We start from the raw sequence: 72,089 nt of genomic DNA, 5'->3' as shown, positions 1-72,089 counted from the left end.
TTTAGAACCATACATCATACATTCTGTCAAGAAGTTGGTACAGAATATGATAACCAACTTACTGAAGCATTATTGTTATTTGCAGTCATGTTATCTCGAGCTTATTATTTTTGTTAGCTCATGGGGTTGACTCCGGAAAATAATTTGCTCAAGAGTTGTAGACGAAACTAAAAGAAGTTCACAACCCTTCCTTGGTATTTTTTAGATTTTTTTGTGGCGCTAATTCTAGGAAATAAAGAGTGTGGTATGCATATAAATAAAACCACATTGAAATTCTTTGAGAGCCTTTTGCACATGCTACTCTATGCAGGGAAGAGAAACGCTAGTGAAAACATATAAATTATGTGAGACCCACATATATTGTAATTTCTGCTTGGAACCTGCATTTCCTTTCTCTTTTTAAACACACTAAAAGCATTTATTTTCCGAATTTATTTAACTATTTTAGTCAACTAACATTTTGCTAAGTACACAGACACTAACACTTTTATTTATTTTTGTAAACATTTCTTTTCAAATAGCCACATGTCGCGTGCTAGGCGTTTCCTCTGGATTTCTGGTTTCTTTTTATGAATGTGTTTTCAGGTTTATATGGTTTTTTTTTTGGTTTTTCTATATTTTCTTTGTTTTCAAGAAAAATAATTGCATACAATAAAAAGAAGCAAATATGTGCTTCCTGTTGGAAGAAAGTTTGTGCTTCTACCATGAGAAGCACCACATGTGCTTCTACGGGAAGAGCACAAAGCACAACTGTGTTTCCCCCCGAAAAAAAACACATTTTGTGCAAAGAAAAAACTGCAACGGTGCTTCCTGGCTCCTTTTTTGTTCTGTTTTTTTTTCATTATTCGCTTTTGGTTTATAGTTCTGTTTTTTCGGTTTTGTTTTCCCTATAGTTTTATTATTATTTTGTTTTCTCTTTTGATTTCCGGTTTTCTTTTGGAGAAAAAGTTCATTGAAATCTATTATCATAGGATCTTCTTTCCAAGATCGCGACAAAAGAAATCCAACAGTGAAAATGGTTCGATCTTTGGACGGACAGTTCAAAGACATAAAACTTTTTAAATCAACGGATCTAGAAAAAATGGAAAACTCGCAGGTTACAAATAGTGGCGCTCATGTAGGCGGCACTTGTGTGCACATGAGAATGTAGGGAGTAACCTTTGCAAACTGTAGCAAGATGGGCCTGTCCAGTTCCGGGTTCTGCTAATTTTTTTGCTCCTTTGTGGTTTTTTCTTTCGGTTTTTAGTACCCTTTTCTTTTATTTTTAAAAAAATTTCCTTAAAAAATGTTAAATAATTTTCAAAATTATGTAAAATTTTCAAAGATTTTCCAATTTCTCAACAGTTACTGAAATTTGGAACATTTATTAAAATGAGGAAAGAAACAAAAGAAATAAAGAAATGAAAAAAGGAAACAAAAATAGAAATCACGCCAGCCTGATCCATGGCATAGGGACGAGGCCCAAGATGATGTATTTAGGAAGAGCACGACACCCACGGGCGCCGCCATGGCTGGCTCCAAACGCGAAACTTTCACTCAAAAACTCACCAGAGCCACCAGGAGGCGCCCCGGTCATCACCACAACAAGGGCAAACGCATCCTCATTAGATCTGGGCACCATCGGAGCAGGCCAAAGCTTCCCGTCCCTACATCCCATACCTCCTACGCGACCAAGAAGTGCAGCTGTCACTCATGGAGCCTGACGAAAAGCCATCCGTGTAGGTGTATCCCTCCATCCAATGCCGCAGTCATGAAATCCTCAGACAAACTCATCATTGACATCGTAACACGTAGTCACCGTCCTAACCAATCCATGATACACTGCCTTAACATGAGCAATGAGTGACCAGGGCACGCGTGAGGAGCAACTAGCCTCGGTAGGGGGGGCAAGTCCAACCCCTGCACCAGTACCCAACATACGCATGTGACCATCTACCAGCCAGCACTACCGGGAGGGGTGGGCGTTGGACATCAAATCTGGCCAATCAAGATCCATATAGGAGACCCCCCCATCATATCCGGCACCTCCAACCACCAGGGGGTAGCCTTCAACATGGTGAGAGATAGACTTCGCCGTCCTGGGCACACACCAACCACCGCCAGTCCGGCACTGCCACGTTGCCCACTACACTAGCCGACGGCCATGGCGGAGCCAGACGCCCATGACCCTCGTCACCCTCGGTGCATACGCATACGGCACACCGGCACTAGATCCTTCTGGATCTGGCCGAGGACGGCCCGCACACAACCACCCGAGAAAAATGACGCCGCAACCACTGCACCACACCTGACCTCTAGAGCACCGTCGTGGCACCGCCAAACGAAGACGTCGCCATCCCGAAAACCCGCCATCGCGTGGTTGGCCCCCGTGGCAGCCCGCGCTTCCACTTCTATGGCCGTGCTGCACGCTTACCGTCACGCATTGCATTGTATATGCACACAACATCGCCATATTCAACAGCAAGGCACATAGAAACTAGATCAATAGTATCACAAAAGCTTGTGCTGTCGCATCACCGCCAGCAGTACGTGGCGCAGCTTGCAGAATCAGAAAAGGTTCACCACAACCTATATACCATACATAAGTCTTATTTATAACAACCACTTAACCTTTTTGGTGCTTGACACAGGACTTGTCACCCAAACAAACACGATTCTCCAACCACCTGGGGGTAGCCGTTACCCCAGGCCGCCAAGCACCCACCTCCTTCGGCTCCCCGCGACCTGCTCCACGACCGCCGCGGAAACCTACAACACCCGTCGGCCACGCGCCCGCGGGAGAAGACCGTCACCGCCAACACGGTGCCACCGGGTAGGCACCACTGCCACCACGCCGCAACTTCACCCACCCAGAAGCCATGTAGGAAGCCGCCAATCCCAGCCCTATCCACCCTATAGCCCGTACCATCCACATGGCGAGAGATAGACCTCGCCGTCCTGGGCACACACCAACCACCGCCAGTCCGCCACTGCCACGTTGCCCACTACCCTAGCCGATAGCCATGGCGGAGCCAGACGCGCGTGACCCTCGTCGCCCTCGGCCAATACGCATACAGAACCCCGGCAATAGATCCTTACGCATCTGGTCGAGGACGGCCCGCACACAACCACCCGAGAAAAATGACGTCGCAGCCGCCGCACCACACCTGAGCTCCAGAGCACCGCCGTGGCGCCGCCAAACGAAGACGTCGCCACCCCGCACATGCGCCATCGCGTGGTTGGCCCCTGTGGCAGCCCGACGCTTCCACTTCTATGGCCGTGCCGCACGCCTGCCGTCATGCATTGCACTGTAGATGCACACAACATCACCATAATCAACAGCAAGGCAAATAGAAACTAGATCATGCAATAATATCACAAAAGCTTGTGCTGTCGCATCACCACCAGCAGTACGTGGCGCAGCTTGGAGAATCAGAAAAGGTTCACCACAACCTATTTACCATACATAGGTCTTATTTATAACAACCACTTAACCTTTTTGGTGCTTGACATAGGACTAGTCACTCAAACAAACACGGTTCTCTGTCTGGGACTGGGTAAACCGAAGATGAAACACACAACCTATATACTTGCACACCATCACTTATTCACCGTTGCGACGATGAACCGCACCACATGGGACATTCATATGTTTTGCTATTCACCACTCCACCAGAACAGGCACTAGCTATAGAACCCTAAGCTTGGTAAGGAAGGACGCACAAAATTCCAGGAAGAGGAGCTGAGGTCCAGTAACTCTCTGCATATCTAGCAGGTACTTGTCATCCCTGGTCTTGTAAAGCTGGAGAAAAAATAAATTAAAGTTAGAACCAAATAGACAGTATATACAGTACCATGCTGGCGAATTGTAATTTCTAACACCAACACTGTGCAGCTTTAAAACATGGGAAGTTATTCCATGATTCAGTCGACAATTGTTGTTGGCAATAACAGACACATGCAAGACATAATAATGGTCACTTGGTAACAATTATGAATCAAATATATTGGCTCCAGCAAAATCAGTATTTTATCTAGTGACGCCACTGTGAAGGCGATATTGAGTAGAAAATCCCTTTTTTTGTTATTGCAAAAAACCATTAGTAGTAGAAGGTGTTGCAGACCTGAAATTCAAACTTGATCACCGCAGGTAGCCTCCTATTAACATCACCATTATCCATGATAGTAGAGTCATCAACAAAGCTGTGGTTGGCATCTAACCACATATCACTGACCTGAGGAAACCCAGGGAACCCCCACCTGCATTTCATGTTGTACTCCACATTCTTCTTCCAACGGACATTTAATTCCTTAAGTGCCTTTAGAACCTCAATCAATATCGTGCAAGGTTGAGCTCGAGACTGCTGGATAAGTGATGCATTAGCTCAACAGCTGAATGTGCAAAGCAAAGCAAAGTAAAGTGGACAGTTTGCAAGATCTGGAGCCCAAGAGCCCATTTTCTTTCAACGCGGTAATATGGCCGCAAGCCACTGCCTTGAGAATCACTACTTCCTGGAAGATAATTCCTGGTACTTGGGCTTGCTGATTCCAATAGAGTAAACTGATTAAAACTCGTATCCTAGAGAGCCATCCATTCATAAAGTTAATAGTGCTTAAACCTTTAGTGCATTAAATAGGCCACAGATGATGAAAATGTGGACTAACCATTTCTTCTTGATAGTCAACACCCAAATAGCCACTAGTAGCCCGGAACCGATTGTCCAAGAGCAAGTAATATGCAACAGTTTCCTAGAAACATATAGTATAAAGTCAGTTATGAAAACTGAAAGGACTGAACCACTGATTTTTGTTTGAATATACCTCATTTTTCAGCCTATTGCGCAACGATTCACACACATGATCTTTATTGTATCCCAGATTGGCAACATCTTGAAGTGTATCTTCGTCAATCTCTTGAAATGAACATCTAGAAAATCAACATATCATTCCCATAGAAACGATATTTGAATGCTCGATAATAAATTATTATTTTTTGATAAATAAAGAGTAGCATTGCATGGAGACTTGACGTGATACCTTTCTGAAACCAAGCGCACAACTATGGCCATTGATTTCTATTATATTATAATTGCAAATATTACATTGATATTATTCCCATAAAAGAGAGCATTTCACGACAAAATTATTGTTCTTAATTTTCCTATCATCCATTAAAAATCCTGTATATATAAGTGGATAAAGGATGAAAAGTTTTACTGTGCAGATATGATAGTCGCTTGAAATGTGAAATAGATGGCATACCATTTTGGCTTTGTTGTGCTGTGTTTGGTGGAGGCATTGCCAGGTAGCGAGGAAGGCGATCCTGAAACCATGGGTGGTCTCGAATTTCATGGATTCTGATTCTCTTCATGGGATCAACAATACGCATTCTTGGGATCAAATCCATTGCTAGATCAGATAAATGATTTGAAAGGATATAGAAACCTCCCTGTAACACCAAATAAGGGGGAGTCAAATCTCTAGAAAAAAATGAATTCTAAAGTCCAACTAATCTACATGAATTTTTTGATTTCCAGAAAAAAGTAAACACTTGTCAGATCCAACTTAATCTACAAATGTTCTGTCACACCTTTATCTTATTGAACAATTTGGGAATGTTGTCATCATCGAATGGAACCGCACCACAAAGAAGAGCATAAAGTATCACCCCACAGCTCCAAACATCAACCTCAGGTCCAGCATACAACTCACCTGAGAAAACCTATGCAGAAACACTCATTAAAGCAATTAACCCAGATGATGCGTGTGAAGAAGCATGAGGATAAGGACTCAAATAATAAAATAAGTGAATACCTCTGGTGTGGCATAGTTTAAACTCCCGCAGCTAGTCTTCAAAAAATGGCCATCATGCATCAATTTTCTTAACCCAAAGTCAGCAAGTTTCACATTATATTTGGAATCAAGTAACAGGTTTCTGGCTTTAGATCACGATGAACAACCATGTTCGTGTGGCAGCATTCAACACCAGATATAATCTGTTTAACAAAAATTTAACTGAAAAACTATTGAGATAAAACCTCAATATGCATTCAGTGAATCACAAAGAAGCCTTCAAATTACATATTCGCCTTCAGAAGGGATATACCATATCTTTATGTTTCAAAGGACAATTTAATTTAAGCACCGAGATTAAGACAATCAAGGCATGAAGAATAAGATGCCATAACAAAAGTTGATTTAATTAATGATACTAAGATAACCAAGGCATGAAAATATGAAGATGCCAAATGATACAAAAACATAACAAAGAATCGACAAAAACCAACGAGCTTAAATATAATATAGTTTGACATTTTCCATAAACCGTGTTTTTCCGGCCCCTCCCGAAAAAAAACCGTCATGGAGCAAACAATTATTGGTAAAACTTAGTCAACAAATGCAACCCAAGCAAATTGATCGCGATTTGCATAGTAAACACATGAGGAAGGTCGACAACTAGCAAGCATATCCATATATTTGATGGTCGAAATAGGAAGCTCAACATATTGTTATTCCCAAAAAATGTGTTCCTACATGGCAAGAGCAGAAAAAGCACCTGCTGGAAGATTGGACGGGCCTCATCATCCTGTAACCGCCTTTTCTCGACAATGTAGTTCAATAGGTCACCATTCTGGCAATATTCCATCACAACAAAGATATCCTTTGGTGTCTCAATGACCTCATAAATCCTGATGATATGAGGGTGAATGAAGTCAATGAACAACCTCAATATCTTGATTTCTCTATTTGCTGGAAATAATATATTAGAAAACAATAGAAGTAAAGTGTGAGACATTGAGCCTATGAAGAAAATGCATATGCAAATTCTACTAACTCGCAGCAACAACACAAGCTGAACTTTCTTCTTAACCAAAGCCAAATGTATCCTATACGAATGTACATTATCTCGTCTAATTGATTAAGTGGGAATTAGGAACACACCCACAAGTCTGACCAGCACTCTGAAAGCAGATAACTCGAAATCCTGAACAAGCAAGTCAAATGTATCCTAGACTATTGTACAAGGAGGAGGCATACCTTTCTCTTCCATTTCCACAGTATTCATTTTACGACAGTTCAGAATCTTTATAGCAACTTTGTGTCCTGTATGCTTAAGCTCTACAATCATCCCTGTTCCAAATGTGCCTGCACCTAACGTTTTGCACAGATTGTAGCTCTTCAATGCTTCATAATGTCCACCTCCTTTGGTGTTCCCATCCATTTTCACTATGCAATAACAAGAGAATAGATATATGTGATTCAGTAAAAAGATTTATAGTTGACACGCAAGTTGATTGAAACTGGTAAAACATGTATACTGATCATGAATAACATGAAATATTTACAACATGTCACTTCTTAGAGACCGGCCTTGAGTGTGAAATGAGTGGGCTGGCCATAAATGACCACTGTGGGACATGACTGGCGAGGGCAAGTGTGGTTCCAATTAAAGGTCAACAAAATGGGTGAAGTTCCCTTCTCAAATAGGGAGAGGCACAACATATTCGATTGCTGAAGTATGGTTCAGTGAGATGATCGGCAACCAACAATTACTATCTTGTACGGATCGAGTGGGATCATAATATATTACAATAAAACTGCCTGCACATGCAGCACTGAATGACTATAGGCCTTTCCTGATATGTAATGTATCAGGTCTGGCTAGGATAGTTGGGATAACAACTATCGAAAATGCTCGCTCGTGCTTTGGGTGCCCAGCCCTAGCGCGAAGACACAGATGACAAATAGAATCCTAGCTAGTGGGTTAACATGGAAAGTATTCTTAAAAAGGTTCACAAATAAATACCATGAGTCGGCACATATGTGTGATAAACATGGACGAGACATGCAAATGCAGTCATGCAACAATGAATGAGCTTTGTAGGATCTGTTGCTAGTACTACTCGTATCGGCTGAGCGGCGGCAGCTGGAGGAAGCGCTCGCGGTCAATGACCCGCCGGCGTGGCGGCACGGATCTGCGCTGCGGATCGACGGAGGGGATCGGAGGCGGCTCGAGGAAGCGCCCATGGGCGATGACCCGTGGGCGTGGCGGCACCGATCCGTGTTGCGAGTCGACGGAGGGGACCAGCGGCTGCTTGAGGAAGCGCCCGCGAACGATGACCCGCGGGCGTGGCGGCACAGATTCTTGCTGCGGATCGATGGAGGGGACCGGCGGCGGCTCGAGGAAGCGCCCACGGACGATGACCGTCGAGCGTGGTGGCACTGATCCACGCTGCGGATCGACGGAGAGGACCGGTGGCCACCACGTCCGGCCATCGGGAGGAGGGAGGGCGGCGGATCGGGGCGAGGGTCGCTCTAGTGACGGGGCGAGGGGGAGAAGAGGAGGCAGGGAGAGGAAGAGAGAATGGCGATTTTTTTACTCGGCCTCCGTGATCCCGAGTAAATATAACAAGAAGATTGGGGTTCGAGTAAAAAATTTACTCCACTAATGGTAATAATGGATTGTCTATGTGCGGTTTAGAGGAGAAAAAAGCCAAATATACTCCCTTATGCTTACGATGGGATAGGGGATCGGTTGGAGTTGCGCTAACATGAAATGTATTCTTAAAATGGTTCACAGATTAATACCTTGACTAGGCATATATGTGTGGTAAACATGGAAGAGACATGCAAGAAATGCAGTCATGCAACAATGAATGATCTAACACATGAATCTGCTAGTACTACTCAATAATTGTTCACATAAGAATTACACGTACCACGGTAGCATCAGAATCAGAATCCCCCGATTGCTTTGTAGGATCTTTTCGACCAGCAACAGAATAAGAATCCATCAATCTCTCTGTAGGATCCTTTCGACCATATATAGAGTGAATTTGGGGAAAGTGAGATCGACCCGCAATCAAGACTTTCAATTCCGAGCATGCTGAGGTGAATGTTGGTCCGGGCGATTCGTCCATCCGTTGTTGGTTCATTCGGACGGTATAGGAATAGAATGGATAATAAAGATGCTTTTCGTCGCCAGTAACGAGGCGCCGATGTGAAATATGTATGCCGTACGGCCGACATTAGATGTGGGTGGGATTAACTGGAACGCCCTTGTTTCGTGCGTGAAGAGGACGTTGACTATACTGGGTGCATACGCATGTTGGACTGTTTTCTCTGAATTTGTTTTGTTTTTTCATAGTAACACAATGCCAACTAAAAAAATCAGCAAAAAAACTAAAAAAAAAATCACTACCTCTACACCGGTCACGATCTTGATGGCTGCTTATTAATTTTCGCGTCACACCTAGAATGGGAAACGTTTCCCTATGATCGGCGGTCAAAACTTCAGCGTGTCACATAACACCACGTTATACCTACCAATGCCAGGGCACCACATGTCCTTGCGGACCCACACACATCGCTTCTTTCTCACCTTCCATTTCCATTTCGTCGCCAGGATCATATTAGAGGGGAATGGGTAACGTTTCCGTTCAACCGACCGTCCAAAACTTCAGAGTGTCGCGTTACGTGACGTTATACCTACCAACACCAGGGCGCCTCATGTCCTTGCGGGCCCACACACATGTTGGGGAACGTAGTAATTTCAAAAAAAATTCCTACGCACATGCAAGATCATGGTGATGCATAGCAACGAGAGGGGAGAGTGTCGTCTACGTACCCTCGTAGACCATAAGCGGAAGCGTTATAACAACGCGGTTGATGTAGTCGTACGTCTTCACGATCGACCGATCCTCAGCACCGAACGTACGGCACCTCCGCGTTCAGCACACGTTCAGCTCGGTGACGTCCCGCGAACTCACGATCCAGTAGAGCTTCCGGGAAGAGCTTCGTTAGCCCGACGGCGTGGTGACGGTGATGATGATGCTACCGACGCAGGGCTTCGCCTAAGCACTGCTACGATATGACCAAGATGGATTATGGTGGAGGGGAGCACCGCACATGGCTAAAAGATCAATGATCAATTGTTGTGTCTATGGGGTGCCCCCCTGCCCCCGTATATAAAGGAGCTAGGGGGGAGGCGGCCGGCCAGGAGGAGGGCGCGCCAAGGGGGGAGTCCTACTCCCACCGGGAGTAGGACTCCTCCTTTCCTAGTAGGAGTAGGAGAAGGGGGAAGGAGGAGAGTGAGGGGAAGGAAATGGGGGCGCCGCCCCCCTCCTTGTCCAATTCGGAATTGAGGGGGAGGGGGCGCGCGGACTGCCCTGGCCGCCCCTCCTCTTCTCCACTAAGGCCCAATAGGCCCATTACATCCCCCGGGGGGTTCCGGTAACCCCCCAATACTCCGGTATATGTCCGAAACCTCCCTAGACACTTCCGGTGTCCGAGCATAGTCGTCCAATATATCGATCTTTACGTCTCGACCATTTCGAGACTCCTCGTCATGTCCGTGATCATATCCGGGACTCCGAACTACCTTCGGTACATCAAAACACAAAAACTCATAATACCGATCGTCATAGAACTTTAAGCGTGCGGACCCTACGGGTTCGAGAACTAGGTAGACATGACCGAGACATGTCTCCAGTCAATAACCAATAGCGGAACCTGGATGTTCATATTGGTTCCTACATATTCTACGAAGATCTTTATCGGTCAAACCGCATAACAACATACATTGTTCCCTTTGTCATCGGTATGTTACTTGTCCGAGATTCGATCGTCGGTATCTTAATACCTAGCTCAATCTCGTTACCGGCAAGTCTCTTTACTCGTTCCGTAATGCATCATCCTGCAAATAAGTCATTAGTCACATTGCTTGCAAGGCTTATTGTGATGTGCATTACCAAGAGGGCCCAGAGATACCTCTCCGACAATCGGAGTGACAAATCCTAATCTCGATCTATGCCAACTCAACAAACACCATCGGAGACACCTGTAGAGCACCTTTATAACCACCCAGTTATGTTGTGACGTTTGGTAGCACACAAAGTGTTCTTCCAGTATTCGGGAGTTGCATAATCTCATAGTCGTAGGAACATGTATAAGTCATGGAGAAAGCAATAGCAGTAAACTAAACGATCAAGTGCTAAGCTAACGGAATGGGTCAAGTCAATCACATCATTCTCCTAATGATGTGATCCCGTTAATCAAATGATAACTCATGTCCATGGCTAGGAAACTCAACCATCTATGATTAACGAGCTAGTCAAGTAGAGGCATACTAGTGACACTATGTTTGTCTATGTATTCACACATGTATTATGTTTCCGGTTAATATAATTCTAGCATGAATAATAAACATTTATAATGATATGAGGAAATAAATAATAACTTTATTATTGCCTCTAGGGCATATTTCCTTCAACACATCCCTTATTTCTTTCCTTCCATTTCCAATATGTTGCCATGGGTGGATTCAAGGGTAATGGCACACGTTTCTCTACGATAGACCGACCAAAACTTCAGTTTGTCCTGTCAGGCCACGTTGTACTTACCAATACCAGGGTGCCACATGTCCTGCGGGCCCAACCACATACCTTCTTTCTCTCCTACCATTTCCATTCTATCGCGGGGACGGATTCAACAGGAATGGGAAATGTGTCCCTGCTACCTCTTGAGCACTGCGTTGGTTTTCCCTTGAAGAGGAAAGGGTGGTGCAGCAAAGTAGCGTAAGTATTTCCCTCAGTTTTTGAGAACCAAGGTATCAATCCAGTAGGAGGCTACGCGCGAGTCCCTCGCACCTACACAAAACAAATAACTCCTCGCAACCAACGCGATAAGGGGTTGTCAATCCCTTCACGGTCACTTACGAGAGTGAGATCTGATAGATATGATAGGATAATATTTTTGGTATTTTTGTGATAAAGATGCAAAGTAAAATAAAAGCAAAGTAAAAAAGCAAAGGCAATAACAAAGTGTTGGAAGATTAATATGATGAAGATAGACCCGGGGGCCATAGGTTTCACTAGTGGCTTCTCTCAAGAGCATAAGTATTTTACGATGGGTGAACGAATTACTGTTGAGCAATTGACATAATTGAGCATAGTTATGAGAATATCTAGGTATGATCATGTATATAGGCATCACGTCCGAGACAAGTAGACCGACTCCTGCCTGCATCTACTACTATTACTCCACTCATCGACCGCTATCCAGCATGCATCTAGAGTATTAAGTTCATGAAAACAGAGTAACGCCTTAAGCAAGATGACATGATGTAGAGGGATAAATTCACGCAATATGATAAAAACCCCATCTTGTTATCCTCGATGGCAACAATACAATACGTGCCTTGCTGCCCCTACTGTCACTGGGAAAGGACACCACAAGATTGAACCCAAAGCTAAGCACTTCTCCCATTGCAAGAAAGATCAATCTAGTAGGCCAAACCAAACTGGTAATTCGAAGATACTTGCAAAGATAACCAATCATACATAAAAGAATTCAGAGAAGATTCAAATATTGTTCATAGATAATCTTGATCCTAAACCCACAATTCATTGGTCTCAACAAACACACCACAAAAAGAAGATTACATCGAATAGATCTCCATGAGAGAGGGGGAGAACATTGTATTGAGATCCAAAAAGAGAGAAGAAGCCATCTAGCTAATAGCTATGGACCCGAAGGTCTGAGGTAAACTACTTACACTTCATCGGAGAGGCTATGGTGTTGATGTAGAAGCCCTCCGTGATGGATGCCCCCTCCGGCAGAGCTCCGGAACAGGCCCCAAGATGGGATCTCGTGGGTACAGAATGTTGCGGCGGTGGAATTAGGTGTTTGGCTCCGTTTCTGATCGTTTGGGGGTACGTAGGTATATATAGGAGGAAGAAGTACGTCAGTGGAGCAACAGGGGGCCCACGAGGGTGGAGGGCGCGCCCTGGGGGTAGGCACGCCCCCTACCTCATGGCTTCCCTGTTGGTTGCTTGACGTAGGGTCCAAGTCTCCTGGATCTTTTTTGTTCAAAAAATCACGTTCCCGAAGGATTCATTCCGTTTGGACTCCGTTTGATATTCTTTTTCTGCGAAACTCTGAAATAGGCAAAAAAACAGCAATTCTGGGCTGGGCCTCCGGTTAATAGGTTAGTCCCAAAAATAATATAAAAGTGGATAATAAAGCCTAATAATGTCCAAAACAGAAGATAATATAGCATGGAGCAATCAAAAATTATAGATACGTTGGAGACGTATGAAGCATCCCCAAGCTTAATTCCTGCTCGTCCTCGAGTAGGTAAATGATAAAAACAGAATTTTTGATGCGGAGTGCTACTTGGCATAATTTCAATGTAATTCTTCTTAATCATGGTATGAATATTCAGATCCGAAAGCTTCAAGATAAAAGTTCATATTGACATAAAAATAATAATACTTCAAGCATACTAACTAAGCAATTATGTCCTCTCAAAAGAACATGGCCAAAGAAAGTTCATCCCTACAAAATCATATAGTTTAGTCATGCTCCATTTTCTTCACACAAGAATGCTCTCATCATGCACAACCCCGATGACAAGCCAAGCAATTGTTTCATACTTTAGTAATCTCAAACCTATAAACTTTCACGCAATACATGAGCACGAGCCATGGACATAGCACTATGGGTGGAATAGAGTATGATGATGGGGGTTATGTGGAGAAGACAAAAAAGGAGAAAGTCTCACATCAACGAGGCTAATCAATGAGCTATGGAGATGCCCATCGATTGATATTAATGCAAGGAGTAGGGATTGCCATGCAACGGATGCACTAGAGCTATAAATGTATGAAAGCTCAACAAAAGAAACTAAGTGGGTGTGCATCCAACTTGCTTGCTCATGAAGACCTAGGGCACTTGAGGAGCCCATTGTTGGAATATACAAGCCAAGTTCTATAATTGAAAATTCCCACTAGTATATGAAAGTGACAAAACAAGAGACTCTCTATCACGAAGATTATGGTGCTACTTTGAAGCACAAGTGTGGTAAAGGATAGTAACATTGTCCCTTCTCTCTTTTTCTCTCTTTTTTTGGGCCTTCTCTATTTTTTTATGGCCTTTCTCTTTTTTTAATTCCTCGCTTGGGACAATGCTCTAGAAAATGATGATCATCACACTTCTATTTATTTACAACTCAACGATTACAACTCGATACTAGAACAAAGTATGACTCTATATGAATGCCTCCGGCGGTGTACCGGGATATGCAATGAACCAAGAGTGACATGTATGAGAATTATGAACGGTGGCTTTGCCACAAATACTATGTCAACTACATGATCATGCTAAACAATATGACAATTATGAATGTGTCATGATAAACGGAATGGTGGAAAGTTGCATGGCAATATATCTCGGAAAGGCTATGGAAATGCCATAATAGGTAGGTATGGTGGCTGTTTTGAGGAAGATATAAGGAGGTTTGTGTGTGAAAGAGCGTATCATATCACGGGGTTTGGATGCACCGGCGAAGTTTGCACCAACTCTCAATGTGAGAAAGGGCAATGCACGGTACCGAAGAGTCTAGCAATGATGGAAGGGTGAGAGTGCGTATAATCCATGGACTCAACATTAGTCATAAAGAACTCATATACTTATTGCAAAAATCTACAAGTCATCAAAAACCAAGCACTACGCGCATGCTCCTAGGGGGATAGATTGGTAGGAAAATACCATTGCTCGTCCCCGACCGCCACTCATAAGGAGGACAATCAAAGAACACCTCATGTTTCAAATTTGTTACATAACGTTTACCATATGTGCATGCTACGGGACTTGCAAACTTCAACACAAGCATTTCTCAAATTCACAACTACTCAACTAGCACGACTTTGATATTATTAATTACTTCCATGTCTCAAAACAATCATCAAGCATCAAACTTCTCTTAGTATTCAAAACACTCATAAGAAAGTTCTTTACTAATCTTGAATACCTAGCATAGTAGGATTATTTAAGCAAATTACCATGCTATTTAAGACTCTCAAAATAATCTAAGTGAAGCATGAGAGATCAATAGTTTCTATAAAACAAATCCACCATCGTGCTCTAAAAGATATAAGTGAAGTACTAGAGCAAAGCTATGTAACTCAAAAGATATAAGTGAAGCACATAGAGTATTCTAATAATTTCCGAATCATGTGTGTCTCTCTCAAAAGGTGTGTACAGCAAGGATGATTGTGGCAAACTAAAAAGCAAAGACTCAAGTCATACAAGACGCTCCAAGCAAAACACATATCATGTGGTGAATAAAAATATAGCTCCAAGTAAAGTTACCGATGGAAGTAGACGAAAGAGGGGATGCCTTCCGGGGCATCCCCAAGCTTTGGATTTTTGGTGTCCTTAGATTATCTTGGGGGTGCCATGGGAATCCCCAAGCTTAGGCTCATGCCACTCCTTGTTCCATAATCCATCAAATCTTTCACCCAAAACTTGAAAACTTCACAACACAAAACTTAACAGAAAATCTCGTGAGCTCCGTTAGCGAAAGAAAACAAAAGACCACTTCAAGGTACTGTAATGAACTCATTCTTTGTTTATATTGGTGTTAAACCTACTGTATTCCAACTTCTCTATGGTTTATAAACTATTTTAGTAGCCATAGATTCATCAAAATAAGCAAACAACACACGAAAAACAGAATCTGTTAAAAACAGAACAGTCTGTAGTAATCTGTAACTAACACAAACTTCTGGAACACCAAAAAATCAGCCAAAATAGGAAGACCTAGAAAATTTGTTTATTGATCATCAGCAATTCGAATCAATATTTTATCACGTTCTGGTGATTTTTAACAACTGTTTTCGTGAACAGAAAGGTTCTGGAAATTTCTGCAAGATCAAATAACTATCATCCAAGAAGATCCTATAGGTTTAACTTGGCACAAACACTAATTAAAGCATAAAAACACATCTAACCAGAGGCTAGAACAAATATTTATTACTAATCAGCAAGGAAAAATATTGGGTTGTCTCCGAACAAGCGCTATCGTTTAACGCCCCTAGCTAGGCATAAAAGCAAAGATAGATCTAGGTATTGCCATCTTTGGTTTTCAACTTTTTAGCGGAATCAAGCTCGAATCCGGGAGGTTCTTTACGTTTCCCTTCATATTCTGAAATTTTTAGATCTAAAGAATCCAACCACTTATCGCAAAGAGTAATCAACATATTCATGCGGTGAATATTTCCGCTAACGTTCTTAAGAGGTTCAAGAGACTTCTGTAAAATCTTAGTAACTTCACAATTTTTTTCAAAAACTTGTGTCTCTTCCTGGGTAGGATGAGGCCCCTTTTGTTGAGGTAGTGTTCCCACTATACCTTCTATAATTTCAAGCGCAATATGGGGATCAATTTGAATAAAATTGCCTTTGGCAACGCAATCCAAGAGTTGTCTATGAGACATATTTAATCCAACATAGAAATTGCGAAGCAAAATTCTCAGGTTCACTTCAAAGGTACAATTACGATAAGACTCCATTATCCTCAACTAGGCATCTTTTAAGTTTTCTCCTTGTCTTTGTTTGAAGTGAAAGACTTCAAACTCAGGGGACAACGGAGTGGGTAAGGGACTAGCCATAGCGACAAGCAACGGAAAAGAGGCAAGCTAAAAAGAGAGGGCGAATAAAACGGCAAGGGTGAAGTGGGGGAGAGGAAAGCGAGAGGCAAATGGCAAATAATGTAATGCGGGAGATAAGGGATTGTGATGGGTACTTGGTATGTTGACTTTTGCGTAGACCTCCCCGGCAACGGCGCGAGAAATCCTTCTTGCTACCTCTTGAGCACTGCATTGGTTTTCCCTTGAAGAGGAAAGGGTGATGCAGCAAAGTAGCGTAAGTATTTCCCTCAGTTTTTGAGAACCAAGGTATCAATCCAGTAGGAGGCTACGCGCGAGTCCCTCGCACCTACACAAAACAAATAACTCCTCGCAACCAACGCGATAAGGGGTTGTCAATCCCTTCACGGTCACTTACGAGAGTGAGATCTGATAGATATGATAGGATAATATTTTTGGTATTTTTGTGATAAAGATGCAAAGTAAAATAAAAGCAAAGTAAAAAGCAAAGGCAATAACAAAGTGTTGGAAGATTAATATGATGAAGATAGACCCGGGGCCATAGGTTTCACTAGTGGCTTCTCTCAAGAGCATAAGTATTTTACGGTGGGTGAACGAATTACTGTTGAGCAATTGACAGAATTGAGCATAGTTATGAGAATATCTAGGTATGATCATGTATATAGGCATCACGTCCGAGACAAGTAGACCGACTCCTGCCTGCATCTACTACTATTACTCCACTCATCGACCGCTATCCAGCATGCATCTAGAGTATTAAGTTCATGAAAACGGAGTAACCCCTTAAGCAAGATGACATGATGTAGAGGGATAAATTCATGCAATATGATAAAAAAAACCCATCTTGTTATCCTCGATGGCAACAATACAATACGTGCCTTGCTGCCCCTACTGTCACTCGGAAAGGACACCGCAAGATTGAACCCAAAGCTAAGCACTTCTCCCATTGCAAGAAAGATCAATCTAGTAGGCTAAGCCAACCTGCTAATTCGAAGAGACTTGCAAAGATAACGAATCATACATAAAAGAATTCAGAGAAGATTCAAATATTGTTCGTAGATAATCTTGATCATAAACCCACAATTCATCGGTCTCAACAAACACACCGCAGAAAGAAGATTACATCGAATAGATCTCCACGAGAGAGGGCGAGAACATTGTATTGAGATCCAAAAAGAGAGAAGAAGCCATCTAGCTAATAGCTATGGACCCGAAGGTCTGAGGTAAACTACTCACACTTCATCGGAGAGGCTATGGTCTTGATGTAGAAGCCCTCCGTGATGGATGCCCCCTCCGGCGGAGCTCTAGAACAGGCCCCAAGATGGGATCTCGTGGGTACAGAAGGTTGTGGCGGTGGAATTAGGTTTTTGGCTCCGTTTCTGATCGTTTGGGGGTATGTAGGTATATATAGGAGGAAGAAGTACGTCGGTGGAGCAACAGGGGGCCCACGAGGGTGGAGGGCGCGCCCTGGGGGGTAGGCGCGCCCCCCTTCCTCGTGGCTTCCCTGTTGGTTGCTTGACGTAGGGTCCAAGTCTCCTGGATCTTGTTTGTTCCAAAAATCACGTTCCCGAAGGTTTCATTCCGTTTGGACTCCGTTTGATATTCTTTTTTTGCGAAACTCTGAAATAGGCAAAAAACAGCAATTCTGGGCTGGGCCTCCGGTTAATAGGTTAGTCCCAAAAATAATATAAAAGTGGATAATAAAGCCCAATAATGTCCAAAACAGAAGATAATATAGCATGGAGCAATAAAAAATTATAGATACGTTGGAGACGTATCAGTCCTTCTGACCAACCGGCCAAACCATCAGAGCTTCGCGTCACGCCAAATTATACCTCCCAACGTCAGGGTGGCACATATCTTGACGGGCCCACGCACATTCCTTCTGTAACACTAGTTGCGCATGTAGGTGTTGGACATTATCTCGTCCATCACCATCTCCCCTTGAAGCCCTCCGTCCCTCGACATCATTGGTGTCATCTCTGTGCCCGCCGTTGAAGAAATGTTCCTGTGATTCACTAAGCTAGCGCGCACCATGAATGTGACGTTCTTTTGCAAATGGTCCTTACTGACCACCTATGCGTGCTCTAACCATAGATGTTCTAGGTCCTTCCTAGAGTGGAGGTGGCTGTGAAATCTATATGCAAGCTCCACCGCCTCCTAGAGGACCCGGACATCACGCCCATGTCCCTCCACTCACTCATAGATATCGTGCATGATTAGGTATGCCATGCAGACCATGGTGTTCATGGTGATGGAGAAGGATGTATACCACAACAATTCTAGGATGTTTGGGAAGTTTAGCAACACAGAGATTTGCTACGACATCGTGCTCCACTTGATAGAGTCCATGCCATTGGTCCATGGTGGAAGTACAAGCAGTGGAGCTGGTGTCGGAGAATACACAAAGAGATAGGAAAATGCCTCTCGCACACATTAAGAGAAGATATATTGGCATGTTATCAGGAATGAATGTAAGTCGGGTTGCATGTACTTGGAACTAGAACCAGAAAAGTATACCGAGGTCGAGTCCCTTCCATGTGTACCAAACACAAGTTGTGTATATCGGTGTCCATTGACATGTCAACTTGAACAACAGGTAGTGTACACACTATAGGATTTTGTGGGGGAGAGTGAGGAAGGTTTCAAGGAGTTGCATCACAAGGACAAAAGGGAGGAAGAAAGTAATTGCTAGTTATACTGAATAGATATAGTTGCTATTTCATATGTGGACAGTTGGAAACTTTATTTATCTCTTGTCTAAATGATGTGGTTGGTAATTTGAGAAGGTCAAAATCGGATGCGGATTTTTGTGCTGGATATTTTGATATATTATACTTTTTTTCCAACATCGTATGCAAAAGGTATAGTCGTTTTACTTTTTCATCACACTTTTTTTGCAAAACATGTTGAAATTTATGTCTTTAAATTTACCTAACTAGTAGATGTAGTAACATAACTACATCTCAAAGAATTTTAATTTTTGAAGTTTTTATCATTTTCTTTTTTTTCAAAACTGAAAGGGCAATACTAGGGGGGGGGGGGGGGTAGAGTTTGAAAATTGCCCTTTAGTCCCGGTTTGTGTCTCCAACCGGGACTAAAGGTTAGACCCCATTTAGTCCCGGTTTGTGTCACAAACCGGGACTAAAGGGGCTCGTGGGGCCGCGGCCTGACGCCAACCTGCCACTAGCCCTTTAGTCCCGGTTTGTGACACAAACCGGGACTATAGGTCACAAATGAACCGGGACTAATGCATAGCCGTTCGAACTGGGACTAGTGGTACCATTAGTGCCAGTTCATTTACAAACCGGGACTGATGTGTCTCACGTGAAGTAGTTTTTCTACTAGTGCTTGCCCGAGATTGATCATCGGTATCTCCATACCTAGTTCAATCTCGTTACCACCAAGTCTCTTTACTCGTTCCATAATACATCATCTTACAACTAACTCATTAGTCACTTTGCTTTCAAGGCTTCTTATGATGTGTATTACCGAGAGGGCCCAACGATACCTCTCCGGTACTCCGAGTGACAAATCCTAATATCGATCTATGCCAACTCAACAAACACCTTCGGAGATACCTATATATCATCTTTATGATCTCCCAGTTACATAGTGATGTTTGATAGCACACAATGTATTCCTCCGGTATCCAGGAGTTGCATAATCTCATAGTCGAAGGAATATGTATTTGACATTAAGAAAGCAATAGCAATAAACTGAAAGATCAATATGCTAAGCTAACAGATGGGTGTTCTCCATCACATCATTCTTCTAATGATGTGATCCTGTTATCAAATGACAACACATGTGTATGGTTAGGAAACCTTAACCATCTTTGATCAATGAGCTAGTCTAGTAGAGCCTCAGTTGGGACACGATATTTGTTTATGTATCCAGACATGTATTTAAGTTTCCGGTCAATACAATTCTAGCATGAATAATAAACCTTTATCATGAATAAGGAAATATAATAATAACCATTTTATCATTGCCTCTAGGGCATATTTCCATCACAGTCGCCATGCAGACGAGAATTCAATCAGCTATGTTGATATGCAAATTTAGGAGAAACATATAGCCGGAATTCTACAATCGTTGACATACATTTCTCAATTAGATTGCAGAAAACTTTCAAATGATTAAGATCCAAACACTATAGCCATTGAGGAGTGTGAACAACACTCGGACTGAACTCAAGCAAAGTGTGAACAACGCCTACTGGAAGATTCGACGAGCCTCATATTCCTGTAACCGCCCTTTCTCAACAATGTAGTCCAATAGCTCACCATCCTTGCAACATTCCATCACAAAGTATATCCCTAGGTCCCTCAACCTCATAAAACCGGATGATAGGATGGTGAGTGAAGTCAACGAACAACATCAATATCTTTATTTCTCTATTTGCTAGAAACAAGATATGAGAAAACAATAGAAGTAAAGTGTTAGAGATTGAGTCTATGAATAAATTGGAGATGTAAATTCTACTAACTCGAGCAAAGACACAAGGTGATCTTTCTTCTTAACCAAAGATGAACTAACCTAATATACATTATCTCGACAAATTGATTAAGCGGGAATCAGGAACACACCCACAAGTCTGACCAACACTCTGAAAGCAGATAACTCGAAATTTTCAACAAGCAAGTTAAATGTATCCTACACTATTGAGCAAGGAGAAGGAGGCATACCTTTCTCTTCCCTTTCCATAGTTTTTATTTTACGACGGTTCCGAATCTTTATAGCAAATTTGTGTCATGTAAGCTTATGCTCTGCAATCATCACTTTTCCAAATGTGCCTTCATCGAATTTTTTGCCCAGATTGTAGCTCTTCAATGCTTCAGAATGTCCACCCCCTCTAGTGTTTCCATCCGTTTTCACTATGCCAAAACAAGGGATATAATATATGAGATTTAGTAAACAGATTTATAGTTCAGACACAAGTTGATCGAAACTGGTGAAACATGACTTACACTGAATATGCTGATCATGAATAACATGAAATATTTATAGCATGTCACTTCTTATATACTGGCCTTGAGGGTGAAATGAGTGGGCTGGGCATAAATGACCACTATCGGACATCACTGGTGAGGGCAAGTGTGGTTCCATTAGAGGTCAAGGAAATGGAGTTCCCTTCTCAAATAGGGAGTGGCACAGCATATTCGATCACTGAAGTTTGGTTCAGTGAGATGATCGGCAACCAACATGTACTATCTTGAAGGGATCGAGTAGGATCATAATATATTACCATAAAAATGCTTGCACGCACAGCAAGAATGACTATAGGCCTTTTCTGATATGTAATATATCTGGTCTGGCAATAATGGTTGGGATAACAACCACCGATAATGCTTGCTCGTACGTTGGATGCCCGGCCCTGGTGCAAAGACACATATGACACATAAAATTCAAGGTAATGGGTTAACACGCAAAGTATTCTTGAAAAGGTTCACATATTCATACGTGGATCTGTAGCAAAGATCCCCATTGGAGGGAAGAAACAAAAAGGGAGGGCACCGAAATCCCCACAACCACAAGTAGAGCAGCACACAAACTGCACTAATAAATTTCTCACTCGAGCCAAAAATAGAATGGACAAGTAGCATTCCCTCAGAACTAAACTTTAAGAGCATGCGTGAACTTACTCAGCTCTCTACCAGGCCAAGCAAGCAACAACGATGCAAAAATGCTAAACTCCGACATGAATTGCAGGCCAAATGAGCAGTGCTATTGCCTTAATTACCTGACCAAATCCCGTGGTCGATCAACCACCCGGACACAGGTTTTGAGGATGCTCTACCTCCGGCGGTGGGAGGGAAGGTGTGCTTTAGGCTTTAGATGAGATAAAGCTTATTAGATGGGGGCGGTGTAACCGGGGAAAGGGAAAGGTGAGCATTAGCGTCAGCATTACGCTTACCTAAGTGCGCACGTTGTTTTCCTCTTTCTCCTTTGTCGTTTCCCGGCCCCCGCCCATTTTTCTCTCCTTCCTTTTGCATGTGTCGATCGAGTCCTCCGTCCGCTGTTGGTTCATTTGGACGGTATAGGAATAGGATGGACAACAGAGATGCTTTTCGGTCGCCAGTAACGAGGCGCCAATGTGAAATATGTATGCCGTGCGGCCGGCATTGGAGGTGGGTGGGATTAACTGGAACGCTGTTATTTCGTGGGTGAAGAGGATGTTGGCTATACTGGGTGCATACGCATATTGGACTGTTTTCTAAGAATTTGTTTTGTTTTTTCATAGTAACACAAAGCCAACGAAAAAATCAGCAAAAAAACTCAAAAAAAATCACTACCTCTGCACCGGTCACGATCTTGATGACTGCTTATTAATTTCCGCGTGTCACAAATAGAATGGAAAATGTTTCCCTATGATCAGCGGTCAAAACTTCAGCGTGTCACATCACGCCACATTATACCTACCAATGCCAGGGCACCACATGTCCTCGCGGACCCATGCACATCCCTTCTTTCTCACCTTCCGTTTCCATTCCGTCACCAGGGGCGGATTAAAGGAGAATGGGAAATGCTTCCCTTAAACCGACCGTCCAAAACTTCAGTGTGTCGTGTCACGTGACGTTATACATACCAACACCAGGGCGCCACATGTCCTTGCGCGCCCACACACATCCCTTCTTTCTCTCCTTCCAATTCCAATCTGTTGCCACGGATGGATTCAAGGGTAATGGCACACGTTTCTCTACGATAGACCGACCAAAAGTTCAGTTTGTCACGTCAGGCCACGTTGTACTTACCAATGCCAGGGTGCCACATGTCCTGCGGGCCCAACCACATCCCTTCTTTCTCTCCTTCCATTTCCATTCTATCGCAGGGGACGGATTCAACAGGAATGGGAAACGTGTCCCTGTGAGGCCAGGGCCAAACCTCCAGAGTTTCGCGTCATGCCAAATTATACCTACCAACGCTAGGGCCTGGAAGATAATTCCTGGTACTTGGGCTTGCTGATTCCGATAGAGTAAACTGATTAAAACTCATATCCTAGAGAACCATCCACTCATAAAGTTAATAGTGCATAAACCTTTAGTGCATTAAATAGGTCACAGATGATGCAAATGTGGACTAACCATTTCTTGTTGATAGTCAGCCCCCAAATAGCCACTAGTAGCCCGGAACCGATTGTCCAAGAGCAAGTAATATGCAAACCTTTTCTTGGAAACATGTAGTATATAGTCAGTTATGAAAACTGAAAGGACTGAACCACTGATTTTTGTGTGATTATACCTCATTTTCAGCCTATTGCACGACGATCCACACACATGATCTTTATCATATCCCAGATTAGCAACATCTTGAAGTGTATGTTCGCCAATCTCCTGAAATGAACATCTAGCAAATCAGCATATCATTCCCATAGAAACGGTACTTGAATGCTCGATAATAAATGATTATTATTTGCTAAATAAAGAGCAGCATTGCATGGAGACTTGACGTGATACCTTTTTGAAACAAAGGGCACAACTATGGCCATTGATTTCTATTATATTTTCTTTGCAATTACATTGATATTATACCCATAAAAGAGAGCATTTCACGGCAAAAGTATTATTCTTAATTTCCTATCATCCATTAAAAATCCTGTATATGTAAGTGGATAAAGGCTGAAAAGTTTTACTGTGCAGATATGATAGTCGCTTGAAATATGAAACATATGGGGTACCATTTTGGCTTGCTATGCTGTGTCTGGTGGAGGCACTGCCAGGTAGGGAGGAAGGCGATTCTGTAACCATGGGTGGTCTCGAATTTCACTGATTGTGATTTTCTTCATGGGATCAACAATAAGCATTCTTGGGATCAAATCCATTCCAAGATCAGATGAATGATTTGGAAGGATATAGATACCTCCCTATAACACCAAATAAGGTGGAGTTAAATCTCCAGAAAAAAATGAATTCTAAAGTCCAGCTAATCTACATGAATTTGTTGATTTCCAGAAAAAAAGGTAAACACTTGTTAGATCCAACTTAATCTACAAATGTTCTGTCACACCTTTATCTTATTGAATAGTTTGGGAATGTTGTCATCATCGAATGGAACAACACCACAAAGAAGAGCATAAAGCATCACCCCACAGCTCCAAACATCAACCTCATGTCCTGCGTACAATTCACCAGAGATAACCTATGTAGAAACACTCATTAAAGCTATTAACCCAGACGATGCGTGAGAAGAAGCATGAGGATAAGGACTCAAATAATAAAATAAGTCAATACCTCTGGTGCGGCATAGTTTACACTCCCGCAACTAGTCTTCAAAAAGTGGCCATCATGCATCACATTGCTTAACCCAAAGTCAGCAAGTTTCACATTATATTTGGAATCAAGTAACATGTTTTCTGGCTTTAGATCATGATGAACAACCATGTTTGTGTGGCAGTATTCAACACCAGATATAATCTGTTTAACAAAAATTCAATTGAAAAGCTATTGAGACAAAACCTCAATATGCATTCAGTGAATCAGAAAGAACCCTTCAAATTACATATTCGCCTTCAGAAGGGATATACCATCTCTTTATGTTTTAAAGGACAATTTAATTTGAGCACTTAGATTAAGACAATCAAGGCATGAAGAATAAGACGCCATTTAAACAAAAATTGATTTAATTAATGATACTAAGATAACCAAGGCATGAAATGATGAAGATGCCAAATAATACAACAACAAAACAAAGAATCGACAAAAACCAACGAGCTTAAATATAATATAGTCCGACATTTTCCGTAAACCGTATTTTTCCGTCCCCTCCCGGAAAAAATCGTCATCGAGCAAAAAAGTATCGGTAAAACTTAGTCAACGAATGCAAACCAAGCAAATTGATCGCGATTTGCACGGTAAACACATGAGGAAGGTCGACAACTAGCAAGCATGTCCATACATTTGATGGTCGAAATAGGAAGCTCAACATATGGTTATTCCCAAAAAATGTGTTCCTACATGGCAGGAGTAGAAAAGGCACCAGCTGGAAGATTCGACGGGCCTCATCTTCCTGTAACCGCCTTTTTTCTCAACAATGTAGTCCAATAGGTCACCATTCTGGCAATATTCCATCACAACAAAAATATCCTTCGGTGTCTCAATGACCTCATAAATCCGGATGATATGAGAGTGAATGAAGTCAATGAACAACCTCAATATGTTGATTTCTCTATTTGCTGGAAATGAGATATGAGAAAACAATAGAAGTAAAGTGTTAGACATTGAGCCTATGAAGACAATGCATATGAAAATTCTACCAACTCGCAGCAACAACACAAGCTGAACTTTCATCTTAAGAAAAGCCGAATGTATCCTATACTAATGTACATTATCTCGACTAATCGATTACGTGGGAATTAGGAACATACCCACATGTCTGACCAGCACTCTAAAAGCAGATAACTTGAAATCCTGAACAAGCAAGTGGAATGTATCCTACACTATTGTACAAGGAAAAGGAGGCATACCTTTCTCTTCCATTTCCATAGTTTTCATTTTACGATGGTTCAGAATCTTTATAGCAACTTTGTGTCCTGTAAGCTTATGCTCTGCAATCATCACTTTTCCAAATGTGCCTGCACCGAACGTTTTGCCCAAATTGTAGCTCTTCAATGCTTCATAATGTCCACCTCCTCTGGTGTTCCCATCCATTTTCACTATGCAAAAACTAGAGAAACAATATGTGTGATTCAGTAAACAGATTTATAGTTTAGATGCATGTTGATTAAAACTGGTAAAACACGAGTTATGCTAAATATACTGATCATGAATAACATGAAATATTTACAGCATGTCACTTCTTAGAGACCGGCCTTGAGTGTGAAATGAGTGGGCTGGCCATAAATGACCACTATGGGACATGACTGGCGAGGGCAATTGTGGTTCAAATTAAAGGTCAACGAAATGGGTGAAGTTCCCTTCTCAAATAGGGAGAGGCACAACATATTCGATCGCTGAAGGATGGTTCAGTGAGATGATCGGCAACCAACAAGTACTATCTTGTACGGATCGAGTAGGAGCAAAATATATTACCATAAAACTGCCTGCACACGCAACACTGAATGACTATAGGCCTTTCCTGATATGTAATGTATCAGGTCTGGCTAGGATAGTTGGGATAACAACTATCGAAAATGCTCGCTCGTGCTTTGGGTGCCCGGGCCCTGGCGCGAAGACACAGATGACACATAGAATCCTAGCTAGTGGGTTAACATGGAAAGTATTCTTAAAAAGATTCACAAATAAAATACCATGAGTCGGCATATATGTGTGATAAACATGGAAGAGACATGCAAATGCAGTCAGGCAACAATGAATGAGCTTTGTAGGATCTTTTACTAGTACTACTCGGATCGGCTGAGCGGCGGCAGCTCGAGGAAGCGCTCGCGGACGATGACCCGCCGGCGTGGCGGCACGGAACCGCGCTGCGGATTGACGGAGGTGACCGGCGGCGGCTCGAGGAAGGGCCCACGGGCGATGACCCGTGGGCGTGGCGGTACAAATCCGCGCTGCGAATCGACGAAAGGGACCAGCGGCGGCTCGAGGAAGCGCCCGCGGACGATAACCAGCGGGCGTCGCGGCACAGGTCCGTGCTGCGGATCGACAGAGGGGAGCGGCGGTGGCTCGAGGAAGCGCCCACGGACGATGCCCGCGGGCGTGGCTGCACGGATCCGCGCTGCGGATCGACGGAGCGGACCGGCGGCCACCACGTCCGGCCATCGGGAGGAGGGAGGGCGGCGGATCGGGGCGAGGGTCGCGCCAGTGACGGGGCGAGGGGGAGAAGAGGAGGCAGGGAGACAAAGTGAAAATGGCGATTTTTTACTCGGCCTTCGCGAGCCGGAGTAAATATAACAAGAAGATTGGGGTTCGAGTAAAAACTTTACTCTACTAATGGTAATAAGGGATAGGCTAGGTGCAGTTTAGAGGAGAAAAAAAGCCAAATATACTCCCTTATGCTTACGACGGGATAGGGGATCGGTTAGAGTTGCCCTTACATGGAATGTATTCTTAAAAAGGTTCACAGATTAATACCATGACTCGGCATATATGTGTGGTAAACATGGAAGAGACATGCAAGAAATGCAGTCGTGCAACAATGAATGAGCTAACACATGAATCTGCTAGTACTACTCAATAACTGTTCACACAAGAATTACACGTACCACAGTAGCATCAGAATCAGAATCCCCCGATTGCTCTGTAGGATCCTTTCGACCATATATAGAGTGAATTTGGGGAAAGTGAGATCGATCAGCAATAAAGACTTTCAATTCCGAGCATGCTGAGGTGAATGTTGGTCCGGGTGATTCCTCCGTCCGTTGTTGGTTCATTTGGACGGTATAGGAATAGGATGGAGAACAGACATGCTTTTCAGTCGCCAGTAACGAGGCGCCGATGTGAAATATGTATGCCGTGCGGCCGGCATTGGAGGTGGGTGGGATTAACTGGAACGCTGTTGTTTCGTGCGTGAAGAGGATGTTGACTATACTGGGTGCATACACATGTTGGACTGTTTTGTCCGAATTTGTTTTGTTTTTTCATAGTAACACAATGCCAACTAAAAAAATCAGCAAAAAAAATTTACTACCCCTGCACCGGTCACGATCTTGATGGCTGCTTATTAGTTTTCACGTGTCACACCTAGAATGGGAAACGTTTCCCTATGATCAGCGGTCAAAACTTCAATGTGTCACATCACGCCACCTTACACCTATCAATGCCAGGGCACCGCATGTCCTTGCGGACACATGCACATCCCTTCTTTCTCACCTTCTGTTTCCATTCCGTCGCCAGGGGTGGATTAAAGGGGAATGTGAAACGTTTCCCTTGAACCGACCGTCCAACACTTCAGTGTGTCGCGTTACGTGACGTTATACCTACCAACACCAGGGCGACACATGTCCTTGCGGGCCCGCACACATCCCTTCTTTCTTTCCTTCCATTTCCAATTTGTTGCCACGAATGGATTCAAGGGTAATGGCACACGTTTCTCTACGATAGACCGGCCAAAACTTCAGTTTGTCACATCAGGCCACGTTGTACTTACCAATGCCAGGGTGCCACATGTCCTGCGGGCCCAACCACATCCCTTCTTTCTCTCCTTCCATTTCCATTCTATCGTCGGGGACGGATTCAACAGGAATGGGAAATGTGTCCCTCTGACCAACTGGCCAAACCTTCAGAGCTTCGCGTCACGCCAAATTATACCTATCAACGCCAGGGCGGCACATATCCTGAAGGGCCCACGCACATCCCTTTAGTAACACTAGTTGGGCATGTAGTTGTTGGACATTATCCCGGCCATCACCATCTTCCCTTGAAGCCCTCCGTCCCTCGACATCATTGGTGTCATCTTTATGCCCGCCATTGAAGAAATGTTCATGTGATTCACAAAGCTCGTGCGCACCATGAATGTGCCCTTCTTCTGCAAATGGACCTTATTGACCGCCTATGCATGCTCTAGCCGTAGATGTTCTAGGTCCTTCCTGGAGTGGAGGTGGCTGTGAAATCTATATGCAAGCTCCACCGCCTCCTAGTGGACCCGGACATCATGCCCACGTCCCTCCACTCACCAATGGACGTCGTGCATGATTAGGTCTGCCATGCAGCCCATGGTGTTCGTGATGATAGAGAAGGATATAGACCACAACAATTCCAGGATGTTTGTGAAGTTTAGCAACACACAGATTTGCTACGACATAGTGCTCGACTTGATAGAGTCCATTCCAGTGGTCCATGGTGGAACTACAAGCAGTGGGCTGGTGTCAGAGAATACACAGAGATAGGCAGATGCCTCTCGCTCACATTAAGAGAAGATATATTGGCATGTTATCAGGAACGAATGTAAGTCGGGTTGCAGGGTACAAGGAACTGGAACTAGAAAATAATACTGAGGTCAAGTCCCTTCCATGTGTACCAAACACAAGTTGCGTATATCGGTGTCGTATTGACATGTCAACTTTAACAACAGGTAGTGTACACACTATAGGATTTTGTGGGGGAAAGTGAGGAGGTTTCAAAGAGTTGCATCGGAAGGACAAAAGGGAGGAAGAAAGTAATTGCTAGTTATATCGAATAGATATAGTTGCTATTTCATATGTGGACATTTGGAAACTTTATTTATCTCTTGTCTAAATGATGTGGTTGGTAGTTTGAGAAGGTAATAAACTATTACTATATCTGTTCTCGAGATATTTATTTCATTTACACGATAAAGTTGGTTGAGGAAAGTATTGTTTTATTATAAGTGTTTTTCCCATTTACATCTGTAACTGGCGCATGCCTTGAACGCGCCCTTCCCCTTCCAAAGGGACGTCAATGATAGCCTGGACATGCTTCATACATAGATATTATAAGTTCTCCCCCGAGTGATGGTGGTTTTTAACTCTATCTACTAGCTCTACCGCCTCCTAGTGGACCCATACAGCGTGTCCACATGCCTCCTCTCGTCAATTGACCCTGTCCTCAGCTAGATCAGCGCCATGCATCCCATGGTGTTCACGATCATGGATCAGGGGAGATACCACAAAAATTCATGGTTGGTGGAGTAGTTTAGAAACACACTCTTCTACTATGGTGGCATGTTCAACTAGATAGAGGCTACGTCGGTGATCCATGCTAGCACAACAGGAAATGGAGCAAGAGCGGACGCGTACATCTAGAGGCCACTACTAGGACAAGGGCTATATATGATATGAACACTAATGGCGCATCAGACATGTGGTGCGCCACTACTATATACTAATGGCGCACCATGTGTTGGTGCGCCATTAGTGTCCAAATACTAATGGTGCACCACATCCATGGTGCGCCACTAGTAACAATTTTTTTTTTATTTTTTTTTAAACTAGTAATGGCGCACCAGGGGATAGTGCGCTGGTGCGCCATTACTAGTTAAACTAGTAATGGCGCACCACATCCACGGTGCGCCACTAGTAATTTTTTTTCAATTTTTTTTCAAAACTAGTACTGGCGCACCGTGGGAGTGGCGCGCCATTACTAGGTGAACTAACTAGTAATGGCGCACCACTCCCACGGTGCGCCATTACTAACTTGACCCAAAAATTCCACCGAATGCAACCCCCCCGGTGGACCGCCTTTTCAGTTTTAAAAAATAAATAAAAGAAAATGATGGAAATGTCAAAAAAATAAAAGAAAATAAGTTTCCCATGTGATATGTGGTCTAGTTGTTGGGAAAATTTACAAATATGAATTTCGACTTTATGTGCAAAATCTCTCTGGAATTTGTAAAATGGGCATAACTTTTGCATACGAACTCGGATTAAAAAGTTTTTTATATGAAAAATCATCTACTCAAAAAGTTACATCCGAATTTAACGGGGGAACACGTTAAATTTTTTCAAAATCCTCACAAACCTAACAGAAAAAAGTTACGGGGCTTTCAAGATCTAGAGGCAAAAAAATTCAAACTTACTAGTGGCGCACCGTTTGCTAGGTGCGCCACTAGTAACAGAAAAAAAATTGGTGTTGAAATTTTTTTTTGATTTTTTTTTCAAAAAATGATACGTAATATGACCGGGAAGTTTGAAATATTTTTCAAAATTTCATCATACTCATGAACATGAACAAAGTCCTAGACATCAACAAGGTTTAATAGGATTGATATGGTAGATATATCAACAAGTGCCTGTTAAGTGAGGTGGTGCTGGGTTGGATAGAACTGTGAAGTTAAGCGTGCTCGGGCTGGAGTAGTGTGAGGATGGGTGACCTTCCGGGAAGTTTGATCACTTAGTGTGATTTGACTTGTGATTAAGCATATTGACCCGAGATTAAGCCATAGTGACCTAAGATTAAGAAAAAATTGAAAAAGAAATTCTGAAAAAATATTTGAAAAAAATTGTTACTAATGGCGCACTTCTATGTGGTGCGCCATTACTAAGTCAGATAGTAATGGCGCACCATGGGCTATACTAATGGCGCACTGCCTGGTGCGCGGCGTGGTGCTAGTGGCGCACCTGTAGTGCGCCATTAGTAGGCAAAACAGGTGCGCCACTAGCAGGCCTTTTTCTAATAGTGGGCAGATCTTCGACGTCATGTGTGGATAAGGTAGAACCAGCTCGGAGCACCGCAAGGCGCTCGCATGCATGCAGCGTCAGCTCTGGCGCATGATTATCAAACATGTGCCACCAAGGATAAAAGAGGCCCATCAGGTGGGCAAGCTACTCTATGTATTCTCTGGCGCAAGGTTTCACATCTAGGAGAATGGTTGATGCCTGCCACTCACATAATTAGAAGATATATAGACAGCATATCGTGCAAAAGGTAAGACAGGTTGGGTGAACATGGAATTTGAGTCAAAAATAGTATACCTTGGCCAAGTGCCATCCATGTATCCCAAACTCAAGTAACCTATACCCGTGTTTCATTGACATATCAACTCTAGTGGCAGGTAGTGTAAATGTAGGATTTTTTGGTGAAATGTGCGGGGAAAACATCATAAAGCTCCTTAAGAGATGAATCCTAACTCCCGAAATATCAGGAAAATCCAAAACTTGTACCTTGAGAGACGAATCCCCAACGCAAATGTCATGCCAAAATTTAACACTAGAACCATTTCCAAATCTACATATTTAAAAGAACTTAGAAGTAGTCAAAGAACAAATTAATCCCTCTAGAAGAGAGAACAGACACCTCGTTTGGACAACAAAATCGGTTTAGGGGTCCCATATTTAAAATTAATAAGTTTTTTCCAAATCTTATCCTCTAACAATATATCTCTTCCCCCATGGACATAAGCTTTCCCCAACATTTGAGTGAAAACATGGGCAACCAAATTAAAGAGAATGGGGAATAAAGATAACCTTCCTTCTAAACCCTTACCACTAATAATGTAAGGTCCATTAGTGTCAATATTCCTGACATATAATTAACCTTGAAAGAGAACCAACTTAATCCACCCAATCCACTTCTCAACAAAACCTCTTAGATGTAAGAACTTCCAAAAGGAATTACCATCTTACACTATCATAGACCTTTTCATAGTCAAGTGTAAGAACAAGGGGGCTATATTTAGAAGAGTGAATCTCATGATAACTTCATGTTCCATAACCACACTTTCAGAAATAAATCCACCTATATTAAAATTTTGTTTGATTGGTAGAATTCATTCCACCAAAAAAAGGGGAAAACATGTTAGTCATGGCTTTAATAAAAATCCTAACACTACAATTACTAGGACTAATAGGTCTAAAATTATGTATATTTTTAGCATTGCTCTCGTTAGGAACAAGAGAAATAATATATAATGTATGCATAAAAAGTTTTAAAGAGCCAAATTCAAAATCTCTAACAAGGGTTATTAAAGCAGGAAAGAAAGACCATCTCCTCCAATAGCCCCATGATAATAAGATCTTACAACGTGGCATTTGACGGCGCACATTGTGGATTTCTCCATCGTGTAGGTGATGAAATGGCCGGACATTATCCAGGCCCTCTCCATCCGCCATGTAAGCCCGACGTCCCTCCACATCATTGGTGTTAGCTCTTGTCCTGCTACAGAAGAAGTGGTCCACCGAGTCACTGAGCTCCGGTGCACCATGAACATGCCCTTGTCCTAGAAAACGGTCCACATAGACATCCTGGACGTGCTCTAGACATGGATGTTGTAGGTCCTCCCTAGATTGCTGTTGGTTGTGTCGGCAAGTTCCATGGCCTCCTAGTGGACCCAGAGGGCACGTCCACGTCCCTCCTCTATCCAACTGAAGCCGTGCTTGGTTCGGTCCGCCATGGAGCCTAGGATGTTCATGATCATGAAGCAGAAGAGACATACCACAACAATTCCATGTTGTTTGTGCAGTTTATCAACCCGCTCTTTGATAAGTCTCCAACGTATCTATAATTTTGTACTATTCCATGCTATTATGGTATCAATCTTGGATGTTTCATATGCAATTATATATCTTTTTTGGGACTAGCGTATTAATATAGTGCCTAGTGCCAGTCGCTATTTTTTCTTTTCAGGAAATCGATATAAAACAGAGTCCAAACGGAGAAAAACTTTGGATTAATTTTTTCTGGACCGGAAGACACCCTAGAAGGTAGGGGAGAAGACCCGAAGAGTCGCGAGGGAGCGACAATCTCGGGAGGTGCACCCCCAGGTTGTGGGCCCCTCGTGGCACGTCTTGACCTAATTTCGCCTGTATAAATTCTCAAATATTCCCCTGACATCAGAGAGCCACCCGAAATACTTTTTCCGCCGCCGCAAGTTTCTGTTCCCACAAGATCCCATCTGTTGGCCTTCTCCGGTAGTCTGCCGGAGGGGGAATCGATCACGGAGGGGATCTACATCGACCTTACTGCCCTTCCTATGATGTGTGATTAGTTTAGCACAGACCTAAGGGTCCGTAGAGTAACTAAATGGATTCTTCTCTCTCTTTGATCTTCAATACAATGTTCTCCTTGATGTTCTTGGAGATCTATTTAATTTAATGACTTTGTGCGGTGCGTTTGTTGGGATCCGATGAATTGTGAGTTTATGATCAGATTATCCATGAATATTATTTGATTTTCCTCTGAACTCTTCTATGCATGAATGTAATAGTTTCTATTTCTCTCCGATCTTTTAATTTGGTTTGGCCAAATAGATTGATTTTTATTGCAATAGGAGTGGTGCTTTGTGATGGATTCGATCTTGTGGTGCTCAATTCCAGTGACAGAAGGGGACATGACACGTATTTGTATCGTTGCCATTAAGGATAAAAGGATGGGGTTTATTCATGCGTCAGTTTACTTTGTCTACATCATGTCATCTTGCTTAAGGCGTTACTCCGTTCTTTATGAACTCAATACTCTAGATGCATGCTGGATAGCGGTCGATGTGTGGAGTAATAGTAGTAGATGCAGAATCATTTCGGTCTACTTGTCTCAGACGTGATGCCTATATACATGATCGTTGCCTTGGATATCGTCATGATTATTAGTTTTTCTATAAACTAGCATAGTGGGCCTCTCGATGCGCAGGCTAGAATTGTATAAAGTTTTTTAGTGAGAACATATTATTTGATTTGTTTAAAGAGAAAATGGAACCAAATGTGATAGGTTTACAAATGTAAGATTTGTACAAACATAGTTCTTTCTTAGGTATGGTACATTTTTTTATGAAGACATATGTTATCCATTAATCACTTTCGGTCTAATTATGCATGTCGTACTAACCATCTTATTTATGATTTTCGAGGGCATCATCATTAACATGACCTATGTGATACTCATGTTGCACTATTCAAAATAGTATAGTTCTATAGACATATGAATTGTTATCCTAAATGAGATATGACAATAGAGAAATATCTTTAATCAATTTTTATTTGAGGATAAATGTTGTACTAGTTATAGAAACACACCATATCGTGACCATATGCGTCATTTTCTTTTTAGGCCAAAACTTAATAATTACTTTTTGTAAACATCGACAAATTGTGCTATGTGGGATATTTCAAGATCGTTTGTTCGTTTTCAAGTTAATCGGCTTATGGGTAAAACTTACGATAACTATCAACCACACTAAGCTTTAACCCGAAGACCAGACACTACATACTTGCGCTCTCCAGGTTTTCTAGGAAGGACAAAAATAAGTTGTTATATAATCGTTAGTGTCTTACCATGTAAGTATCGCATTAAACCATTATATATAAAATTACACAGCATCTGGAAGACATAGCGTGTGCGCAAAAAGCATCTCGTGTGGCGCCGTAATAAGGAGCACATGTAAAGTCTAGAGACATGCAATATACAAAACACAGTAGGGAACTAAATAATGTACCTCATATTCAACTGCTATTGTGTATTCAACGGCCTTCCAGTATACGCCTTTACATATGTACCATCAACATAATCACACACTATATTTATCACACAGAGGCAAAAAAAAATGAACCATACAAAACTATGCCTGTGAAATAAGTTGTTATATAATCGGTAGTGTCTTAACAAGTAGTTATCGCATTAGAACATTTTTATAAAATTATGCAGCATCTGGAAGACATAACGTGTGCACAAAAAGCATCTCGTGTGCCGTGGTAATAGGTTACACTTGTAAAGTCAAGATGGCCTGCAATCTAGAAGACACAGTAGGGAACTAAAAATGTACCTCATATTCAACAGCTATGGTGTATTCAATGGCCTTCCAATATACGCCTATACATATGTACTTTCATTATAATCACACACTATATTTAGGAGACAAAGGCAAACAAAAAAAAAAGAACCATACAAAACTATGCCTGTGAAATTCTGAGATAACTATTAAATAATTGATAGATTACATACAGATCTGCACTTGTCTGAAAATCATGACCCGTTCTGCACAAGGAGGCAAGAGAAAAACTAAAACATTCACTAAAGAGCATCTAGCAAAACATTTCACAATTTAGAACCATACATCATACATTCTGTCAAGAAGTTGGTACGGAATATGATAACCAACTTACTGAAGCATTATTGTTATTTGCAATCATGTTATCTCGAGCTTATTATTTTTGTTAGCTCATGGGGTTGACTCCGGAAAATACTTTGCTCAAGAGTTGTAGAAACCAAACTAAAAGAAGTTCACAAACCTTCCTTGGTAATTTTTTAGATTTTTTCGTGGCGCTAGTTCTAGGAAATAAAGAGTGTGGTATGCATATAAATAAAACCACATGTGAAATTCTTTGAGAGCGTTTTACACAGGCTACTATATGCAGGGAAGAGAAACGCTAGTGAAAACATATAAATTATGTGAGACCCACATATATTGTAATTTCTGCTTGGAACCTGCATTTCCTTTCTCTTTTTAAACACACTAAAAGCATTTATTTCCCGAATTTATTTAACTATTTTAGTCAACTAACATTTTGGTAAGTACATGGACATTAACACTTTTATTTATTTTCATAAACATTTCTTTTCAAATAGCCACATGTCGCGTGCTAGGCGTTTCCTCTGGAATTCTGGTTTCTTTTTATGAATGTGTTTTCAGGTTTATATGGTTTTGTTTTTTGGTTTTCTATATTTGCTTTCTTTTCATCGGTTTTGAGGAAAAATAATTGCATACAATAAAAAGAAGCAAATATGTGCTTCCTGTTGGAAGAAAGTTTGTGCTTCTACCATGAGAAGCACCACATGTGCTTCCACGGGAAGAGCACAAAGCACAACTGTGTTTCCCCCCGAAAAAGAAAAAAAACACATTTTGTGCTTCCAAAAATAATGAAAACACTATAACGGTGCTTCCGGGCTCCTTTTTTGTCCTGTTTCTTTTTTCACTATTCACTTTTGGTTTATAGTTTTGTTTTTCTGATTTTGTTTTCCCTATAGTTTTATTATTATTTTGTTTTCTCTTTTGATTTCCGGTTTTGTTTTGGAAAAAAAGTTCATTGAAACCTATTAACATAGGATCTTCTTTCTAAGATCTCGACAGAAGAAATCGAACAGTGAAAATGGTTCGATCTTTGGACGGACGGTTCAAGACATAAAACTTTTTAAATCAACGGATCTATGAAAAATGCAAAACTCGCATGTTACCAATAGTGGCGCTCATGTAGGCGCCACTTGTCTGCACATGAGAAGGTAGGGAGTAACCTTTGCAAACTGTAGCAAGGTGGGCTTGTCCAGTTCCGGGTTCTGCTAATTTTTTTCTCTCCTTGGTGGTTCTTTGTTTCGGTTTTTAGTACCCTTTTTCTTTTATTTAAAAAAATTCCTTCAAAAATGTTAAGTAATTTTCAAAATAATTTAAAATTTTCAAAGATGTTCCAATTTCTCAAACAGTTACTGAGATTTGGAACATTTTATAAAATGAGGAAAGAAACAAAAGAAATAAGGAAATGAAAAAAGGAAACAAAAATAGAAATCACGCCAGCCTGATCCATGGCATAGGGACGAGGCCGGATATACTTCGGAAGAGAACGACACCCACGGGCACCGCCATGGCTGCTCCACACGAGAAACTTTCACTCAAACAGTCACTAGAGCCACCAGGAGGCACCCTGGTCATCACCATAACAAGGGCAAACGGATCCTCATTAGATCTGTGCACTATCGGAGCAGGCCAGAGCTTCCCGTCCCTACATCCCTTACCTCCTACACGACCAAGAAGTGAAGCCGTCACTCATGGAGCCTGATGGAAAGCCATCCGTGTAGGTGTAGCCCGCCATCCAGTGCCACTGTCATGAAATCCTCAGACAAACTCATCATCAAAATCGTAACACGTAGTCGCCGTCCTAACTAATCCACAAGACATTGCCTTAACATGAGCAATGAGTGACCAGGGCACGCGCGAGGAGCAACTAGCCTCGGTAAGGGGGGGGGGGCAAGCCAACCACGACACCGGTAGCCAACACACCCATGCAGCCATCTACCAACCAACACTACCAGGAGGGTTGGGCGTCCGACATCAAATCTGGCCAATCAAGATCCATATAGGGGACCCCCATCATATCCGGCACCTCCAACCACCTGGGGGTAGCCGTTACCCCAGGCCGCCAAGCACCCACCTCCTTCGGCTCCCCGCGACCTGCTCCACGACCGCCGCGGAAACCTACAACACCCGTCGGCCACGCGCCCGCGGGAGAAGACCGTCACCGCCAACACGGTGCCACCGGGTAGGCACCACTGCCACCACGCCGCAACTTCACCCACCCAGAAGCCATGTAGGAAGCCGCCAATCCCAGCCCTATCCACCCTATAGCCCGTACCATCCACATGGCGAGAGATAGACCTCGCCGTCCTGGGCACACACCAACCACCGCCAGTCCGCCACTGCCACGTTGCCCACTACCCTAGCCGATAGCCATGGCGGAGCCAGACGCGCGTGACCCTCGTCGCCCTCGGCCAATACGCATACAGAACCCCGGCAATAGATCCTTCCGCATCTGGTCGAGGACGGCCCGCACACAACCACCCGAGAAAAATGACGTCGCAGCCGCCGCACCACACCTGAGCTCCAGAGCACCGCCGTGGCGCCGCCAAACGAAGACGTCGCCACCCCGCACATGCGCCATCGCGTGGTTGGCCCCTGTGGCAGCCCGGCGCTTCCACTTCTATGGCCGTGCCGCACGCCTGCCGTCATGCATTGCACTGTAGATGCACACAACATCACCATAATCAACAGCAAGGCAAATAGAAACTAGATCATGCAATGATATCACAAAAGCTTGTGCTGTCGCATCACCACCAGCAGTACGTGGCGCAGCTTGGAGAATCAGAAAAGGTTCACCACAACCTATTTACCATACATAGGTCTTATTTATAACAACCACTTAACCTTTTTGGTGCTTGACATAGGACTAGTCACTCAAACAAACACGGTTCTCTGTCTGGGACTGGGTAAACCGAAGATGAAACACACAACCTATATACTTGCACACCATCACTTATTCACCGTTGCGACGATGAACCGCACCACATGGGACAGTCATATTCACCAGTCAACCAGAACAGGCACTAGCTATAGAACCCTAAGGTTGGTAAGGAAGGCCGCACAAAATTCCAAGAAGAGGAGCTGAGGTCCAGTAACTCTCTGCATATCTAGCAGGTACTTGTCATCCCTGGTCTTGTAAAGCTGGAGAAAAAATAAATTAAAGTTAGAACCAAATATACAATATATACAATACCATGCCGGCGAATTGTACTTTCTAACACCAACACTGTGCAGCTTTAAAACATGGGAAGTTATTTCTACCAACATGCATGAGTCAGTCGACAATAGTTGTTGGCAATAGCAGACACATGCAAGACATAACAATGGTCACTTGGTAACATTATGAATCAAATATATTGGCTCTAGAAAAATCATTATTTTATCTAGTGACGCCACTATGAAGACGATATTGAGTAGAAAATCCCTTTTTTTGTTATTGCAAAAAGAAAGTTTAGTAGTAGAAGGTTTTGCAGACCTGAATTTCAAACTTGATCACAGCTGGTAGCCTCCTATTAACGTCACCATTATCCATGATAGTAGAGTCATCATCAAAGCTATGGTTGGCATCTAACCACATATCACTGACCTGAGGAAACCCAGGGCACCACCTGCATTTCATGTTGTAGTCCACATTCTTCTTCCAACGGACATTTAATTCCTTAAGTGCCTTCAGAACCTCAATCTATATCGCGCGAGGTTGAGCTCGAGACTGCTGGATAAGTTATGCATTAGCTCAACAGCTGAATGTGCAAAACAAAGCAAAGTAAAGTGGACAGTTTGCAAGACCTGGAGCCCAAGAGCCCATTTTGTTTCAACGCGGTAATATGGCCGCAAGCCACTGCCTTGAGAATCATTACTTCTTGGAAGATAATTCCTGGTACTTGGGCTTGCTGATTCTGATAGAGTAAACTGATTAAAACTCATGTCCTAGAGAACCATCCATTCATAAAGTTAATAGTGCTTAAACCTTTGGTGCATTAAATAGGTCACAGATGATGCAAATGTGGACTAACCATTTCTTGTTGATAGTTAGCCCCCAAATAGCCACTAGTAGCCCGGAACTGATTCTCCAAAAGCAAGTAATATGCAACAGTTTCCTGGAAACATATAGTATAAAGTCAGTTATGAAAACTGAAAGGACTGAACCACTGATTTTTGTTTGAATATACCTCATTTATAGCCTATTGCACAACGATTCACACACATGATCTTTGTCATATCCCAGATTGGCAACATCTTGAAGTGTATCTTCGTCAATCTCCTGAAATGAACATCTAGCAAATCAGCATATCATTGCCATAGAAACAACATTTATATGCTCGATAATACTCCCTCCTTTCCGGTTTATAGTGATCAAATCTGAAATCTCATAAACCAAAGCGTTTTGTGAGTGGAAGAATGTATCTCGTATTTTACAAAACTATCTCAATTAAAATCATGCATTAATTTCGATTATTTGCAATGGATGCATGCTTGAACACTAGATGAGTAGAAACATTACATGCATTGGTGTGTTCCTTTTTAATTCTTGCATGCAAAGATTTAATGCGCCTTGGAAACTAAAAATGAGCTGAAGATGAGCCCCTTAAATTGGAAACCAAAAAAGGTGAGATAAGCCCTATAAACCGGAAAGGAGGGAGTAAACGATAATTTTTTTGATAAATAAAGAGCAACATTGAATGGAGACTTGACGTTATACCTTTCTGAAAACAAGGGCACAACTATGGCCATTGATTTCTATTATATTTTCTTTGCAAATATTACAATGAAATTATACCCATAAAAGAGAGCATTTCACGAAAATATTATTGTTCTTAATTTTCCTATCATCCATTAAAAATCCTATATATGTAAGTGGATAAAGGCTGAAAAGTTTTATTGTGCAGATATGATAGTCGCTTGAAATGTGAAATAGATGGGGTACCATTTTGGCTTGCTGTGCTGTGTTTGGTGGAGGCACTGCCAGGTAGAGAGGAAGGCGATTCTGAAACCATGGGTGGTCTCGAATTTCACGGATTGTGATTCTCTTCATGGGATCAACAATAAGCATTCTTGGGATCAAATCCATTGCAAGATCATATAGATGATTTGGAAGGATATAGAAGCCTCCCTCTAACACCAAATAAGGGGGAGTCTAATCTCCAAAAAATTTTGAATTATAAAGTCCAACTAATCTACATGAATTTGTTGATTTCCAGAAGGAAAAAAGGTAAACACTTGTCAGATCCATCTAAATCTACAAATGTTCTGTCTCACCTTTATCTTATTGAACAGTTTGGGAATGTTGTCATCATCGAATGGAACAGCACCACAAAGAAGAGCATAAAGTATCACCCCACAGCTCCAAACATCAACCTCAGGTCCAGCGTACAATTCACCTGAGATAACCTATGCAGAAACACTCACTAAAGCTATTAACCCAGACGATGCGTGAGAATAAGAATGAGGATAAGGACTCAAATAATAAAATAAGTGAATACCTATGGTGCGGCATAGTTTAGACTCCCGCAGCTAGAATCACGATGAACAACCATGTTTGTGTGGCAGTATTCAACACCAGATATAATATGTTTAACAAAAATTTAATTGAAAAAACAATTGAGAGAAAATCTCAATATGCATTCAGTGAATCAGAAAGAACCCTTCAAATTACAAATTCGCCTTCAGAAGGGATATACCATCTCTTTATGTTTTAAAGGACAATTTAATTTAAGCACTGAGATTAAGACAATCAAGGCTTGAAGAATAAGACGCCATTTAAACAAAAATTGATTTAATTATTGATACTAAGATAACCAAGGCATGAAAAGATGAAGATGCCAAATGATACAAAAAAAACAAACAAACGAGAAAAGCAACGAGCCTAAATATAATATAGTCTGACATTTTCCGTAAACCATGTTTTTTCGGCCCCTCCCGAAAAAAACATCATCGAGCAAAAAATTATCGGTAAAACTTAGTCAACGAATGCAAACCAAGCAAATGGATCGCGATTTGCACAGTAAACACATGAGGAAGGTCGGCAACTAGCAAGCATGTCCATACATTTGATGGTCGAAATAGGAAGCTCAACATATTGTTATTCCCAAAAATTGTCTTCCTACATGGCAAGAGCAGAAAAGGCACCTGCTGGAAGATTCGACGGGCCTCATCTTCCTGTAACCGCCTTTTCTCAACAATGTAGTCCACTAGGTCACCATTCTGGCAATATTCCATCACAACAAAAATATCCGTCGGTGTCTCAATGACCTCATAAATCCGGATGATATGAGGGTGAATGAAGTCAATGAACAACCTCAATATCTTGATTTCTCTATTTGCTAGAAATAAGATATGAGAAAACAATAGAAGTAAAGTGTTAGACATTGAGCCTATGAAGAAAATGCATATGCAAATTCTACTAACTCACAGCAACAACACAAGCTGAACTTTCTTCTTAACGAAAGCCGAATATATCCTATACTAATGTACATTATCTCGACTAATTGATTAAGTGGGAATTAGGAACACACCCACAAGTCTGACCAGCACTAGTAGAAAACAGGGCTTTGGTTCGGACAGAAAAGAGCATTAATCCCGGTTGCATTACGAACCGGGACTAATGTGAGCATTAGTCCCGGTTCGAGTGACTAGGGCACCGTATAGGCATTAGTCCCGGTTCAAATACGACCTTTAGTACCGGTTGGTGCCACGAACCGGAACTAAAGGGTGCGATGCCCATTAGTACCGGTTCGTGGCACCAACCGGTACTAAAGGTTAGACCTTTAGTCCCGGTTCGAGCCACCAACCGGTACTAATGGGGTTTGATGCATTAGTGGCGGTTATGGCACGAACCGGTACTAAAGGTCCCATTTTCAAACTCTACCCCCCCCCGGTGGATCGCCTTTTCAGTTTTGTAAAAAGCAAAAGAAAATGATAAAAACTTCAAAAATTAAAATCCTTCCAGATGTAGTTATGTTACTACATGTACTAGTTAGGAATTTTTTTAGAATCCTCAAATTCTAAAAGGAAAAAAAGTTATGCTCAAATTTCTGTTTTTTTTGTTTTTTTGTTAAATATGGTCAAACTATTGTCAAACTACTTATTCAAGAATTATTAGTGTTACTAAATAATTATTCAAGAATTCGGTTTTTTTGAATTTTGGTCAAATCTGGTCAAACTGTGGTCAAACAATGGTCAAACTAATTATTCAAGAAATATTAGTGTTACTAAATAATTATTTCAGTTTTTTTGAATTTTGGTCAAATCTGGTCAAACTGTGGTCAAACTATGGTCAAACTACTTATTCAAGAAATATTAGTGTTACTAAATAATTATTGTTTTTTAGAACAATAGTTTCAAACTCAAACAGTGAAATGTGTGACTTCATGCTCAAACTAAATTCCTGAGGATTAATAGGATTGACATCTTACTATTGTCAGAAAACGACAAGTGCAGAGTTGGAAACAAGGGAGAATAGAACCCGGAAGTTAAGCGTGCTCAGGCTGGAGTAGTGAGAGGATGGGTGACCGTCCGGGAAGTTAGATGATTTGGAATGATGAGGGTGATTAGAGATTAGAGTTTAAATTGAGCAGTGATGAGGGGTGATTAGAGATTAGAGGTTAAAAAATTCAGAAATTTGAAAAAAAAATCAAAAAAGAATTTCAAAAAAAATCATAAAATTTTCTTTAGTACCGGTTGATGGGACTAAAGGGCGGGACTAAAGGGGGAGGCTTTAGTAATGACCCTTTAGTCCCGGTTCCAGAACCGGGACTAAAGGCCCTTATGAACCGGGACTAAAGGCCCTTTTTCTACTAGTGAAAGCAGATAACTCGAAATCCTGAACAGGCAAGTCGAATATATCCTAGACCATTGTACAAGGAGAAGGAGGCATACCTTTCTCTTCCATTTCCGTAGTTTTCATTTTACGACGGTTCAGAATCTTTATAGCAACTTTGTGTCCTGTAAGCTTATGGTCTGCAATCATCACTTTTCCAAATGTGCCTGCACGTAACGTTTTGCCCAGATTGTAGCTCTTCAATGCTTCATAATGTCCACCTCCTCTGGTGTTCCCACCCATTTTCAGTATGCAAAAACAAGAGAAACACTATATGTGATTGAGTAAACAGATTTACAGTTCAGACGCAAGTTGATTGAAACTGGTAATACACGAGTTATGCTGAATATACTGATCATGAATAACATGAAATATTTACGGCATGTCACTTCTTAGAGACCGGCCTTGAGTGTGAAATGAGTGGGCTAGCCATAAATGACCACTATGGACATGACTGGCGAGGGCAAGTGTGGTTCAAATTAAAGATCAACGAAATGGGTGAAGTTCCCTTCTCAAATAGGGAGAAGCACAGCATATTCGATCGCTGAAGTATGGTTCAGTGAGATGATCGGCAACCAACAAGTACTATCTTGTACGGATCGAGTAGGATCATAATATATATTACCATAAAACTGCCTGCACATGGAGCACTGAATGACTATATGCCTTTCCTGAAATGTAATGTATCAGGTCTGGCTCGGATAGTTGGGATAACAACTATCGAAAATGCTCGCTCGTGCTTTGGGTGCCCTGCCCTGGCGCGAAGACACAGATGACACATAGAATCCTAGCTAGTGGGTTAACATGGAAAGTATTCTTAAAAAGGTTCACAAATAAAATACCATGAGTCGGCATATATGTGTGATAAACATGGAAGAGACATGCAAATGCAGTCATGCAACAATGAATGAGCTTTGTAGGATCTGTTACTAGTACTACTCGGATCGGCTGAGCGGCGGCAGCTCGAGGAAGCGCCCGCGGACGATGACCCGCCGGCGTGGCGGCACGGATCCGCGGTGCGGATCGACGGAGGGGACCGGCGGCGGCTGGAGGAAGCGCCCACGGGCAATGACCCGTGGGCGTGGCGGCACAGATCCGCACTGCGGCTCGACGGAGGGGACCAGCGGCGGCTCGAGGAAGCGCCCGCGGACGATGACCCGCGGGCGTGGTGGCACGGATCCGCGTTGCGGATCGGCGGAGGGGACCGGCGGCGGCTCGAGGAAGCGCCCACGGACGATGACCCGCGGGCATGGCGGCACGGATCCGCGTCGCGGATCGACGGAGGGGACCGGCGGCCACCAGGTCCCGCCATCGGGAGGAGGGAGGGCGGCGGATCGAGGCGAGGGTCGCGCCAGTGACGGGGAAAGGGGGAGAAGAGGAGGCAGGGGAGAGGAAGAGAGAATGGCGATTTTTTACTCAGCCGCCGCGAGCCGGAGTAAATATAACAAGAAGATTGGGGTTCGGTTAGAGTTGCCCTAACATGGAATGTATTCTTAAAAAGGCTCACAGATTAATACCATGACTCGGCATATATGTCTGGTAATCATGGAAGAGACATGCAAGAAATGCAGTTATGCAACAATGAATGAGCTAACACATGAATCTGCTAGTACTACTCAATAACTGTTCACACAAGAATTACACGTACCACGGTACCATCAGAATCAGAATCTCCCGATTGCTCTTAAGGATCTTTTCGACCAGCAACAGAATCAGAATCTATCGATCTCTCTGTAGGATCCTTTCGACCATATATAGAGTGAATTTGGGGAAAGTGAGATCGATCGGCAATAAAGACTTTCAATTCCGAGCATGCTGAGGTGAATGTTGGTCCGGGCGATCTTTGGCAAAGATCTCCGTTGCCGTTGGAGGGAAGAAACAAAGAAATCCCCACACAACCACAAGCAGAGCAGCACACAAACTAACAAATTCCTTACTTGTTGGCCGAATGGAAAACAAGCAGCGCTCCCTCCCTCAGAAGTAGAATTAGGAGCACGCGCTAACCACCCCAGGTCTCTAGCAAGCCAAGCAAGCAAACCATGGCGCAGAATCACTAAACTCCGGCGAGAATTGCAGCAAGATAGCAGGACGATTATTGCCTTAATTACCTGGCCAAATCCCGTGGTCTGAGAGAGGCGACGAGAGCGCCTGCCCGGTGGAGCGGAGGATGCCTCAAATCGAGAGAGGATTTGGGGTCGATCGGCTGCCGCTGGTCGTTCTCAGGCTATAGGCTTTAGGCTTTAGGCGAGAGAGCTGCTTAGGCGGGGGCGGCGTAACCGGGGGAAAGGGAAAGGTGGGCGTCAGCGTCAGCGTCAGCATCGCGCACGTACGTGTCGGCTCCCTCTCGCGCCGCTCGCTGACCTGCTGCTGTGCTCGGTCGCCTCGCGCCGTTTGGCTCCTTGTGGCTGTCTTCTTCTTTCTCCTCTGTTCTTTCCATATTTCCCTCCTTCCGTTCGCAATGCGTCGCGTGCGTCGGTCGATTCCTCCGTCCGTCATCGGTTGATTTGGACGGTCTAGGAATAGGATGGACGGCAGAGACGCTTTTCGGTCGCCGGTGACGCGGCGCCAATGAGAATTATGCATGCCTTGCGGCTGGCGTTGGCAGTGGGTGGGATTAACTCGAACGTCGCTGTTACGTGCGCGACGAGGACGCAGCACACCTGGCGTTGGCGAAGACCTACCAACATGCTGAATTACAAAAGACTTAAAACGAAAGAACATGCTCCCTAATTTCAGACAAGATAGGCGCCACCACCACACGGTCACTGTGACGCGAGTTCGAGAGATTCTCAATCTCCAAATTGTCAGACTCGAAAACCACTTCAGCATAGCCTATGAGATATGCAAATAGAACACCATTGCGTAGAGCGAGAGCTTCGGCTATGAGAAGATCTGTGATTCCCGGGTAAGGCTTGCACCAAGCAGCTAAGAAGGATGAGCGGGTTCTCGCAACCCCTCCTGCTCCACCCCTTCTAGCTTCCATTGCAACACTGCCATCAGTGTTGATTTTAATCCAAGCTAAGTCCCGTGGTCGCCAACCATGGCCTGGGAGGATCTGGGCATGGTTGCGGGGTAGCTCGAGCACAACTAAAGCCTCTTGGGTCTTCTTCATGGACTGAGTAGGATCAAGCTCTCTCTTATCATGTGTAGCATTGTTGCTCCAGGTCTAGATCGCCCATATGACGGTTACTAGTTTTGCTCCCTCAGAATCGGAGAACATAGGATCGCATATGATATCCCGAGACTAGATACACTAGTTGAAAAACGACTTTACATGAGCCCAATTAGTCCCGGTTTGGCAACGGCCCGGTACTAATGTGACTATTAATCCTGGTTCCAATGGCTAGGGGCGTGGATCATTAGTCCCGGTTCGTGACATGCCTCTAGTCCCGGTTCGTTTCACGAACCGGGACTAAAGGGGTGATGACAGGCTTCTGTCAGGCTTGGGCCCCCACGAGCTCATTTAGTCCTGGTTTGTATAATCAATCAGGACTAAAGATATCACTATATATAGTGCTTCGTCCAGCCCGAGCCGAAGCACTCTGTTTTCCCCCTCCTCTCTGTTTTCTTCTCCTCTTGCTCGAGCTCACTTCCATTTTTGCCAAAATTTGTCAAGATTTGAAGGCGCCCCATCCATCCAAGTGTTCACAAAGGTTAGCAACTCTGTCCTTTCATCTCTCATTGATAGATTAGCTCTTGCAATGCTCTATAAGTATAGTTATTTGTTGGTTTTAGTTTACGAGTACTCATATGTGGTAGTTTATTTTTTTATGCAAATTGAGCTCAAATTAACTTCTTAGTTTGCATATGTAGGTGTGGTATACTTAATGCCTTCCCGTTCCCCTCCTAACTACCGTCGATCGCCCGCACCATCCCGTCGCCGGCACCACCTTGGTGAGTCTCTTGTTCTTATCCTTTTTATTAAAAAACATGTTTGTGTGATTCAGATAGTTACTTGTATAATTTTCTTACCCGTACGTTGTTTGTTATACATAGTGGCATGGTTTTCATATCCGTCCCCGCCGGCCCTCGTCCGGTTTATTATTCAGATGTGGTATATTCTCTTTTATAACTATTTGTTGCATTTCGTGTTTATGACAATTATGCCCACCAAGTTGACATAGATATTTTTATCTAGGAGGTATGTGAACCGGAAATTGCAACCGACCCTATTGTCGAGAAGTTAAATTTAGTTGAAAAAGAAAACGAGTATTTGAAAGAAAAATTGAAAAAATTGAAGAAGTGAAGATGAAACTGGAGTTGTATGTTGCGGATGTCGTCGATGATCACAAGATCAAGACGGATGCAATGCGCTTGAAGATTAGAAAGATTAGGAAATATGCCATTGATAATGGGGCTTGGTATCATTATGCTGTTGGATCAATTGTTAACTTAGTTGTGATCTTGATCACATTTGTTCTTTCATTTAAATGATTTAGCTAGGGAGTTTGTATATTGTTTTATGAGAATAAGTGTGTATGAACTTGTATTAATTTGATCTTTTCGGTGTTGTGTAATGAAGATGAGCCGGAAATGGATGTACGATGACCGATGCTTTCCCCAGTTCATTAATGGTGTGCATACTTTTCTTCTTGCGGCTAATGCAAACAAGCGGCCGGATGATTTTATGTATTGTCCATGTGCTGTCTGTAAGAATGATCAAAATTATTCTAACTCGAGAACCATTCACGTCCACCTATTTACGTCTGGTTTCATGTCCGGCTATAACTGTTGGACCAAGAACGGAGAAAGAGGGGTTCTAATGGACGAGAATGAAGAAGAAGAGGATGATGACAGCTATCCTGGCCATGGGTTCTCTGAATACGATGATACTACAATGCGGGAAGAAGTTGAGTCGTCAATGGAGGAAGAAGCTGAAGAAGAGGCATCAGATGAGCCTGCTGATGATCTTGGTCGGGCCATTGCCGATGCAAAGAGAAACTGCGCAAGTCAAAAGGAGAAACTGAAGTTGCAACACATGTTAGAGGATCACAAGAAATTTTTGTCCCCAAATTGCGAACATGACAAGAAAAAGTTGGGTACCACACTGGAATTGTTGCAATGGAAGGCAGATAATGGTGTATCTGACAAGAGATTTGAAAAGTTGCTGATAATGTTAAAGAAGATGCTTCCAAAGGACAACGAATTGCCCGACAGTACGTATGAAGCAAATAAGGTTGTCCGTCCTCTGGGATTAGAGGTGCAGAAGATATATGCCCTAATGACTGCATCCTCTACCGCGATGAGTATGAGTATTTGAATGCATGACTGGTATGCTATCCATTGCGCTATAAGATCAGCCGCGATGACACTGGTGATGTTGAGGGCGAGCGCCCCAGGAAGAACATTCCTATCAAGGTGATGTGGTATGCTCCTATAGTACCACGGTTGAAACGTTTGTTCCAAAATAAAGAGCATGCCAAGTTGATGTGATGGCACAAAGAAGATCGTAAGAAAGACGGGCAGTTGAGAGTACCTGCTGACGGGTCACAGTGGAGAAAAATCGAGAGAAAGTGGGAGGACTTTGCCGATGACGCAAGGAACGTATCGTTTGGTTTAAGTGCAGATGGCATTAATCATTTTGGGGAGTAGAGCAACAATCATAGCACATGGCTTGTGACTCTATGTATCCATAACCTTCCTCCTTGGTTGTGCTTTGGTTGTGTAGGGAAGAGAGAATGCCAAGTGAAAGGGAGAAGTTGAAGTTCAATCGCATGTTAGAGGATCACAAAAAAGGGTCGTACCTAAATTGTGAAGATGAGAACACAAAGCTTGGTACCACACTGGAATTGCTGCAATGGAAGGCGGACAATGGAGTATCTGACAACGGATTTGGGAAGCTACTGAAAATAATGAAGAAGAAGCTTCCAAAAGATAATGGATTACCGAACAGTACATACGAAGCAAAGAAGGTTCAATGCCCTCTAGGATTGGAGCTGCACAAGATACATGGATGCTCTAATGACTGCATCATCTACCGCGGCGAGTACGAGAATTTGGACGCATGCCCGGTATGTAGTGCATTGCGGTATAAGATCAGACGAGATGACCCTGGTGATGTTGAGGGCGAGCGCCCAAGGAAGAGGGTTCCTGCCAAGGTGATGTGGTATGCTTCTATAATACCATGGTTGAAACGTCTGTTCAGAAACAACTAGTATGCCAAGTTGATGCGATGGTACAAAAAAGACTATAAGAAAGACGGGAAGTTGAGAGCAGCCACTGACGGGTCGTAGTGGTGAAAAATCAAAAGAACGTAGCGGGACTTTGCAGGTGACGCAAGGAACGTATGTTTTGGTTTAATTGCAAATCTATACCCTATCCTAATTACAATCTCCCTAAAAATTCCCATGTTAATCAGTAATTAGGAACCGTTAATCATGGTGGGGCCGAGTTATTACAGTTTACATTAGCTGATATAATATCAACATTTAATAAAAAAAAGATATGAGTTTTTAAGTTGGTAGGACTGTGTTATTAGGTCTAAGAGTAATTTCGTTCAATTCTGGCAAAAGATTAAGAACAAAATTTAGGACGCATCTAGCGAGCGGCAGGGCGCTCGCTAGCGCTCCGGAGCGGCTGTCACTTTTAGCAAGTTTATGTCCCCATCAAACAAAAAAGGAAAGATTCTTTCTCATTGTAAAAAAGGTAGAAAGGGCATGCAACATGTTTTTAATTACGGATTGGAAAGCAACCATGTGTGAACACATTAATTTAGAGTTCCTTTTCATTTTAAAAGCCATAACTTTTGAACCAAACATCGAAATTAAGATCCGCTTTCACCGTTGGAACCCTTACGACGTGCTCTTCGAAACTAGATCTCGCATGGGTATGTTTCGATGAATTTTTTGTGTGCAATTTAGTACCTCGTTTTGTGCAACTGCCTAGTAGTCGATGTGCAACTAGCTGACTGTGGATGTGCAACTTTCCGCCTACCACGTGGATGTGCAGTTTTCACTGATGTCACCTCCACCCCCTCAAACTACCCCTTCCAGTGAGATGAGCAATTTCGTCCATTGCTCGGGCCAACTGCCTAGTAATTGACGTGCAACTTTCCAATTTGAGCATTCAATAAGCAAAATCAAATCACAAAATAAAGTAGTATTCAAATTAGGATGCATTCAATTATAAGCAAAACTACATCATCTCCATGCGTCCGTACATCGTCGAATATTATCACTAATACACCTCCAATACTATCATACATGCATATAGCATCGCTAGTACAGCTAGAACAGTAGCTCCCGACGGGTATCGGCGCGAGCGGTGGATACCCAAAGAGAAGGAACCATCACTGGATCATAGCTCCAGTGAGATCCCTGAAGAACCTGCCAGGTATTGTCGAACCTGCACTCCAACGCAACCATGTAGCGACGGACGTGCTCGTCCTCCTCGCTGACATGGTGACGTACCACCTCCGCGGTGTCCGGAAGCCTCGACACCATCACTAGCCCACGCGACCGCCACCAAACAAGGATCGGGTCAATGATGGGCTGGCTCCTCACCAACCTACGCCCCCGGAAGGTAGCACCTCCCAAAACCAGCCCGGCGGAGCCCAGTCCCGGACATGGCCCCTCTGATCAAGTCGGCCTCCTCCGCCGAGTCGACGACGAGGATGCGGGATTGGCATCGTCGACGTCGATGCGGGAATAATTGCTTTAACTAAAAAAAATAAAACTAGTTCTATTAATTTTCTTGCTAAAAATAAACTACTTCTATAGTAAAATAAACTAGTTTTATGAAATCAACTAGTTCAACTACTAAGCACTTACTATAAATAGAATAAAGTATTACTTACTAAAAATAAACTAGTTTAACTAGTTCTATTATTTTTCTAACTAATTTTATTAAACACTTTCTCTTCTTATTCTATGAACAAAATGACAACAGAAAAAAAACATAAAAATTCTATGAACAAGATAAAAATTCTATGAACAAAATTACAAAAGAAAAAATTTATAAAAATTCTATGAAAAAATTGACATATTCTTCGCATATATATGAACACACAAACATTTGCATATTCAACAACAATATCACAAAAAAAATCTATGAACAGGAAAAAATTCTAACTTTTGCATATTCATTTATGAACAAATTACCACAACTCAATGAACTACACATCCAAATTAACTACACATCTAAATTAGGAAAATTCATATGAGCTCGCTAAGGAGGCGGCGACCGACGAGGAGGCAGGGCACGGGGGCGACGGTGAGGGGCATGGCGACGGGCGACGAGGAGGCAGGCGCGGAGGTGAGGGGCGCGGCGACGGGCGACGAGGAGGCAGGGGGCGCGGGGCGGCGACGGCGTCTGGGCGGCGCGGGACGGCGTCGGAGGCAGGGCGACGACGGCGACGGCGAGGCGCAGAGGGGCAGCCTGGCTGCATCGTCGGGGCGGGGAAGACGCGAACTGAACGAAAATTTTCACAAGTGCTAGTTATATAGACAAAGCATTGGTCCCGGTTCGTGACAGCAACCGGGACGAATGCGACCTTTAGTCCTGGTTGGTGCCACCAACCGGGACCAAAGGCCTCTTTTCAGCAGCCCAAAGGGCGGGAAGCGGCGGCCTTTGGTCCCGGTTGGTGGCACCAACTGGGACTAAAGGGGGGAATTGGTACCGGTTAGTGCCACGAACCGGTACCAATGCACACCATTAGTCTCGGTTGGTGCCACCAACCGGAACCAAAGGCCTTGTGCTGTTGCGCCCGCGTCGAAAGTTTAGTCCCACCTCGCTAGTTGAGAGGGGCGCGCAGTGGTTTATAAGCCCCACTGCCGCACCCCTCTCGAGCTCCTCTCCATTGCAGGCTTACGGGCCTAATTGTCACCGCTATGCCTGATGGGCTTACTGGGCCTTCTGCCGGCCTGAATCCTCACCCATCGATGGGTTTCTAGTCGTATTCAGGCCGTGGTGGCCCAGTAGGTGGCATATTTTTTATTTTTTGCCTTTTTTTGTTTTCCTTTTTGCTTTATTTATTTTGTTTTGTTTCTACTTACAACAAAAAACTTATTTATTTTATTTTATTTTGTTTCTAATTACTTATTTATTTTACTTTATGATAATTCTTTTTGCTATTAAAGTTTCTAACAAAAAAAGTCCTTTATGAAAATTCTTTTTGCTTTTAATGATTTTGAACAGAAAATACTTCGATAATTTTAGTTGCATCAATTTTATATAATTTTAGTTTCAATAATACTAGAGGTTTCTTATAATGTTTTGAACAGAAAATACTTTGTTAATTTTAGTTTCATAAATTTTATTAAAGTTTATTTTATTTTGTTTCTATTTATATATTTTAATAAAGTTTATATTATTTTGTTTCTAATTACTTATTTATTTTATTTGTTATTTTTCATGCACCATTTTTCATGCATTTACTGATTATTTTGAGCTATAAGACCCTAAAATTGAAAAGCATTTCAAATGAACTCTGAAAAGGTTGAAAGTTGGCATGGTATCATCATTTCATCCACATAGCATGTGCAAGAAAGTTGAGAGGGTTACGGCAAAAACTGGATGCACTTCGTGTACAAAACGGACAACCTCTTTCAAAGTATCAGGATTTCATACAGAAACTCATCTGTTACAAAGGGATTTCATTTTTTTAAACTTATTTGAACTCCTGAATTTTTGTGTGTTCAAAATGCACCATTCAAAGCCACATCATCACTTTTCAATCCTTTCTGACTTCATTTGTTATTTTTCATGCATTTACTAATTATTTTGAGCTATAAGACCCAAAAATTGAAAAGCATTTCAAATGAACCTGAAATTGAAAAACCCTACAAATGAAATCTGAAAAGGTTGAAAGTTGGCATGGTATCATCATTTCACCCACATAGCATGTGCTAAAAAGTTGAGAGGGTCCCGGCAAAAGCTGGATGCACTTCGTGAACAAAATGGACAATCTCTTTCGAAGTATCAGGGTTTCGGAGGAAAACTCATCTGTGTTGGAAATATGCCCTAGAGGCAATAATAAATGGGTATTATTATATTTCTTTGTTCATGATAATTGTCTATTGTTCATGCTATAATTGTGTTATCCGGAAATCGTAATACATGTGTGAATACATAGACCACAACGTGTCCCTAGTAAGCCTCTAGTTGACTAGCTCGTTGATCAACAAATAGTCATGGTTTCCTGACTATGGACATTGGATGTCATTGATAACGGGATCACATCATTAGGAGAATGATGTGATGGACAAAACCCAATCCTAAGCATAGCATAAAAGATCGTGTAGTTCATTTGCTAGAGCTTTTCCAATGTCAAGTATCTTTTCCTTAGACAATGAGATCGTGCAACTCCCGGATACCGTAGGAGTGCTTTGGGTGTACCAAACGTCACAACGTAACTGGGTGACTATAAAGGTGAACTACGGGTATCTCCGAAAGTGTCTGTTGAGTTGGCACGGATCGAGACTAGGATTTGTCACTCCGTATGACGGAGAGGTATCTCTCGGCCCACTCGGTAATGCATCATCATAATGAGCTCAATGTGACTAAGGAGTTAGCCACGGGATCATGCATTACGGTACGAGTAAAGAGACTTGCCGGTAACGAGATTGAACAAGGTATTGGGATACCGACGATCGAATCTCGGGCAAGTAACGTACCGATTGACAAAGGGAATTGTATACGGGATTGATTGAATCCTCGACATCGTGGTTCATCCGATGAGATCATCGTGGAACATGTGGGAGCCAACATGGGTATCCAGATCCCGCTGTTGGTTATTGACCGGAGAGGCGTCTCAGTCATGTCTGCATGTCTCCCGAACCCGTAGGGTCTACACACTTAAGGTTCGGTGACGCTAGGGTTGTAGAGATATTAGTATGCGGAAACCAGAAAGTTGTTCGGAGTCCCGGATGAGACCCCGGACGTCACGAGGAGTTTCAGAATGGTCCGGAGGTGAAGAATTATATATGGGAAGTCTAGTTTCGGCCACCGGGAAAGTTTCGGGGGTTATCGGTATTGTACCGGGACCACCGGAAGGGCCCGGGGATCCACCGGGTGGGGCCACCTATCCCGGAGGGCCCCATGGGCTGAAGTGGGAAGGGAACCAGCCCTTAGTGGGCTGGGGCGCCCCCCCCCTTGGGCCTCCCCCTGCGCCCAGGGTTGGAAACCCTAGGGGTGGGGGGCGCCCCACTTGGCTTGGGGGGGAAGCCACCCCCCTTCCCCCTTGGCCGCCGCCCCCCTTGGAGATCTGATCTCCCAGGGCCGGCGCCCCCCAGGGGTCCCTATATATAGTGGGGGGAGGGACGGCAGCAGCACCACAGCCCCTGGCGCCTCCCTCTCCCCCTGCAACACCTCTCCCTCTCGCAGAAGCTTGGCGAAGCCCTGCCGAGATCACCGCTACTTCCACCACCACGCCGTCGTGCTGCTGGATCTCCATCAACCTCTCCTTCCCCCTTGCTGGATCAATAAGGAGGAGACGTCGCTGCTCCGTACGTGTGTTGAACGCGGAGGTGCCGTCCGTTCGGCACTCGGTCATCGGTGATTTGGATCACGGCGAGTACGACTCCATCAACCCCGTTCATTAGAATGCTTCCGCTCGCGATCTACAAGGGTGTGTAGATGCACTCCTTTCCCCTCGTTGCTAGAATACTCCATAGATGGATCTTGGTGATGCGTAGGAAATTTTAGAATTCTACTACGATCCCCAACAGTGGCATCATGAGCCAGGCCTATGCGTAGTTACTATGCACGAGTATAACACAAAGCAGTTCTGGGCGTAGATGTTGCCAATTCTTCTTGCCGCTACTAGTCTTATCTTGTTTCGGCGGTATTGTGGGATGAAGCAGCCCGGACCGACCTTACACGTACGCTTACGTGAGACAGGTTCCACCGACTGACATGCACTAGTTGCATAAGGTGGCTAGCGGGTGTCTGTCTCTCCCACTTTAGTCGGAATGGATTCGATGAAAAGGGTCCTTATAAAGGGTAAATAGAAATTGGCATATCACGTTGTGGTTTTACGTAGGTAAGAAACGTTCTTGCTAGAAACCTATACAAGCCACGTAAAAACTTGCAACAACAATTAGAGGACGTCTAACTTGTTTTTGCAGCATGTGCTATGTGATGTGATATGGCCAGAAGATGTGATGAATGATATATGTGATGTATGAGATTGATCATATTCTTGTAATAGGAATCACGACTTGCATGTCGATGAGTATGACAACCGGCAGGAGCCATAGGAGTTGTCTTTATTTTTTGTATGACCTGCGTGTCATTGAATAACGCCATGTAAATTACTTTACTTTATTGCTAAACGCGTTAGCCGTAGAAGTAGAAGTAATCGTTGGCGTGACAACTTCATGAAGACACAATGATGGAGATCATGATGATGGAGATCATGGTGTCATGCCGGTGACGAAGATGATCATGGTGCCCCGAAGATGGAGATCAAAGGAGCAAACTGATAATGGCCATATCATGTCACTATTTGATTGCATGTGATGTTTATCATGTTTTGCATCTTATTTGCTTAGAACGACGGTAGTAAGTAAGATGATCCGTTATAATAATTTCAAGAAAGTGTTCCCCCTAACTGTGCACCGTTGCGAAGGTTCGTTGTTTCGAAGCACCAGGTGATGATCGGGTGTGATAGATTCTAACGTTCGCATACAACGGGTGTTGACGAGCCTAGCATGTACAGACATGGCCTCGGAACACACGCAATACACTTAGGTTGACTTGACGAGCCTAGCATGTACAGACATGGCCTCGGAACACGGAGGACCGAAAGGTCGAGCATGAGTCGTATAGAAGATACGATCAACATGGATATGTTCACCGATCTTGACTAGTCCGTCTCACGTGATGATCGGACACGGCCTAGTTAACTCGGATCATGTTTCACTTAGATGACTAGAGGGATGTCTATCTGAGTGGGAGTTCATTGAATAATTTGATTAGATGAACTTAATTATCATGAACTTAGTCTAAAATCTTTACAATATGTCTTGTAGATGAAATGGCCCACGTTGTCCTCAACTTCAACGCGTTCCTAGAGAAAACCAAGCTGAAAGATGATGGCAGCAACTATACGGACTGGGTCCGGAACCTGAGGATCATCCTCATAGCTGCCAAGAAAGATTATGTCCTAGAAGCACCGCTAGGTGAAGCACCAATCCCAGAGAACCAAGAAGTTATGAACGCTTGGCAATCACGTGCTGATGATTACTCCCTCGTTCAGTGCGGCATGCTTTATAGCTTAGAACCGGGTCTCCAAAAGCGTTTTGAGAAACATGGAGCATATGAGATGTTCGAAGAGCTGAAAATGGTTTTCCAAGCTCATGCCCGGGTCGAGAGATATGAAGTCTCCGACAAGTTCTTCAGCTGTAAAATGGAGGAAAATAGTTCTGTTAGTGAGCACATACTCAGAATGTCTGGGTTACACAACCGCCTGTCTCAGCTGGGAGTTAATCTCCCGGATGACGCGGTCATTGACAGAATCCTTCTGTCGCTTCCACCGAGCTACAAGAGCTTTGTGATGAACTTCAATATGCAGGGGATGGAAAAGACCATTCCTGAGGTATATTCAATGCTGAAATCAGCGGAGGTGGAGATCAAAAAGGAACATCAAGTGTTGATGGTGAATAAAACCACTAAGTTCAAGAAAGGCAAGGGTAAGAAGAACTTCAAGAAGGACGGCAAGGGAGTTGCCGCGCCCGGTAAGCCAGCTGCCGGGAAGAATTCAAAGAATGGACCCAAGCCTGAGATTGACTGCTTTTATTGCAAGGGAAGTGGTCACTGGAAGCGGAACTGCCCCAAATACTTAGCGGACAAGAAGGCCGGCAACACCAAAGGTATATGTGATATACATGTAATTGATGTGTACCTTACCAGTACTCGTAGTAGCTCCTGGGTATTTGATACCGGTGCGGTTGCTCATATTTGTAACTCAAAACAGGAACTGCGGAATAAGCGGAGACTGGCAAAGGACGAGGTGACGATGCGCGTCGGGAATGGTTCCAAGGTCGATGTGATCGCCGTCGGCACGCTACCTCTGCATTTACCTATGGGATTAGTTTTAAACCTCAATAATTGTTATTTAGTGCCAGCTTTGAGCATGAACATTGTATCTGGATCTCGTTTAATTCGAGATGGCTACTTATTTAAATCCGACAATAATGGTTGTTCTATTTATATGAGAGATATGTTTTATGGTCATGCCCCGCTGGTCAATGGTTTATTCTTGATGAATCTCGAACGTGATGTTACACATATTCATAGTGTGAATACCAAAAGATGTAAAGTTGATAACGATAGTCCCACATACTTGTGGCACTGCCGCCTTGGTCACATTGGTGTCAAGCGCATGAAGAAGCTCCATGCAAATGGACTTTTGGAGTCTCTTGATTACAAATCATTTGACACGTGCGAACCATGCCTCATGGGTAAGATGACCAAGACTCCGTTCTCCGTAACAATGGAGCGAGCAACCAACTTATTGGAAATCATACATACCGATGTGTGCGGTCCAATGAGTGTTGAGGCTCACGGAGGATATCGTTATGTTCTCACTCTCACTGATGACTTAAGTAGATATGGGTATGTCTACCTAATGAAACACAAGTCTGAAACCTTTGAAAAGTTCAAGGAATTTCAGAGTGAGGTTGAGAATCAACGTGACAGGAAAATAAAGTTCTTACGATCAGATCGTGGTGGAGAATATTTAAGTCACGAATTTGGTACGCACTTAAGGAAATGTGGAATCATTTCACAACTCACGCCGCCTGGAACACGTCAGCGAAACAGTGTGTCCGAACGTCGTAATCACACTCTATTGGATATGGTGCGATCTATGATGTCTCTTACCGATCTACCGCTCTCATTTTGGGGCTATGCTTTAGAGACTGCCGCATTCACTTTAAATAGGGCTCCGTCGAAATCCGTTGAGACGACACCGTATGAATTATGGTTTGGGAAGAAACCTAAGCTGTCGTTTCTAAAAGTTTGGGGGTGCGATGCTTATGTCAAGAAACTTCAACCTGAAAAGCTCGAACCCAAGTCGGAAAAATGCGTCTTCATAGGATACCCCAAGGAAACTATTGGGTATACCTTCTACCTCAGATCCGAAGGCAAGATCTTTGTTGCCAAGAACGGGTCCTTTCTGGAGAAAGAGTTTCTCTCGAAAGAATTGAGTGGGAGGAAAGTGGAACTTGATGAGGTGATAGTCACTCCTTCCGAACCGGAGAGTAGCGCAGCGCGGGAAGATGTTCCTGTGGTGCCTACACCGACTGGGGAGAAAGTTAATGATGATGATCATGAAGCTTCGGATCAAGTTACTGCTGAACTTCGTAGGTCCACAAGGACACGTTCCGCACCAGAGTGGTACGGCAACCCTGTCCTGGAAATCATGTTGTTAGACAACGGTGAACCTTCGAACTATGAAGAAGCGATGGCGGACCCGGATTCCGACAAATGGCTAGAAGCCATGAAATCTGAGATAGGATCCATGTATGAAAACGAAGTATGGACTTTGACTGACTTGCCCGATGATCGGCGAGCCATAGAAAATAAATGGATCTTTAAGAAGAAGACAGACGCGGATGGTAATGTGACCATCTATAAGGCTCGACTTGTCGCTAAGGGTTATCGACAAGTTCAAGGGGTTGACTACGATGAGACTTTCTTACCCGTAGCGAAGCTGAAGTCCGTCCGAATCATGTTAGCAATTGCCGCATTCTATGATTATGAGATATGGCAAATGGACGTCAAAACGGCATTCCTTAACGGCTTTATAAGGAAGAATTGTATATGATGCAGCCGGAAGGTTTTGTCGATCCTAAGAATGCTAACAAGGTATGCAAGCTCCAGCGCTCCATCTATGGACTGGTGCAAGCATCTCGGAGTTGGAACATTCGTTTTGATGAGATGATCAAAGCGTTTGGGTTTACATAGACTTATGGAGAAGCCTGTGTTTACAAGAAAGTGAGTGGGAGCTCTGTAGCATTTCTCTTATTATATGTGGATGACATACTATTGATGGGAAATGAAATAGAATTCTTGGAAAGTATAAAGGCCTATTTGAATAAGTGTTTTTCAATGAAGGACCTTGGAGAAGCTGCTTATATATTAGGCATCAAGATCTATAGAGATAGATCGAGACGCCTCATTGGTCTTTCACAGAGTACGTACCTTGACAAGATATTGAAGAAGTTCAATATGGATCAGTCCAAGAAGGGGTTCTTGCCTGTATTGCAAGGTGTGCAATTGAGCACGGTTCAATGCCCGACCACGGCAGAAGATAGAGAAAAGATGAGTGCCATCCCCTATGCCTCGGCCATAGGGTCTATTATGTATGCCATGCTGTGTACCAGACCTGATGTAAACCTTGCCGTAAGTTTGGTAGGAAGGTACCAAAGTAATCCCGGCATGGAACATTGGACAGCGGTCAAGAATATCCTGAAGTACCTAAAGAGGACTAAGGATATGTTTCTCGTTTATGGAGGTGACGAAGAGCTCGTCGTAAAGGGTTACGTCGACGCTAGCTTCGACACAGATCTGGATGACTCGAAGTCACAAACCGGATACGTGTATATTTTTAATGGAGGGGCAGTAAGCTGGTGCAGTTGCAAGCAAAGCGTCGTGGCGGGATCTACATGTGAAGCGGAGTGCATGGCAGCCTCAGAGGCAGCGCAAGAAGCAATCTGGATGAAGGAGTTCATTACCGACCTAGGGGTGATTCCCAATGCGTCGGGCCCGATGACTCTCTTCTGTGACAACACTGGAGCTATTGCCCTTGCGAAGGATCCCAGGTTTCACAGGAAGACCAGGCATATCAAGCGTCGCTTCAACTCCATTCGTGAAAGTGTTCAAAATGGAGACATAGATATTTGTAAAGTACATACGGACCTGAATGTAGCAGATCCGTTGACTAAACCTCTCCCTAGAGCAAAACATGATCAACACCAGAACGTTATGGGTGTTCGATTCATCACAATGTAACTAGATTATTGACTCTAGTGCAAGTGGGAGAGTGTTGGAACTATGCCCTAGAGGCAATAATAAATGGTTATTATTATATTTCTTTGTTCATGATAATTGTCTATTGTTCATGCTATAATTGTGTTATCCGGAAATCGTAATACATGTGTGAATACATAGACCACAACGTGTCCCTAGTAAGCCTCTAGTTGACTAGCTCGTTGATCAACAGATAGTCATGGTTTCCTGACTATGGACATTGGATGTCATTGATAACGGGATCACATCATTAGGAGAATGATGTGATGGACAAGACCCAATCCTAAGCATAGCATAAATGATCGTGTAGTTCGTTTGCTAGAGCTTTTCCAATGTCAAGTATCTTTTCCTTAGACCATGAGATCGTGCAACTCCCGGATACCGTAGGAGTGCTTTGGGTGTACCAAACGTCACAACGTAACTGGGTGACTGTAAAGGTGCACTACAGGTATCTCCGAAAGTGTCTGTTGAGTTGGCACGGATCGAGACTAGGATTTGTCACTCCGTATGACGGAGAGGTATCTCTGGGCCCACTCGGTAATGCATCATCATAATGAGCTCAATGTGACTAAGGAGTTAGCCACGGGATCATGCATTACGGTACGCGTAAAGAGACTTGTCGGTAATGAGATTGAACAAGGTATTGGGATACCGACGATCGAATCTCAGGCAAGTAACGTACCGATTGACAAAGGGAATTGTATACGGGATTGATTGAATCCTCGACATCGTGGTTCATCCGATGAGATCATCGTGGAACATGTGGGAGCCAACATGGGTATCCAGATCCCGCTGTTGGTTATTGACCGGAGAGGCGTCTCGGTCATGTCTGCATGTCTCCCGAACCCGTAGGGTCTACACACTTAAGGTTCGGTGACGCTAGGGTTGTAGAGATATTAGTATGCGGAAACCCGAAAGTTTTTCGGAGTCCCGGATGAGATCCCGGACGTCACGAGGAGTTCCGGAATGGTCCGGAGGTGAAGAATTATATATGCGAAGTCCAGTTTCGGCCACCGGGAAAGTTTCGGGGGTTATCGGTATTGTACCGGGACCACCGGAAGGGTCCCGGGGGTCCACCGGGTGGGGCCACCTATCCCGGAGGGCCCCATGGGATGAAGTGGGAAGGGAACCAGCCCTTAGTGGGAAGGGAACCAGCCCTTAGTGGGCTGGGGCGCCCCCCTTGGGCTTCCCCCTGCGCCTAGGGTTGGAAACCCTAGGGGTGGGGGGCGCCCCACTTGGCTTGGGGGGGAAGCCACCCCCCCCCCCCCTTCCCCCTTGGCCGCCGCCCCCATGGACATAAGCTTTCCAAATCTTATCCTCTAACAATATATCTCTTCCCCCATGGACATAAGCTTTCCCCAACATTTGAGTGAAAACATGGGCAACCAAATTAAAGAGAATGGGGAATAAAGATAACCTTCCTTCTAAACCCTTACCACTAATAATGTAAGGTCCATTAGTGTCAATATTCCTGACATATAATTAACCTTGAAAGAGAACCAACTTAATCCACCCAATCCACTTCTCAACAAAACCTCTTAGATGTAAGAACTTCCAAAAGGAATTACCATCTTACACTATCATAGACCTTTTCATAGTCAAGTGTAAGAACAAGGGGGCTATATTTAGAAGAGTGAATCTCATGATAACTTCATGTTCCATAACCACACTTTCAGAAATAAATCCACCTATATTAAAATTTTGTTTGATTGGTAGAATTCATTCCACCAAAAAAAGGGGAAAACATGTTAGTCATGGCTTTAATAAAAATCCTAACACTACAATTACTAGGACTAATAGGTCTAAAATTATGTATATTTTTAGCATTCCTCTCGTTAGGAACAAGAGAAATAATATATAATGTATGCATAAAAAGTTTTAAAGAGCCAAATTCAAAATCTCTAACAAGGGTTATTAAAGCAGGAAAGAAAGACCATCTCCTCCAATAGCCCCATGATAATAAGATCTTACAACGTGGCATTTGACGGCGCACATTGTGGATTTCTCCATCGTGTAGGTGATGAAATGGCCGGACATTATCCAGGCCCTCTCCATCCGCCATGTAAGCCCGACGTCCCTCCACATCATTGGTGTTAGCTCTTGTCCTGCTACAGAAGAAGTGGTCCACCGAGTCACTGAGCTCCGGTGCACCATGAACATGCCCTTGTCCTAGAAAACGGTCCACATAGACATCCTGGACGTGCTCTAGACATGGATGTTGTAGGTCCTCCCTAGATTGCTGTTGGTTGTGTCGGCAAGTTCCATGGCCTCCTAGTGGACCCAGAGGGCACGTCCACGTCCCTCCTCTATCCAACTGAAGCCGTGCTTGGTTCGGTCCGCCATGGAGCCTAGGATGTTCATGATCATGAAGCAGAAGAGACATACCACAACAATTCCATGTTGTTTGTGCAGTTTATCAACCCGCTCTTTGATAAGTCTCCAACGTATCTATAATTTTGTACTATTCCATGCTATTATGGTATCAATCTTGGATGTTTCATATGCAATTATATATCTTTTTTGGGACTAGCGTATTAATATAGTGCCTAGTGCCAGTCGCTATTTTTTCTTTTCAGGAAATCGATATAAAACAGAGTCCAAACGGAGAAAAACTTTGGATTAATTTTTTCTGGACCGGAAGACACCCTAGAAGGTAGGGGAGAAGACCCGAAGAGTCGCGAGGGAGCGACAATCTCGGGAGGTGCACCCCCAGGTTGTGGGCCCCTCGTGGCACGTCTTGACCTAATTTCGCCTGTATAAATTCTCAAATATTCCCCTGACATCAGAGAGCCACCCGAAATACTTTTTCCGCCGCCGCAAGTTTCTGTTCCCACAAGATCCCATCTGTTGGCCTTCTCCGGTAGTCTGCCGGAGGGGGAATCGATCACGGAGGGGATCTACATCGACCTTACTGCCCTTCCTATGATGTGTGATTAGTTTAGCACAGACCTAAGGGTCCGTAGAGTAACTAAATGGATTCTTCTCTCTCTTTGATCTTCAATACAATGTTCTCCTTGATGTTCTTGGAGATCTATTTAATTTAATGACTTTGTGCGGTGCGTTTGTTGGGATCCGATGAATTGTGAGTTTATGATCAGATTATCCATGAATATTATTTGATTTTCCTCTGAACTCTTCTATGCATGAATGTAATAGTTTCTATTTCTCTCCGATCTTTTAATTTGGTTTGGCCAAATAGATTGATTTTTATTGCAATAGGAGTGGTGCTTTGTGATGGATTCGATCTTGTGGTGCTCAATTCCAGTGACAGAAGGGGACATGACACGTATTTGTATCGTTGCCATTAAGGATAAAAGGATGGGGTTTATTCATGCGTCAGTTTACTTTGTCTACATCATGTCATCTTGCTTAAGGCGTTACTCCGTTCTTTATGAACTCAATACTCTAGATGCATGCTGGATAGCGGTCGATGTGTGGAGTAATAGTAGTAGATGCAGAATCATTTCGGTCTACTTGTCTCAGACGTGATGCCTATATACATGATCGTTGCCTTGGATATCGTCATGATTATTAGTTTTTCTATAAACTAGCATAGTGGGCCTCTCGATGCGCAGGCTAGAATTGTATAAAGTTTTTTAGTGAGAACATATTATTTGATTTGTTTAAAGAGAAAATGGAACCAAATGTGATAGGTTTACAAATGTAAGATTTGTACAAACATAGTTCTTTCTTAGGTATGGTACATTTTTTTATGAAGACATATGTTATCCATTAATCACTTTCGGTCTAATTATGCATGTCGTACTAACCATCTTATTTATGATTTTCGAGGGCATCATCATTAACATGACCTATGTGATACTCATGTTGCACTATTCAAAATAGTATAGTTCTATAGACATATGAATTGTTATCCTAAATGAGATATGACAATAGAGAAATATCTTTAATCAATTTTTATTTGAGGATAAATGTTGTACTAGTTATAGAAACACACCATATCGTGACCATATGCGTCATTTTCTTTTTAGGCCAAAACTTAATAATTACTTTTTGTAAACATCGACAAATTGTGCTATGTGGGATATTTCAAGATCGTTTGTTCGTTTTCAAGTTAATCGGCTTATGGGTAAAACTTACGATAACTATCAACCACACTAAACTTTAACCCGAAGACCAGACACTACATACTTGCGCTCTCCAGGTTTTCTAGGAAGGACAAAAATAAGTTGTTATATAATCGTTAGTGTCTTACCATGTAAGTATCGCATTAAACCATTATATATAAAATTACACAGCATCTGGAAGACATAGCGTGTGCGCAAAAAGCATCTCGTGTGGCGCCGTAATAAGGAGCACATGTAAAGTCTAGAGACATGCAATATACAAAACACAGTAGGGAACTAAATAATGTACCTCATATTCAACTGCTATTGTGTATTCAACGGCCTTCCAGTATACGCCTTTACATATGTACCATCAACATAATCACACACTATATTTATCACACAGAGGCAAAAAAAAAATGAACCATACAAAACTATGCCTGTGAAATAAGTTGTTATATAATCGGTAGTGTCTTAACAAGTAGTTATCGCATTAGAACATTTTTTATAAAATTATGCAGCATCTGGAAGACATAACGTGTGCACAAAAAGCATCTCGTGTGCCGTGGTAATAGGTTACACTTGTAAAGTCAAGATGGCCTGCAATCTAGAAGACACAGTAGGGAACTAAAAATGTACCTCATATTCAACAGCTATGGTGTATTCAATGGCCTTCCAATATACGCCTATACATATATACTTTCATTATAATCACACACTATATTTAGGAGACAAAGGAAAACAAAAAAAAAAGAACCATACAAAACTATGCCTGTGAAATTCTGAGATAACTATTAAATAATTGATAGATTACATACAGATCTGCACTTGTCTGAAAATCATGACCCGTTCTGCACAAGGAGGCAAGAGAAAAACTAAAACATTCACTAAAGAGCATCTAGCAAAACATTTCACAATTTAGAACCATACATCATACATTCTGTCAAGAAGTTGGTACGGAATATGATAACCAACTTACTGAAGCATTATTGTTATTTGCAATCATGTTATCTCGAGCTTATTATTTTTGTTAGCTCATGGGGTTGACTCCGGAAAATACTTTGCTCAAGAGTTGTAGAAACCAAACTAAAAGAAGTTCACAAACCTTCCTTGGTAATTTTTTAGATTTTTTCGTGGCGCTAGTTCTAGGAAATAAAGAGTGTGGTATGCATATAAATAAAACCACATGTGAAATTCTTTGAGAGCGTTTTACACAGGCTACTATATGCAGGGAAGAGAAACGCTAGTGAAAACATATAAATTATGTGAGACCCACATATATTGTAATTTCTGCTTGGAACCTGCATTTCCTTTCTCTTTTTAAACACACTAAAAGCATTTATTTCCCGAATTTATTTAACTATTTTAGTCAACTAACATTTTGGTAAGTACATGGACATTAACACTTTTATTTATTTTCATAAACATTTCTTTTCAAATAGCCACATGTCGCGTGCTAGGCGTTTCCTCTGGAATTCTGGTTTCTTTTTATGAATGTGTTTTCAGGTTTATATGGTTTTGTTTTTTGGTTTTCTATATTTGCTTTCTTTTCATCGGTTTTGAGGAAAAATAATTGCATACAATAAAAAGAAGCAAATATGTGCTTCCTGTTGGAAGAAAGTTTGTGCTTCTACCATGAGAAGCACCACATGTGCTTCCACGGGAAGAGCACAAAGCACAACTGTGTTTCCCCCCGAAAAAGAAAAAAAACACATTTTGTGCTTCCAAAAATAATGAAAACACTATAACGGTGCTTCCGGGCTCCTTTTTTGTCCTGTTTCTTTTTTCACTATTCACTTTTGGTTTATAGTTTTGTTTTTCTGATTTTGTTTTCCCTATAGTTTTATTATTATTTTGTTTTCTCTTTTGATTTCCGGTTTTGTTTTGGAAAAAAAGTTCATTGAAACCTATTAACATAGGATCTTCTTTCTAAGATCTCGACAGAAGAAATCGAACAGTGAAAATGGTTCGATCTTTGGACGGACGGTTCAAGACATAAAACTTTTTAAATCAACGGATCTACGAAAAATGCAAAACTCGCATGTTACCAATAGTGGCGCTCATGTAGGCGCCACTTGTCTGCACATGAGAAGGTAGGGAGTAACCTTTGCAAACTGTAGCAAGGTGGGCTTGTCCAGTTCCGGGTTCTGCTAATTTTTTTTCTCTCCTTGGTGGTTCTTTGTTTCGGTTTTTAGTACCCTTTTTCTTTTATTTAAAAAAATTCCTTCAAAAATGTTAAGTAATTTTCAAAATAATTTAAAATTTTCAAAGATGTTCCAATTTCTCAAACAGTTACTGAGATTTGGAACATTTTATAAAATGAGGAAAGAAACAAAAGAAATAAGGAAATGAAAAAAGGAAACAAAAATAGAAATCACGCCAGCCTGATCCATGGCATAGGGACGAGGCCGGATATACTTAGGAAGAGAACGACACCCACGGGCACCGCCATGGCTGCTCCACACGAGAAACTTTCACTCAAACAGTCACTAGAGCCACCAGGAGGCGCCCTGGTCATCACCATAACAAGGGCAAACGGATCCTCATTAGATCTGTGCACTATCGGAGCAGGCCAGAGCTTCCCGTCCCTACATCCCTTACCTCCTACACGACCAAGAAGTGAAGCCGTCACTCATGGAGCCTGATGGAAAGCCATCCGTGTAGGTGTAGCCCGCCATCCAGTGCCACTGTCATGAAATCCTCAGACAAACTCATCATCAAAATCGTAACACGTAGTCGCCGTCCTAACTAATCCACAAGACATTGCCTTAACATGAGCAATGAGTGACCAGGGCACGCGCGAGGAGCAACTAGCCTCGGTAAGGGGGGGGGGCAAGCCAACCCCGACACCGGTAGCCAACACACCCATGCAGCCATCTACCAACCAACACTACCAGGAGGGTTGGGCGTCCGACATCAAATCTGGCCAATCAAGATCCATATAGGGGACCCCCATCATATCCGGCACCTCCAACCACCTGGGGGTAGCCGTTACCCCAGGCCGCCAAGCACCCACCTCCTTCGGCTCCCCGCGACCTGCTCCACGACCGCCGCGGAAACCTACAACACCCGTCGGCCACGCGCCCGCGGGAGAAGACCGTCACCGCCAACACGGTGCCACCGGGTAGGCACCACTGCCACCACGCCGCAACTTCACCCACCCAGAAGCCATGTAGGAAGCCGCCAATCCCAGCCCTATCCACCCTATAGCCCGTACCATCCACATGGCGAGAGATAGACCTCGCCGTCCTGGGCACACACCAACCACCGCCAGTCCGCCACTGCCACGTTGCCCACTACCCTAGCCGATAGCCATGGCGGAGCCAGACGCGCGTGACCCTCGTCGCCCTCGGCCAATACGCATACAGAACCCCGGCAATAGATCCTTCCGCATCTGGTCGAGGACGGCCCGCACACAACCACCCGAGAAAAATGACGTCGCAGCCGCCGCACCACACCTGAGCTCCAGAGCACCGCCGTGGCGCCGCCAAACGAAGACGTCGCCACCCCGCACATGCGCCATCGCGTGGTTGGCCCCTGTGGCAGCCCGGCGCTTCCACTTCTATGGCCGTGCCGCACGCCTGCCGTCATGCATTGCACTGTAGATGCACACAACATCACCATAATCAACAGCAAGGCAAATAGAAACTAGATCATGCAATGATATCACAAAAGCTTGTGCTGTCGCATCACCACCAGCAGTACGTGGCGCAGCTTGGAGAATCAGAAAAGGTTCACCACAACCTATTTACCATACATAGGTCTTATTTATAACAACCACTTAACCTTTTTGGTGCTTGACATAGGACTAGTCACTCAAACAAACACGGTTCTCTGTCTGGGACTGGGTAAACCGAAGATGAAACACACAACCTATATACTTGCACACCATCACTTATTCACCGTTGCGACGATGAACCGCACCACATGGGACAGTCATATTCACCAGTCAACCAGAACAGGCACTAGCTATAGAACCCTAAGGTTGGTAAGGAAGGCCGCACAAAATTCCAAGAAGAGGAGCTGAGGTCCAGTAACTCTCTGCATATCTAGCAGGTACTTGTCATCCCTGGTCTTGTAAAGCTGGAGAAAAAATAAATTAAAGTTAGAACCAAATATACAATATATACAATACCATGCCGGCGAATTGTACTTTCTAACACCAACACTGTGCAGCTTTAAAACATGGGAAGTTATTTCTACCAACATGCATGAGTCAGTCGACAATAGTTGTTGGCAATAGCAGACACATGCAAGACATAACAATGGTCACTTGGTAACATTATGAATCAAATATATTGGCTCTAGAAAAATCATTATTTTATCTAGTGACGCCACTATGAAGACGATATTGAGTAGAAAATCCCTTTTTTTGTTATTGCAAAAAGAAAGTTTAGTAGTAGAAGGTTTTGCAGACCTGAATTTCAAACTTGATCACAGCTGGTAGCCTCCTATTAACGTCACCATTATCCATGATAGTAGAGTCATCATCAAAGCTATGGTTGGCATCTAACCACATATCACTGACCTGAGGAAACCCAGGGCACCACCTGCATTTCATGTTGTAGTCCACATTCTTCTTCCAACGGACATTTAATTCCTTAAGTGCCTTCAGAACCTCAATCTATATCGCGCGAGGTTGAGCTCGAGACTGCTGGATAAGTTATGCATTAGCTCAACAGCTGAATGTGCAAAACAAAGCAAAGTAAAGTGGACAGTTTGCAAGACCTGGAGCCCAAGAGCCCATTTTGTTTCAACGCGGTAATATGGCCGCAAGCCACTGCCTTGAGAATCATTACTTCTTGGAAGATAATTCCTGGTACTTGGGCTTGCTGATTCTGATAGAGTAAACTGATTAAAACTCATGTCCTAGAGAACCATCCATTCATAAAGTTAATAGTGCTTAAACCTTTGGTGCATTAAATAGGTCACAGATGATGCAAATGTGGACTAACCATTTCTTGTTGATAGTTAGCCCCCAAATAGCCACTAGTAGCCCGGAACCGATTCTCCAAAAGCAAGTAATATGCAACAGTTTCCTGGAAACATATAGTATAAAGTCAGTTATGAAAACTGAAAGGACTGAACCACTGATTTTTGTTTGAATATACCTCATTTATAGCCTATTGCACAACGATTCACACACATGATCTTTGTCATATCCCAGATTGGCAACATCTTGAAGTGTATCTTCGTCAATCTCCTGAAATGAACATCTAGCAAATCAGCATATCATTGCCATAGAAACAACATTTATATGCTCGATAATACTCCCTCCTTTCCGGTTTATAGGGATCAAATCTGAAATCTCATAAACCAAAGCGTTTTGTGAGTGGAAGAATGTATCTCGTATTTTACAAAACTATCTCAATTAAAATCATGCATTAATTTCGATTATTTGCAATGGATGCATGCTTGAACACTAGATGAGTAGAAACATTACATGCATTGGTGTGTTCCTTTTTAATTCTTGCATGCAAAGATTTAATGCGCCTTGGAAACTAAAAATGAGCTGAAGATGAGCCCCTTAAATTGGAAACCAAAAAAGGTGAGATAAGCCCTATAAACCGGAAAGGAGGGAGTAAACGATAAATTTTTTGATAAATAAAGAGCAACATTGAATGGAGACTTGACGTTATACCTTTCTGAAAACAAGGGCACAACTATGGCCATTGATTTCTATTATATTTTCTTTGCAAATATTACAATGAAATTATACCCATAAAAGAGAGCATTTCACGAAAATATTATTGTTCTTAATTTTCCTATCATCCATTAAAAATCCTATATATGTAAGTGGATAAAGGCTGAAAAGTTTTATTGTGCAGATATGATAGTCGCTTGAAATGTGAAATAGATGGGGTACCATTTTGGCTTGCTGTGCTGTGTTTGGTGGAGGCACTGCCAGGTAGAGAGGAAGGCGATTCTGAAACCATGGGTGGTCTCGAATTTCACGGATTGTGATTCTCTTCATGGGATCAACAATAAGCATTCTTGGGATCAAATCCATTGCAAGATCATATAGATGATTTGGAAGGATATAGAAGCCTCCCTATAACACCAAATAAGGGGGAGTCTAATCTCCAAAAAAATTTGAATTATAAAGTCCAACTAATCTACATGAATTTGTTGATTTCCAGAAGGAAAAAAGGTAAACACTTGTCAGATCCATCTAAATCTACAAATGTTCTGTCTCACCTTTATCTTATTGAACAGTTTGGGAATGTTGTCATCATCGAATGGAACAGCACCACAAAGAAGAGCATAAAGTATCACCCCACAGCTCCAAACATCAACCTCAGGTCCAGCGTACAATTCACCTGAGATAACCTATGCAGAAACACTCACTAAAGCTATTAACCCAGACGATGCGTGAGAATAAGAATGAGGATAAGGACTCAAATAATAAAATAAGTGAATACCTATGGTGCGGCATAGTTTAGACTCCCGCAGCTAGAATCACGATGAACAACCATGTTTGTGTGGCAGTATTCAACACCAGATATAATATGTTTAACAAAAATTTAATTGAAAAAACAATTGAGAGAAAATCTCAATATGCATTCAGTGAATCAGAAAGAACCCTTCAAATTACAAATTCGCCTTCAGAAGGGATATACCATCTCTTTATGTTTTAAAGGACAATTTAATTTAAGCACTGAGATTAAGACAATCAAGGCTTGAAGAATAACACGCCATTTAAACAAAAATTGATTTAATTATTGATACTAAGATAACCAAGGCATGAAAAGATGAAGATGCCAAATGATACAAAAAAAACAAACAAACGAGAAAAGCAACGAGCCTAAATATAATATAGTCTGACATTTTCCGTAAACCATGTTTTTTCGGCCCCTCCCGAAAAAAACATCATCGAGCAAAAAATTATCGGTAAAACTTAGTCAACGAATGCAAACCAAGCAAATGGATCGCGATTTGCACAGTAAACACATGAGGAAGGTCGGCAACTAGCAAGCATGTCCATACATTTGATGGTCGAAATAGGAAGCTCAACATATTGTTATTCCCAAAAATTGTCTTCCTACATGGCAAGAGCAGAAAAGGCACCTGCTGGAAGATTCGACGGGCCTCATCTTCCTGTAACCGCCTTTTCTCAACAATGTAGTCCACTAGGTCACCATTCTGGCAATATTCCATCACAACAAAAATATCCGTCGGTGTCTCAATGACCTCATAAATCCGGATGATATGAGGGTGAATGAAGTCAATGAACAACCTCAATATCTTGATTTCTCTATTTGCTAGAAATAAGATATGAGAAACAATAGAAGTAAAGTGTTAGACATTGAGCCTATGAAGAAAATGCATATGCAAATTCTACTAACTCACAGCAACAACACAAGCTGAACTTTCTTCTTAACGAAAGCCGAATAT

The 72,089-nt window shown here is 42.8% G+C and overlaps 4 pseudogenes; all 4 read right to left on the bottom strand.

The window, feature by feature from the left end:
• Positions 1 to 3,624: 3,624 nt before the first annotated feature.
• On the bottom strand, positions 3,625 to 7,201 carry LOC123075684 (carbon catabolite-derepressing protein kinase-like; annotated as a pseudogene).
• Positions 7,202 to 23,330: 16,129 nt separating this feature from the next.
• Positions 23,331 to 26,077, bottom strand: LOC123076593 (serine/threonine protein kinase OSK3-like; annotated as a pseudogene).
• A 12,462-nt stretch (positions 26,078 to 38,539) lies between these two features.
• On the bottom strand, positions 38,540 to 45,892 carry LOC123080731 (carbon catabolite-derepressing protein kinase-like; annotated as a pseudogene).
• Positions 45,893 to 68,338: 22,446 nt separating this feature from the next.
• The window catches only part of LOC123080730 (carbon catabolite-derepressing protein kinase-like), a 7,357-nt pseudogene continuing 3,606 nt past the window's right edge, over positions 68,339 to 72,089 (bottom strand).

This window comes from Triticum aestivum, chromosome 3D (assembly GCF_018294505.1).
Source record: "Triticum aestivum cultivar Chinese Spring chromosome 3D, IWGSC CS RefSeq v2.1, whole genome shotgun sequence".
Taxonomy (NCBI): domain Eukaryota; kingdom Viridiplantae; phylum Streptophyta; class Magnoliopsida; order Poales; family Poaceae; genus Triticum; species Triticum aestivum.
This window is presented reverse-complemented; position numbering and strand designations above follow the sequence as displayed.